Source organism: Miniopterus schreibersii (genome assembly GCF_964146895.1).
Source record: "Miniopterus schreibersii genome assembly, chromosome: 11".
Classification (NCBI taxonomy): Eukaryota; Metazoa; Chordata; class Mammalia; order Chiroptera; family Miniopteridae; genus Miniopterus; species Miniopterus schreibersii.
In genome coordinates, this window is record NC_138111.1 from 34,668,191 (window position 1) to 34,740,279 (window position 72,089).

Genomic DNA, 72,089 nt, shown 5'->3' on the forward strand with positions numbered 1-72,089 from the left:
CCTGACCGGGAATCGAACCGCCATCTCCTGGATCCTAGGTAGATGCTCGACAGCTGAACCATGCCAGCTGGACCTAATATTTACTTTTTTAAAAACAAAAGTGAATGGAAAAGTTTACAAAACTTTTTCAGGCATTGGCCAATTTAAATTTATAGTTATCATATTGACTAAATTGGGGAAGAGAGCAACTTTAGAAAATGATAGGAGCCTAAGTGTCCATAAAGACCAGGAAACCAACAAAAGTGTGTTTCACAGCCTCACATTTGCTGTTCTGGACACATCGCAGAACAGCAGCAGTTCACCTGCCTGGAAGTGCAGCTTGTGCAAGGATATGACTGATACATGGTCCAAAGAGAACACCTTTGGCCCCTTATGGATTTTCAAATCCTGGAATAATGTTGAAAATGTCTCCTATCAGCTTGCTATACAATGAGGCACTTAATTCTTAGGACAGAGTTAGGGGAAGTTTGACTTTGGTATAAAGAAAACAGAGCTATTTAGCAAATGGATTTTAGTGGTTTTTTTTTTTAAATTGAAGTATATTTGACATACAACATTGTGTAAATTTAAGGCATAGAACATGTTGATTTGATACATTTATACACTGCAAATACACTAAGGGAACATGGGCATTAGGCTGAGCCCTTTTAACCCAGACAGTATGTTATGTGCCCGGCAGCCCATTCCAAGTGGTTGCCTTGTCACAGCCTTCAGTCACAGGACATTATGGAGCTCTATTTCTGTTTAGTGGTTGAAATAATTAAGATCTATTCTCTCAGTAAATTTGATGATTATCACACAGTATTGTCTATATTCACTATACCGTGCATTAGATCTGTAGGACGTACTACTTATTGCAAGTTTGTATCCTTAAGCGTCTCTTCTACTCCCCCACCTGATTTTAATGTTTTCAAATCCTACTCAAATGTAATAATCTAGGATACTGACCTGGGATTATTTAAAGATTTTGTGAAGTTTGGGTTTTTGTCTTTCTTTCTTTTTAGATAAAAGCCTCTTCCACATTGCAAGGACTTTGAGGACTTTCTAAGACATTAAAGAAACCAACTAATCCTCACTGGTCTCTCAGGAACAAAGTTAATGATTACGTAATCCATAGGAGGCCTCCTTATCTCCTTGGTTGGTGTGTGTTTTTAATTTACACTGGTTTAAAATTTACAAACTGTTCAAAGGGAACATGGGCATTAGGTTGAGCCCTTTTAACCCGGACAGTATGTTATGTGCCTTGGGAGCAGCAGTTCATACCAAGCAATTGCCTCGTCACAGCCTTAAGTCACAGGACATTTGTCTTCTTGTTTTTTAACTCTTTGGCCAAGTTATATCTTAGAATTCTCCTGTAAATGTGTCAATTTGAAAACTCAGGCTTTTAGTGTAAGGAAAGGGTTTTTAAATGGGGAATCTACCATAAATTGCATCAAGACTATTGAGAGTTAAAGAGCTAAAGAAAGCTGGGCTTTGGAAGTAATGTCCAAGTGGAGAACGACTCTCAGCCATAAAATAACAAAGCGAATGTGGGGAAGCCTTGCACAGTGGTTTTGTTAGGGATAAACCGAGCAAATAAGTGGTTGAAGCACTCTGGCCAGTGTTTTCAAACCGCAGGACATGACCCATTAGTGGATTGTGAAACCTACTTGTGGGTTGCAAACAATTTTCTTTGAAAGAATGAAACAGAACAGAACAAAGAGTGAATCACTAGAGGTACAGTAAGAATGGTTTGATGAAATTTTCCATTTATTATATGTGCACACATGGTAGGTGTGGGCCAGGACAACTGATAACCTTTTACTTTGCATAAAATAAAATTTTACTGTGGGTTGTGGTTAAGAAAAAAGTTTAAATACACTATGTAGGAACACCTCATGGGTACAGAGCTTGGAGAGGTTTATATAGTAAAGCTCATTTCATTCAGATATTAGGACAGACACATTTTGAAAATTATATGGACACAGGACATATAGAATAACATTATATATTTGCCTTTTCCAAGTTTCTGTGATGAAGAGGAATTTAGAAAATTACTTGTCATCCATAAAAATATACTTATTTTAGAAAGATAAAAAAACCTAGAATTAAATAGGGTAAAATATGAAAAGCCCCTTTCCTTCCTCCTCTTGTAATCCTATGGCCTTCATCAGAGGAAACTGTCAAAAGCCTGATATGTGCTATTACAGACTGTTTTCTATGTGCACAGACACATGAATGCTATGTGTGTGTAAACAGGTTTTTAATCATATAAATCTACACAGGAGTGTGTGATATTATTGTGCAACTTGTTTTTCATATCAGTATGTCGTACAAATATTTTCATGTCCACACCACAGAGCTACTATATTGTCTGCTGCAGAGTAATGCATAGTAGAACCTGGTATGTACTAATTCAAGCTTCCACATTTATGCACAATTGTGTTGAATCTAATTTTTATTATTTCAAAAAAAATGCTTCAATATAAATTATCACACCTGACTCTTAGGAAACTGTGTGACTATTTCTTTGGCTCAATGCCTAGAATCAGAGGCTAACCCCATTTTAAATACTGAGGTACACTGACAGATCATCCACCCAAGAAAGCTGTATCCACTTATACTTCCCTCAACGACAGTGCTCGTTTCCTCACATTATCTCCAACACTAGCAATTACCAATCCTTTTAAATCGGCCATTTCAATGGATTGAAAAATAGTTACCTCATTTTAATTGTCCTGATTGCTTATGGAGTTAAATGTTTTTGTGTTTGTTGTTTAGTTCTTCTTTTTTACCAAAATATTTTTATATCCTTTGTTCACCTTGTTTTGTAGGTGCATTTTATATTAAGAATATTTAACCTTCTATTTTGCATATTTTCCCAATCTTTTGTCTCTTATTTATATTTGTGTACAGATCATATTTTTTAACATAGTCAAATATATCAGTCTTTTTTTCATGGATATTGGGTTTTGTGTCTTGCTTAGGAAGGTCTTCCTCACCCCACATTTATTAAATTTTTTTTCTGATATCTTCTTCTAGTTATTTTTACATTTCTATGTTTAATTCACCGGGATTTTATTTCTTATTCATGGTATGAAAGAAGAAAATGTTTTCCAAAGTCAGTAATCTCAGCATCACTTACTGAACAGTTCAATCCTTCCCTACTTATGCTGTTTTTCAGGTATTAAATTCCCATATGTATTCATCACTCTGTTCTTGGATGCTGTTTTGTTCCTTTAACCTATTGATTATTCCTGTGCCAATACACTATTTCATTTACCCTGCTCCATGAACTGCTTTGATATATATTCAAACTTTATCTTGTGCTCTGTCTTCCATATGAACTTTATAAAAACCTTGCTATGACTGTATGAAATTGCTTTGAATTTCTACTTTGGTAGAACTGACATTTTATTATGTTGGGTCTTCTCATAGAGAAACAGGGCATGCCTCTCCATTTTGGGGTGTCTCCTTTCATATCCTTCAGTATAGATATGTTTTTTAATTAATACAGGCCTTATATTTCTAATTAACCTTACTTCAAGATGAATGGGACCTCCCCTCCATAAATTTAATTGGTTATTGCTGGTATATACAAAAGCTTTTGGTATTGGGGTGCTGGTGTTATGCCTGCCTCCTTACTAAGCTTTCTCAGTAGTTGTAATAGCATACCAGTAAATCATTGTGGGTTTCTTTTTTGTCCAAAAACCTTTATTGCAAACAACAGTCTTGTCTCACTTTCCATCATGTATACTTTTTAGTACCATTTTTGTCTTCTGAGTTAGCTTCGGTATTCTGTAGATGAACTTTCTTGGCCCCACAGCTCTCTTCTTCCCCAAACACTGGCTAAATTCAACTAAGTATTCTCTTCATAGAATGTAACATGCTGTATTAAGGCATCTGCTTGTGTGTCTTCCCCAGCTGTTAAAGGGCCAAGACTACATCTTGATCTTGTTCATTGTTTGATTCTCATAACACTCAATTCATGATTAATAAACCACATGGTATTATAGTGGCTCTTCTGATAACAATCAGGCAGAACCTTCTAGAAGAAATCTGACACTCCAGCTTTTCCCTGCTCTTACCTCTCAAGTCAGTCTGGTTGAACTAAGGACTTGCTTATACACATTTTACCAGAGAGGCATAATTTAGTTCAGAGACAGGTGCTCATACACTCTTATATACCCAGCCTTTAAAGAATCCTGCCCAGTTGGGGAAGGAAAGGGACAGGTGTATAGCCCCATTCTTGCACTTCTAGTGCTCACTGGCTTTTTCTCTTAATGTCTTCCTCAAGCCCTTCCTCTCTTAACAAGGAAAGAGGATGACAAGTGATTAATAGCAGGGATTCTGGTTCAAATCCCAGCTGTATCACTTATTTGTGTAATTTTGGGCAATGCACATAATCTATCTCCTCAGCATACTAATTAGGGATACCACAGGGTTGCTGTAATCCATAAACCTGGTTAAGTACTTGGTAAATGTATGCTGCTCTGGATATTGCTCTGGATATTATGAATTAGGATATGTCAATGGTTTTTGGCCATGCAATTTGTAATATTTCTACCTTTAACCAAATGGTATTCCATTTATTCTGTCCCATCCCTTTCTAGTCCCCTTACCCTGCTTTGTTATGTTTTTCTCACTCCAAAGAGGATTAGTTTCATAAGAAGGAAAGGCATTGTTGTTCACTGATAAAAGGAGTAACACCTAGAATAGTATCAAGCCCTCAGTAAATACATACTGAGTGAATGGTGCAAAATGTCAAAAGGAAATATACACCAGAAGTTTCATTGTAATGGACAAATCTTTCTCTAATGGTTTCCAGTTCCATACTTAAAAACACCATATGCCATAATGAAAACATAAGAAATTTATTACATTTTAAGGCAAAAACATAATTTCAAAAGATTTAGACCTATGTCAGGCGTGATAGAGTATGAATGCTTTCTTGAAATTCAAAATCAGATCCAAGAGTATCACTTTCAGAATGTTCTAACAGATTGAGTTTACTTTTAGTTCTCTTGGATGAAACAGTCACTATTCTACTGTCTTTCTTGACAGAAATGTGGTTTTTCAAAGACTCGCTTTTAATTGGCTCATTAAAACTATTCTGCTCTATTCCTTTGCTTTTCCAGTTCACAGGTGAGTCAGAGCGGGAATGTAGGTCCTTTCCATGTTTTTTCCTAGCAGAGTGTTTTTTAGTATATTCACAGGTTTTGGCCATTTTCTCTGAAGATCTGCTATTTCTAGACAACTCGTCTTCTTTTCTTTGATTTCCAGGTCCAGAAATCATATCAGCTGAAGGAGAACATGTTCTAGCAATGAATTCTTCAAAAGACTCCTGCCGTCGCTCAGTGACTTCGACTCCCAAGTTGTCTTTGGAAGTTACTAACGCCTCCTGCACAGAAACTGGGACTTGTGAGTCGAGAGGCAAAGGAATTCTAGTGTCACTTGTAATTTTCTGAAACTGGAGGCAAAAAAAAGAAAACAAGACAAAAATTCAGTAATGAACAAAGCCAACCATTAGAAAGTAGAGTCCTAAGCTTCAATGTTACTCTGTGATCTCATTATTAAGATAGTCAATTGATTATTTAGAAGATTTTAGAGCCAGTTTTTTTCTAATTACATCTTGCCAAGTGCTTCCCAACTTAACTTTGCTACATCTAAGTATGTCCACCTACATTTTCAGACTTTTGTGTTTGGGGTAATTACCCATTTCCCTTTCCCTCATTAGAAATAATAAAACCCTATTACTTAAGAAAATTAATTTCTTTTCTATCCTCCAGCACATGTAAGCAGTATCCAATTTGTGATGAGACTGTGTTCTCAAGTTCAGTTCCCACAACCAGCCTGAGATTGGCTGACACGGGAGATGGGGGCTCCAAGTAAGGCTACAGGAAAAGCAGATAGGTTTTCCCCTCCCATTCCCATAACTGGGTGACTAACTATAGTATATGGCCTATTAGTTATATATGGATCACTTATTTTAATTAATTATCTGTATCAGTATCAGTACTTGTACCTTCATTAGTGTTCCTTCATTGTAAGCTGACTGCATACAAATAGAAACCTAGATGGAATATGAATAGAATAGATATTTACACAATTTAAAATTTAGAATATTTTCTCTAATGCTTCATTTCTTTCACTGAGGATAGTTTGCTTTAAGTCATAAATTTTCAAGAGAACTTCCAGTTTTTTATATATAACAATATGATAGCATGAAATGGACACAAATTTACTAATCTCAGATTTAGAAAGGACCCCAAAGAAGCTTCTAGCTCCAAAGCATGTGAACTCTGACAGATTTTCATTATTTTCTCTGACTTGGTAACTCCCTTTTTGCCAATCACTCTTAGAATCATTAAGTTTTATTCTGTCCACTTACTTGGATATTTTGCATTTGTCCTAGGGCATTCTGCTTCGATTCTGGTTTTTCTTCTTCAAGTGCCTTTTCTTCCTTAGGTGGACTAGCAAGAGTAGAATGCAGCCGGGGACGACCCAGGAGATGGAAATCTGACGGATCTATCCCAGCCGTCGTGGCGAGCTGCCCAAGCCTGGATAGAGGACAACGGGCAGGGCCACTGCAGTCACATCAGAGCAGCTCAGATCCCCCCGTATCCATAACTACGAAGTACTTCTGTAACCTTAAGAGCCAATATTCTACTCCAGATTATAAGCCTCTATCTTTCCCAAGTTCTCAGACCTCTTAATATTCATGCCACCATCTGATTTATTTCCTTACCCATCACCACCCCATTTTAAACTGTCTCACTAGCAGCTTAAACATCTGTCATGCACCTAAGTCCTCGGTCTCTCACCTCTCTTCCCACACTTTTTTTTAAACCCTTTTCCAGGATCATGGTTTTACTTATATTTATTTATTTACTTATTTATTTTTATTGAATTTATTGGCGTGACACCAGTTAACAAAATTATACAGGTTTCAGGTGCACAATTCCACAATACACCATCTGTACACCGTATTGTGCGTTCGGCACGTCGTCAAGTCTCCTTCTATCACCATCTTCCCAAACTTCTTTACCACCTTTCTTTCCTACAGTTTCCAAGAATGTGCGTGTTCCTTCCTTCCCAACACCAACCCATTCGCCTACGCACATTACTCCATCAATTATCAACCTCTCATTCTCTCTTTTGGCATCTTCTTTCAGCAAAATCACTCCCAGTTGAGAACTGCTGATCAATATATGCCCTGCTGATTAGTTACAATTTTTATGTCTAAGATAAAAATTATTTTAAACTATACTTACTAATAGGTTACTCTTTTATAATGGGCCCTGCTCTACCAAAGCTGGTTCACCATTTTGCATTTCTTTTAAAATGTAATTCCTCATTTAAAAAAAAATAAGTACATTACCTGTAATTACACACTAAATATGACCATGGAAGTGATGAAAACTGCTCAAGTTCCTCAGCAAAAACTACCATTATAGTTGTGAAAAGATGAGTGCCATGGAGAGAAATGAACTAACCCAGCATCTTTAAGGAGATCCAAGAAAGCATGGAACTTCTGAAAAGAATTCTCAATGCTGCCCAAAACACCTTCATCATCCAGGATCATGCTTGTCAATGAGTGTGAATGAAGGGCTTCAGACAAAGAAAAATTTATATTTCTTAACTGGGCATTTTCATGTTCAAGCTATAAAAGAAAATTGAAAATGATAGACATGATTTCCTCTCACTCTCATCAAAAGAAAAGTTTTTAAGTAACAAAACTAAAACATTTAAAAATGCAATTAATTAGTGATTAATCTAACTCTCCATCAGTAAAAGACATAATTATCAAAACCCAGAGCCACCCAACAAGGTTTTTTATGTAATACTTAGGTGGTATATAAATAAAGCAATTATTGTTTATTAATGACCTTGCAAAAGATCACATTTCTAACTGGTTAATTCACATTGGATCCTCATTCTACATTAGAGAATTAGCTGCTTAAGGGTTCCCTTAAATTACAAAATAAAATACAAAGTCATATTTGAACAAGGAATAATACAACTCTGTTGAATCTTAAAGATTAATTTTAGTTAGAAAAATATTCATTGTGTAAGTTTAAAAGTCCTAGCCATACCCAATTTATTAAATGTATGCTTATCAATACTCTCCTTGGCTTTTAAAAACATTTGCTCCCTTGCACACCTCTCCCTCATCATCTCCGCATCTAAACCACATATAAGCCCAGTTCCACTCTTTCTCAGAAAGGCCTTTCATTCATGATGCATCTTTTGCCTTATATAAGCAGGTGCTCAATACTCATTGAATAAGTGCCCTCCAATCCAATGTATGCGCTTCAAGTAATTCCTCCCTAAACTCATCTTGTAATAATATATATTTATATGGAACTTTTCAAAGTTTATGCCCTGCTTTCATGCACATTAGCCTAATTGTAATTCTCATAATACGTATTTTTCCTTTATTGTATTCTTAGCAGTTTTCTAATATCTTATATTTATTTAAATGATTCACTTTTCTAATTCATTGTCAGTAGACAGTCTTTTTATTTTATTTTGTTGTTTCCATCACCTTTTATCCCCTCTATGCCCTCTTCCACCTCCACCCAGCACCCTCCACTCCCAAAATCACCACACTGTTGTCCACGTCCTTGAGTTCTCTTTTTCGTTTTTGTTCAATCCCTCTACTCCCCCAACCTCCCCCCAACAGCTGAGTAGACAGTCTTAATGTTACCATATATATATATTATAAGCACAAGTGCTTTTTTGAATCAAAACATCATGAACAAAAATAAGCTTAAAGTCACAGAAAAGCACACACAAAAACTCTAAGATTTTTACATTTTTAAAAAGATATTTGCTGAAATACAGATCACATGACCACTAACTATGAGTAAATATAAAAGTTCATGTGGTACAACCAATTTGTAATATATTACAGTTCTAAAGTTTATAAACTGTGTGTATGGCTTAAAATCAAATCAAAATAAAGCCCAAACTCTCCAAAGTATAAGAAAACACTTGTTTACCTCACGAACTCGCTTGTCAGCCTTAAGCCTTATGCCTCTTTCCTCCTTTAACTGCTTTATGCACTCCTCCAGTTTTTCCTAGTGCGAAGAAATAGAGTGTACATTATAAACTATTCATAGTATGATATCCAAAAGTCTTTCCAGCTATAGATCTCACCAAGGATTTAGAGGCAGAGCCAGAAGTGAACTCAGAGTTCAGAATTATAGTCCACTACTTGTAATATCATACCATGATAGTGAATTACCAAAATATAGCAAATTAGCATGCTAAAGATTTATTTAACTCTTACTTTTTCCCAAACAGATTTTGGCAGCTCACTAGAAAAGGCGTATATGTCTACAATATAGTAAGCCAGAAATAAAAATTTAAGGTGAAAAAAATAAAATTCTGTCTTTAATTGTGGGTCCCTTTAATAAAGGGAGCCCTAGTAACATGCTCATTAACACAATGAATTATGTAACTGCAGATTCAAATGCATTTTTTAAAAAAGTAAACACCTTTAAAGCCCTTTACTATATGCCAAGCACTGTTCTAGGAGTTTCCTCGGTATTAAATAATTTACTCATTAAAACCCTACAAGAAAAGAACAATGATTAACTCCATGTTATTTTATGAATGAGAAAATGAAGGCCGAGAGAAGAGCAGCACACACGAGGTCACATAACGAATTAAGTAGTAGAGCCACGTTTGAATTCAGGAAGTTGGGAGCCATTCCTGTTCACAGAAGTGGTCATCTTTCCATTCACCAAAGTCAATAAAAAAGAACAGACATAGGTAAACTCCCTTACCAATACTCCAAGAACTAAGACACTTACACCCCTGAAGTGGGGGACACTGCTTGTGGTACACACCACTCTAAGACAGCCCCTAAGATTCCTACCTGCTGAAGTGCACAAACCTTCCAGTTACTTAAACACTAGCCTAGGGGCGGCAGTGAGGGGATTTTGCAGGTGTAATTAAGGTTCAATGTCCAGGAATTTACCCTAAGGAATTCATCAACGATGTGGGCAAAGATTTATCTAGCAACATGACGTCATAGGACTGTTTATAACTAATCCCTAGAAGTGGGTTAAAAACCTCCAAATTGGGATTGGTGTGAATAAAAACAGCAGACCCATGTGAAGGAATGCTCTATAAAGCCACTAAAAAACAATGATAACCAGAAGTCTGAAGCAGAGTTAATGACACTTCAAGAGTTCTATATTCAAAATATATCTGTGTGTTTTTCTTAGGGATAAGCTTAATCTGATTCTTTGATATAGAAGAGTATTTAGTGACATGACAAAATATTTTTGATACCTTTTTAAGACAAAGGGCAGATTAGGTGTGTGTACAGGCAGAGGTGGCTTTTATTTCCTTCAAAAAGCTTTCATTGTTTTCAAAAATTTGCTCAATAAACATCTATTTTTATACAAAGAACATATGTTTTAAAAATAAACAGTCTAATAACTTCCGGTTTTTAAATGTTTCATTACCAGTTAAAGCTTGTCAAGTTTCTAATGAGAAAAAAAAAATTGCAAAATTCCTTCATTATTTACACAATGTTTTTAATATTTAAAACTGATTTCATACAGATTCTAAAAAAAAGCAAACAAAAAAGCCTCATCACATAATGGAAGTGGGAATGGTGGCTACCTTTGGGGAAGGAGAATATACTTACTAGAGAAGTTGAGCAAGGAAGCCTTTTGAAAAGCTGTAAATAATTTTTTCTGGATGGGAGTGATATGAGTGTATACATTTGTAAAAATTCACTGAGCTGAGAATTATGATTTAAGCACTTTGCTGTATGTATGTTATACCTCAATAAAATTTTTTTATAAAAACATCCAAACAAACAAACAAAGCCCACCACAATCTGAGGCAGTTGACTAAAATATTCCAGTATTAACCAGTTCTAAACAACACATCAAAGTTCAATTACATGAAACAGTTTCTCCCTCTAGTGGAGGGAATTAGAACATAACGTTAAATTTTTATGAAAAAGTGTACCCTCCTCCTACGAAGTTATTCATGTTCTTTAAAAGAAAATATGGAACTAAAATATCAGAAAGTACTTTGCTAGATATTCTATTACTTAAGTAAGATGAATGATAAGTTTCTGGAGTATTTTTCTTCCTGTATCTGCTCTCCTTCCTCCCTGCTATTCACTGGCTAGCTGAAATTTTTCTAGAACAAAGCTCCTATCATACTGTATATCAAATTTCATGTTCAAGTTTTTTCCACTTAACATTGAATCAATTATTTCTCATAGAATGAGGGTATCCATAACCTTGATTTTTTTTTTTTACTGGGAAACAAAATATTCCATTGAGAGGGTTTATCGGTCCATGTTAATCATTCTTTTATGGTTAAACACTTAGGTTCTTTACAATTTTTCAATATTATAAGACAAAATAATTATTTTTATGCATGAAGGTTTTTTCATATTTAGCATAATTTTAATGAAATAAATCAATAAAAACAAGTTTGAGATCAAAGCAAGTAAACATTTTTAAGGCTCTGAGGTACCTATCTCCAAACTGCTATCCAAAAGATTTCTAAGATTTTATACTGCTAATGGCAATATATCACTGGATATATAACCTCTATTATAAATGTTGGCTCACTTCTCCACTTAAAGTGCAAGATATTTGAGAGAAGGGAGTGTGTTTTAAGCACTAACCCCCAGAACCTGTGCCTACCACAAAGCAGACAATCAGTAAATGCTAAATAAGGAAAAGCCCTGCCAATACAAGTTTATGTGTGTAAACGACAATGTGTTTTTCTCTAACTGGACAGGTGAAAACTTTGTCTTCTTTAAATATGTATTTCTTTGCTTATAATTAGTAAATTTCTCTTTTAGATTATATTTTAAAAATTCAGATTCTCTGGGGAAAATCCTGGCCTTAATTCTCAGCTATATAACTTTGGACAAGTTCAATAACTCTAGGCCTCAATTTAATATCTATAAAATGGAGATAAGTTCTCACATCATAAGAGTTCTTATGACAATTACGTGAGTTAACACACATGTGAAACTGAGAAGAGTGCTTGGTACATCAATTAATGCTTAATGATGAATACGTAAATGCAATCAGTAGCAAAGGGCTTAAAATACAGTTAACCCTTGAACAACTCAGGTTTGAACTGAGTGGGTCCACCTAACCCAAATTTTTTCAATTGACACGCACAGTTCAAATCCTAGTTGTTCAAGGGTCAACTGGTGGTTGGGAATCCGTGTAACACTGTGGAGGGCTAACTTAAGTTATACTCAAATATTCAACTGTGCAAGAGGTAGGTACCACTAACTCCCAAGTTGTTCAAGGGTCAACTGTAGTCTTAATCCACTTACACATCCAGCTCTCTAGAGGCAACCATTTCTTTAGTCAGGTTTTTAATTGTAAAACATACAAATACTGAAAAGTGCACAGGGTAAAATTGTCAGTGTGGCAAATAAAAAGAATACTTTTCTAACTATCATTAAAGTCTGTAAGTAAAACTTGTCCGCATCTCAAAAATTCCCACATTCTCTCATCACAAGCCCCTCTTCCCCTCTTAAATACTGACAATCATTTCCTTTACATGCATACATACCTAACAATATAGCTTAGTTTTACCAATTTCTAACTTTATGTAAAAAAAATCATAGTGTATTTGTATTTTATTTAATTCATTCAACATTGTTTTTAAAAATTCATCCACACTGGCCCTGGCAGGGTGGCTCAGTTGGTTAGGGCGTCATCCAGATACAGCAAGGTTGTAGGTTCCATCCCCATCAGGGTATTCACAAGAATCAACAAATGAATGCATGAATGGATGGAACAACAAATTGATGTTTCTCTCTCCCTCTTTTTTCCTCCCCCACCCCAAAATCAATAAATAAATTTAAAAATAAAAAGAACTGTTTAAAAAAATTTTCATCCACACTGTTGCCTGTAGCTCTAGTACATTCAATTTTATTGCTTTGTAGTTTTCCCACTGTATGAACATTACATAATTTACTTAGTTTTTAACTCTTAGTGGACATCCAGGAGCAGGAGGGTCCTCATGGGTCTTGACTCAGTTGTTCCCTACTTACAGCCTCTAACCTTCCTGGTCTTCCCTAACATCTATAATAGCTTTTCTAAATACAATCTTCTAGTCACCTGGTGAAGGAAATGAATACAACACATCCAAAATGACGATGAATGGGGATTAGACACTCTAGGCTCTTGTCTTTACTTGGCAACTTAGAATAAACCATTTAAGTGCTACAATTTGTAGGTGCTCATTTACGAGACAATTTTACATGAACTCAGATTCCTCCTACTCTAACATTTCATAATTTTCTAAGTAATTATCTTAAAATTTTTCTCTATTATCATTAGTTTTAACTTAAACAATAAAAATCTAGCTTTCTTTTTTGAAAATGAAATAGTAATTTCTATAGTCCTAATGGGAAAACTAGTTCTAAATCTGTCAAGTTTTATACTAAGAGAAAATCATATTAAATAATTTGTTAAAATTAAATGTGGAGTCTGTAGCACAAAAAGACAAAGAACCCCCAAGTGATGTTTCCCTTATTTACTACAAATGATCAACTCTGCATTAAAGTTGAAATAAAATACAGTATTTTTGAGGTGCAAAAATTTGTTATAAAAGTTAATTTTTCTTTTCTATCCATACAAACAGAAGTACGAAATGACATTAGATGCCAGGTTTATCAGGCAACCTAATGTAGTTTTTTTTATTTTAGAAAAGGAGAATATCAACATAAAAACTTTTTTTTCAACTTTACTTTTTACAGAAATTAAGTCATATTTTCCTCTTACTGAGTTCAGCTAGAATGGTCAATTTCCTGACCTGTAAAATAAGAGAACTGAATCAGCTGAGTACATTCATTCAGAATTCAAGTTCTTGGAGTTTATCTTATGATCATTCAGGTTCTCCTTAAATCTAATATATTCTATGGTTCTAAGGAAAGGAAAATATATTAGTTGCGGCATATTTTGATTTTTATTTCTTAGAGTTCGAATGTCCACCTTTCACCTTGGTCTAACCTAAGAACCACTCATGGGGACACGATACACACAGGAGGGCAAAACAGAAGCCTCACGCAAGCTGTCCCACTCTCCTCTATATCTTGAAAGTGGTTAACTTTGTACCTGTAATGCTTCTGGTTTTAAACTGGTTTTCTCAGGTTCTTCTTGAACACTTTCTGAAGAATCATCGACCTCTTCAATTTCTGAGGAGGAAGGACTCTCTACTGTCACAGTCACAGGAAAATCTAATTGCTTGAAGAAAGAAGACAAGAAATGTAAGAGATAAGATACACCAGCTACCAAATATTAAAGGACATTTAACAAAAGTGATCTGAGTTATCAAGTTATTATTTATAAATGTCTTTCACTGCCCCTTAGTGCAAAACAAGCAATGACAAAGTAAAATGACAGGAACTTATTTTTGCTGTTACTGTACACAGTTAGGAATAATATTTGGAATTGTCCATATTATTTTATTAAATATCTTTCATATAAGCCACAGACAGGCCAGGGTAAACATTTTTTCTCAGATCAACTTTATATTGCAGGTGAGAAATATACTTTCCACCATTAGACACAGAGAGTCTGGGAGAAAATGTCATTTTTAGAAAGAAAATCCATCAGGAGGGGAATGATAGAGAAGAATAATTTGAAAGCCAAACACTAGAATTTTAAAAAACAAATGACACACCCATAGACAACTAAAAGTGACCCATCAGAAACCTCACCTTCTCGTCATCCATAAGCCAAAAATGTGTAAAACTAACACAACTCTCCTGTCAAGTTTCACTGCCACTGGAATGTTGTTCAATATGGTATTTCCAAAGTTTTAAAAATGGACCTGGTCCAACCCCATAAAAAGTCTACAGATCAAAAGAAGTGCGCTGGGATTACGTAACTGCAGAGGACAAGTCACCAAGATACCATTTCAGCCACAGGCCGTGAACCCTGCAGTGCAGGAGGTGCCAATGGTGAGCAAGGCAGGCACTCTGCTGGGCATCTGGGGGCAGTATCGGCACGCAGGGCGCTCGTCTCAATCTCAAGAGTGCTGTCTTTCACAGAGCAACTGTACACGGTCCCAGGACGGCTGAGAAGGAGAACCTCATACTCTGAGGACTTGTTTGCTCTAAGACCATGAGGCAGTATGACAGGAAATGTGCGTGGTCCTGGTGAGAGGAAGAAGTGTTCTGAGAGAGCAGAGGCTTTGGAATTTGTTGCTTTATTTTGGCTTTAGGATAAGGAACTTATATAGCCTCCAGACAACATTTCTTAAAAACATAAGGGAATTCTTGAGTATGACATCTCCACATGCTGGGTCAGTAATGGCAGTCACATTTATTTCACTGGGCAAGAGCTCATTTGTGGACTAGAGAAATGGCTTCCTTGCTTACAGATGAAACTGCAAGCCCCGAGTGTGTGCCATATCCACACAACTACGAAGCGGCATTGGGAGAGTGGCCTGGCAAGTTTTAAATGAATTTATCTCAGGGAGGGAAATGTTTCTTGCAAGGCTCTGTTTGGTTTAAAAAGCAAAGAGAATGACCTTACACCTTTCCCACTTCAACCCCCTATATATCACAACTATGAAAGCTACATACCTGTAACTGATTATATGCATCACGAGTTTTGATCAATGGAAAACCCCTAAAGAGACAGTAACAAGTTAAATTATATTTTAATGTAAATACATCATCAGTTAACCCCAGTTAATAAAACTTGTCAGGGTTATGTACAATATCCATATAGAATTTTGTATAAAAATTAAGACCTGGAGGGCTCTGCTATGGAGACAATTGAGCAGAATTTAGCAGATTGGCTTTGTAATAGCTCTGAACTGCTGAGAGGCACCTTTAGTTCTTATGTTCAGAATGGTTGGTATTTCCAGTCTAACTTCTTTAACTGGTGACATGAATGGTTCTCTAATTTACCATTCATGCAACCAGGATGGGTCTGAGATTAGTATCTCAAGAAGATATGAAACCCCTAGTTAGAACAATTTAATGACTATTTTACATAGTACCTACTTCAAGTCCTATTTAAAATCAATTCTGTCTTAAGCAATTGTCAATCCCCAATTTCTTGAATACTACCAAGTAAGTCCTTTGAAAATAATTTATAGCAGTCTAATTCACTGACAAACCTATAATTATAGTTCAACAATTTTAAAAGATTTTTACACGTCTATGACAAAAATTACTTTAAACAGCTATCCCCTGGATAAACAATCAGCTAAAACTAGTTAAATCTAGTGTGATTCACTAAAATAACGTATGTCATGACTGAGTTAGGTTAAATCTAATCCAAAGTTCCATTCTCTGCACCAAACTATTCCCCATGCTTAAAATGTCTTTCTCCCCCCATTCCTACATTTCCAAATTCCTACTTTAGCGCTGCAGGACTTGGCTCAACTACACCAGCCTTTAATGAAACCTTTCTCACTTGCACAATTAGAGATAATTTTAGTCTCCTCTTGCCTCCCACCAGGTTACATCTGTTGTGGTGCTAAGAAATAACTTTAAACCCCCAACTATAATTACTTTTAGTTTTTCTTCCTTAAATTATGCACTAGGCAGATGCCCTTGTGCGACTTATCTTTATCCTCTATGGAAACAGCCAGAGACCTCTCACATAACATGCGCTCCAAAATAAAGAATTTTGAATGACTAAAGGTAGAAAATAAAAATACTCTACCTGTTCCTTTTTGCACGTTCTGCAGTACGCCACGGCAGGAAACCAGACACGCCAGGCGGCAAAGGTTCAGGAGCATAGCAATCTTTACCAAGGCAGTGTTTTCTTCCATTATTTACAGGTTTCTTTGTAGCCAATCCTATGTTTGAGAAAGCATTAAAAGAAAGACAAGATGCACTCAGGGTCTACAGAGCAATCAGTACATATGCACACTTTTAAAAGAATACAAATGGGCACTTAAAAATGACGCCAAAGCCACTAAAAACAGACATTTTATAAAAATGTTTTTACATAGGCCAGCAATGTTTAAAAATATAAGTTCTCTATGGTAACAAGTTAATATTTTAACTAAAAAGCATGAAATGTGCAGAATATGCAAAAGTAAATAAAAACATCCCAAGGAATAAAGAATTATACATTTTATGTACCATGTAGAAACATTCAGTTTATTAAATCTCAGAATATCTTTGGCATTACTGAATCTCAAGGACAGAGACAGATACATCCACGACCCCTGCCAAAAAGAATTTTCTAAAAGTAGGCCAAAATTTCAACTTAAGATTAATTTTTCTATGTAAAAATGATCAAAGTTACAAGACTGAAAGTTGCTGGGTAGTGGGTAACCAGTATTACTCTCCTCTAAGTCTGCTGACCTTCACTGCTCATTTGATTTCATGTAGAAAACACGAAAGAAATAAAACCCATTGCATAAAAGAGCAAAATGTGGAGACTTATCCTACATTTCAATACTGAAGTGTCAAGTATCTTTGTATGAAGAATTTGGTAGCAAAACCTAGCCTACATGTTAATGCTTTATTTAGAACAAACCATATATTAAATTCACATTTAAATATTTTCACTAATGTTACAGAAAACAATACAGGCTTGTTAAAGTAGTTATATTTATCCTGTATCACTATAGAATATCTACTTAAGCAACATTAGGATGTAAAATAAAGTATATGTGGTAATACAGGACAAATATTTCATGTAGTGTAGCTTGTTGATAACTGCATGATCCTATATGATTTCTCTGGATAAATTTACATTATCTCTTAAAACATATAGGACCTCAGTTTGTCTTATGCTATTATGTTTTTATTATTTAATCTCTAACAAAGAATGTTTGTGTGTATGTGGTTTGTACCTGTATACCTTCTCCTTTAATTTCAGAAGCGAATGCAAATATATTTGTAATTAAAAACAAAAGAATTTACACTTGTTAGATTAAAAAAATTCTAACACAAGTTCCTATTTTCTTTCTGCACACATCATTATAATATGAATGTGACACAATTCACATAATTATTTAACCCTTAACCTCACTGAGATCTAACTATACAGCCAGACACTAATTTGGCTTACCTCTATGTTTCCAAATAACTGAGGCAAATACAAAAAAAGCCCAAGAAATAAAATTACTCTTAAAAACTGCTCAGTGAACTCACAAACCTGTCATACTTCCACTTTAAGTAAGAAAAAAACTTTGTTTTATTCTCATTCCATGATGCCCTATGACACCACCAGGTACTATAGTCAGAGAAAGACAAACACCACATGATTTCACATTTATGTGGAATCTACAGAACAATATGAATGAATGAACAAACAGAAACAGACTCATATCATTGACACAGAGGACAGACAGGGCTGCCAGAGGGGAGGGAGCCGGGCACTGGGTGAAAAGGCGAAGGACCTACGAGTACAGATTGGCAGTTACAAAACAGTGATGGGGACGGGACGTAAAGCACAGCACAGGGAACATGGTCAATGATGTAATAATTCTGTATGGCGCCAGGCGGGTACTGGAAATATCACATACTTTATAAAGTATATGACTGTCTAACCACTATGCTGTACAACCTGACACTAATACAAAATAATATTGAATGTAAACTGTAATAGAAAAAAAAAATTTTAATTAAAATAAATAAATAGATAAATAAGTAAACCAGTAGACATGTCAACCAAAACTGTCTTTTAACTCTGCTGAGTCACAACAAAACAAAACCTACCATTGTCCAGACCTAATCACTATTTCGCTCACCTTCTCAAAGTAGAGGAGGTGTATATAATATAACCAAAAAATCAATAAACATTTCACTCTAAAAAAAGTCTCAGGTAGCATCCAAATAAAAGATTATTTGCTGGTAATTGTTTGGTGATCTTCATGTACCTGACATATAACTAAAGTCACCACAAACCTTTTTGTAGGAAACTGGCAGATTATAAACATAAAAATTTTATTTTAATTTCTTTGAATTAGATCTTATGGTTTTACTGTTTCAAAATGTCAATTTACTCTCAAGAAAGGGTTAGGTTCATATTAGACTTGGTTTAACTAATTCGACCCTGCCATTCATTTTTATTTCTCTCTCTTTCTCTCTCTCTCACACACACACACACACACACACACACACAGCTATTTGTAACTAAAGACACTTGTTCTAGAAATAAAAGTTAAGGTCTCTTTAAAAACAATACAAAAATATCAGAACTGGATTATATCAAATTTATATGTTCAGGAGAATATGAAACTTATGCCATTGTTAAAGAATTTTATAAAGAAGATTATAAAAATGATGCCTGGCAACAAAATTATAGGCTTACTTTTAAAATTCAGGGTTCAGTATTGTTTGGAAAATTAAAATACATTATAGCAAAAATTTTTTAAATGCTTTTCTACAATGTCCCATCTAGGGTCAGTAAAATGGTTTGCAGCATTCTTTTATAAGGATTATATATTCTAAGTTTTTTTGTTTTTGTTTTTTAAATCATTGAAGGAGACAAAGTGTCACCTCACTCAACAACTTTTGGTGGGAATTTCTAAGGAAGAAGGGAATAAGAGGTAAAAATGGAACTTGAAAAAAATTTGTTTCTTATAGCACAAAAGGATAATTTTTTATTTTAAAATATCACCACTCAGCCCGGCTGCCATGGCTTAGCAGCTGAGCATTGACGAAAGATCCAGAAGATTTTGGTTCAATTCCTGGTCAGGGCACACACCTGGCTTGCAGGCTCAATCCCCAGTAGGGGGCGTGCAAGAGGCAGCCGATCAATGAATCTCTTTCATCATTGATGTTTCTATCTCTCTCTCTCCCTCTCCCTTCCTCTCTCTGAAATCAATAATGATATATTTTTAAAAAATAAAATAAAATAAAAAAGCACCACTCAAAAACACCAATGCTAAAATTGTCAAAGTACACCCCAAATTTCAACTGCAACGTATCAGAAATAATCATCAACCAGAAAATAGTCAAAATAATAAACTTTTTATGAAGCACAAACAAGAAAATTAATTTAAAAAAGGAAAATATTAGCATCTCCTTCTTAAATTATTTATTTCTACATTCCACAAATTCTCATAATCTGTATCAGAACAATCAGTCATCTTAATATGCATGCAGTTACTATTTGTTAGCATAAATATCATACAATGAGAAGAGACTTCAATTTGAGCACACAGGAACACATAAAGGGTGTAAGTCCTGGTAGCATTAAGAAGGCAAGATACAAAGGGTTACCAATTCTAATAGTAGCTTTTCCTTTTCGACCACTTCCCAGAATTATAGTTCTCTTTTTCTGTTTAGTAGTTTTGAATGGCTCCTTCAATGATGGAGAAGTTATCCACTGATACTGGAAGAGGAATAATAAATACTCCATTTCAGATAAAGGTTATTTATGAGGGTTTGATATTAATAGGAAATTACTAAGTTTTTTAAAGTTAATAAAGGGTTTGCAATCTGTATTCTGGGACCCCAAATTAAAGATTCACACAATATTTTCAAAAACAGAAAAGCCATTTTATTTGACTAAAAACTTAAGGCGGCAGAAACCACCTTAATAATTTTATTAGAAAATGAAGAACAACAATCAATGAAAGAGAAAGTCTTCATTGAAAGAATGAAAAAGTAAATACATATTATACCTCTGACTTGGCACTCCTTCCATTCTGGAGAACTTTTTGGATAACTGCTTTCATCACAGAATGATCTATAGTAAAATAAATTGAAATTATAGTAATAATTTCCCAATGAGTGACTATTTCCATTTTAAAACAAAAGCCAACCAATTATTGCTTTTCCCATAAAAGTAAATGCAAAATCCTCGTAATGTAATTGTATACCTATTCCTGTCTTTGTGTATTCTAATTTCTTCCTCCAAGATCGCCCGTGTAGCTCAGCAGTTGAGCATCAACCTATGATCCTGGAGATCGCAGTACGATTCCCCGTCAGGGCTCATGCCCGGGTTGTGGGCTCAATCCCCAGTAGGGGGCGTGCAGGAGGCAGCTGATCAATAACTCTCTTATCATTGAAGTTTCTATCTCTCTCTTCCTCTCCCGTCCTCTCTCTGAAATCAATAAAAATATATTTTTAAAAAAGCAAAAAACCTAAGATGAAAGTGTGCCACCTCACAAATTGCCCCCTCCCCTACCCCCAGACCCGACGGTTTCTATTTTGGCAGCAGCAAAGATCAAATCTAAATACTTTGGACACCTCTGGATAGGAAGCAGAGTCTGGATACTGGCCAGACACTAAAGGCAGGTAAACATCAATCCAAGTTCCTGATATTCCCTCAGCCCCTTCTTCTCAGTAGGTGGTATCACCCAGTTGTACAAAATCACCTAGGATTTGTTTCTATATTACTATTTCCTTCATACCCTATACCTAATCTATCTGCAAGTCTTGTTAGCTACACCCTTGAAACACAACCTGAATTTAACCACCTTTCACCAGCTCCAACTTTCCACCCTAAGGTAAGCATAACCATCTCTTATTTGGATCACTGTGATTAGTCTTCCAACTGGTCTCCCTATTTGCTTTTTATCCCCCAAGTCTAGTCTCCACACCAGGGTGATCTTACTGAAACACTTTCCAGATGGTGCCTTTTTTCAGCTCAAAACCCTTTGCTCATTTAGAACAATCCATGTCCTTGCTCTGGCCTTCAAGACCTTGTAAGATCAGGTCCCCGGCTAGCTCCCCAACCTCAGAGCACACCAAGTTCTCCCTCACTCAGTGCTCTGGCCATGTTGGCCTATGTGTTTTTCCTTAAATACTCCATCCACCCTTCCACCTATGAGCCTGTGTACTCATCACTCTCCTGTCCTGGAATCTTCCTGTCCCAGATCTTCCATGGCTTGCCCCTCTCTTCACTCAGGTCTCCTCCACTTTTCAAATGTCATTTCTTTAGTAGAGCTGTTTCCTGACAAACCTATCTAATGTAGTCCTATGTGCCCAGCTCAGTCTCCTCACCTTAAGGTAATTTTGCACTTCTTACTATAAAAAACTATACTAACTTACCTGTTTACTCTTTTCTATCTGAACTCTCCACTAGAATATAAGTTCTGTGAGGGTAAAACTTTATACTAGAAAAGTATAAGATTAGGATTTAAATACATTAGGTTTTAAAAATTGTCAATACATGAATAAATTCTTTTTGTTTTGTTATTTGTTAACCAATAAAAAAAAATGCGGAGACATACCAACAAGTGGATTTTTTCTTATATCCAGAATGACGAGAGTTCTATTGTTTTCAAGGGCCTTTAGTAAAGTGTTTGCGCCTTCATTGGTGAGGCCACACTGTTGCAGGTCAAGTGCTATTGGTGAAAAACAAAAGGTCACTTGCCAATTCTGTACAGATTTAAGACAACTCTCCTTATTCATGTGTGAAAAATTCCTGCACAAGACTAGTCATGGCAGGTTTTTAATATTAGGTACTGAAAATTTTTTTAAAAAAGCATATGCACACATAATGCAAAATCCAATAAAAAACTCTTCTTGGATATGCCATAATTACCATTCCTTTAGTACCAATAAATCACCCACCATATTCTACAATTAGAGTTGAAGAATAACTATATATAATCTATGAGTGAAAATAACACAAAAGAATCTCAGTTCATAAATAGCAAAGATGCTAATGGCAGTGTAAATCTTACAGGCAAAAACTGAGTGGGTTCAGCAATTGCACTGCATTCTTTTGATCATGATCTTGAGCTCCAATTTACTCCTGAAACTAGTTAAAAGGGGAAAATAGAATAGAAAAAACAGATTTAGAACAAAAAAGACAAAGAAAAGAAGTCTAAGAAGATGCAAACAATGACAAATCCAAAGAATGTGTGAATATATAATAAAATATGTTAAATATGCTAAAAGCCTATCATGAAAGAGTGACAGTCAAGAACTCTCAAAAGGTAAGACAAAGAACAGAATAAATGATCATGAATACTAGTAGTTCTGAGGTTGCACAACCTACTCATTTAAATCAAAGGGATCATCACAAAACCACTGGTATAAAAAGTATACCTAAGAGGAAACTATCATATGAGCTTTTTTTAAGAAATAGTGTCATGTATACCATTACATGAAAATAACTGGAATCTTTCAAAACCTCATGACACAGAGAAATAAGAAGTTAGATAGCCCTGGCTGGTGTGGCTCAGCTGGTTGAGCGTCCTCCCATGCACTGAAAGGTTGCCGGTTTGATTCCCAGCCAAGGAGGACGCTCAACCATACAGCAAAAGCCTTTAAACTGTGCATATTCTTTTGATCCAGAAAAATTCTTTTTCTGAGAATTTAACCATAAACAATAATCAAAGATGTAGGCAAGGATGTATATCAAGGTACTGTTTATAACAGTGAAAAACTGGAAACAACTTCTATATCTAACAAGAATGAGGAAGCTAAGTGGACTATGGCATATTCATATAGTGGAACTCTGAACAGTCACAAAAAATTATGTGGTAGATGTAAATTTGCTGACTTGTTAAGATGTTCATACTACACTAAATGAAAAAATTATACAATTTGAAGTAATCCCACTTGCATTTTTTTTAAAAAAGGATGCTGATACTCATTTTTATAGTTTTACAGTTTTTAAAAGTTACAGAAGCCAGTGTTCCTAAGGGTGCAGGCCTAAGCCAGTGTTCCTAAGGGTGCAGGCCTCACACTGGACAACATTTTTGGCTGGCAATTTGGCAACATATATCAAAAGTCTTGAAAATATGTCACACTCAGTCATTCCTCTTTTAGTAACGTATTTTATAGAAGTAATCCTGATAGACACAGAGACGTATATACAAAGTGCTCAACTACACACTCTTTCTGACAGGAAAAACCATACTGTCTAAACCTAATTGCAAAGAATTGATTAAACTATTGCACATCACTATAATGGAGTACTACATTATAGGTCAAAAAGCAGGGACATGAATAGTAAGTGCAATACGATTCCATTTCCATAATCTCTAAGTTTACAAATATATTTATAAAAAACAGACTGAAAGTACATAAACCAAAATGAACAGTGATTATGTCTGGGTATTATTAAGATGATGGGTAATTCTTACTGTTACTCGATATTTTCTATAAAGAATATATGCAACTCTTAAAAGTTTAAAAGCACAATAAAAGCTTTAGGAAAAAATGAGGCTTTAAAAAATATGACAATGATATTGTGCCAAAAGTTAAGCATTTTTACATTAAAAAAATTCAATATTTTTAATTTTAGAACTTACCTCTAAGCCATAAATCCTCAGTAAGAGATTCTGCAAAAGCGCTTGCGCCGAAGTCACCAATGAGCGTGTTGCAATTCAAAGTGATGCGCCTCAAGCCAGCCATACAGTCAAGATCAGGTCTCCTATAACGAAGACTCTCGGCCCAGGTTTCTTCATGTCTTCTCATGGTCTGATACTTCAAAAGTTTAATAAGATGAAATTAAGTTACTTAAATAAAGGAACAGGATATGCACACTGAGTATGGCTTATCATGTTTGAGATTTACACACATATGCCAAGTATATATGCCAGGAGAATCAACTGAAGAGATCAACTGTTTGTGGTTTAAGAGTTCAGTGACCCAGATTCTAGTCTGCCAGTAATGAGACTTCAGCCACTGGATGACCTGTTGCTGATTAGTTATATTTTAACAACTGAAGTACATTCTATAAAATTTATTGTCTTTATCTGCCAGGTCAGGGAACTGATTCTAAATTCTAGCATTGCTGAGGCCCTAAGTTATATCATTCTGTTTCAGTGGTTTCCAAATAAATGCTTGACTGGGCATCCCACATTTTTAAAACATGTATCTTATTTATTAATAAATTATATATATGAAATTCTACGCATATACTTTATGTACATTATATACCACACATGTTTTTTTAAATGATACAAAAATAAATATAGAGGTTCCAATATTTTCTTCCCCTAACCCAATGGATCTGACGTACTACTTAAGGTATGCACACCAACTGTAGAGGCCTGAAATAAGCAAAGCCAATTTGACATGCCTTACAAAATTGATGGTTTGATTTTTAACCACAGGTATTGTCTGAAAGGCATATTCATAAAATAAATTTTGGCAACAGGGAAAACTGACTTTAAAAGAAAAAAATCTTATTACATTCTTGAACAACAAGAAAGTTCCTATGATGCTATAAAAGGAAAACCACTAGTGTCATTTTTCTATTAACAATAACTTATTAAAGCAACAATGGAAATAACAGCAAGCATGTACCTAGTGCTTACTATGTCCCAGGCACTATTTTATACAAAATTAGATAATTTAATCCACATAATAAAGCATAGAAGTTAAGTAATTTGTCCATGGTCAAGAGCTATAAAATGGAAGAGCTGGAATTTGAACCTAGGCCATTGGCTTTTAGAATCCTTGTTCTTGACTATTTTCTATACTAGGAGTCAATAGACTTGCTCGATAGTCCCAAAAGTAAATTTTTCAGCTTTGTGGGCCATACAATTTCTGTTGCAACTACTCAACTTGAGTGGTATAGGGTGAAAGTAGCCATAGTTACTATATTAACAAATGGGTGTGACTGTTCCCAAAAAACCTTTATTTACGAAAACAGGTGATAGGCTGAATTTGGCTCACCAGCCATAGTCTACCTATCCCTGTCCTGTACCATCAAACTATTAAAAAAAGCTTTATGTTAAATTATTAATAAGTAATATTAGGCCTAAATATAGTAGTTATAACCATTATAAAGTTGTTAAAGTATTATTTTAAAAACTATATTTACAAAATGCTAAGATAGTTATTTTTATCAGTTTATAAATTACAGCAGTTAACAATAAATATTTGATTCATTTAAGTCATTTGAAGGTTCTAATAGCATACACTTTCTTCATAGTACCACAATACATGTTTTCAATAACTAAAAATACATGAAAGCATTGTTTATTTTTTAGAGTCAATCTCTGATTTCTAAGATTAAGTGGACCATTTTTACTAAATGGTAGAACCCCAACCTAAAAATTGGTCATATTCTTTCAACAAAACTAAAACTGCAATTACCACATGTATCAAAAGACAAAAGTAACTGCCACCTTGTATCAAAATAGTAATGTGCCTTCAATCACATAATATGTTTTCATGAAAGTTTAAACAAAATCACCTTTAAGATCTTGGCCATGTGATCTGCTCCCTGCCATGTCAGATTACACCCCGTGAAGTTTACTGTCTTAAGAGTGATAGAGTTCTTTATACCTTGACAAACAACTAAAAGGAAAAAAAACAAACCATACACACAATAAGTTGAAAAGCCTACACAGTCTGGTCAATCTTGATTTACTCGCTTTTCTTAAGTCTACTGGAGGTTTATAGCTGTACTGTAAAACTCATTATCTATGATCTTTGCAGAGAATGGATATGGATTGGTGCATTCTCAAACATGGCGGTAACAAAGCATTACTCCAGTTTATAGCAACAATTTAATTCTATTCAGATGCTAAAGCTCAACTCTGAATATCTCGAACCTAATTCCCAGCCCCTCACTAAAGTACCAGCTACCTTTTGAGACAGGAAAAACCGAAAAGCCTAAGTCTTCCCATTTTTGTTTCCTATAACCTCATCTCGATTATCAATCAACAATTTATATGTCAACTATAAACCCAGACTTTTATTAGGTGCTATACAATATACTAGAATGATATAAGACAGAGGGCCTCAAACTCTGTTCACTCAAATTGAAATGCAGGCTTCCTTACTCCCCAGACTACTAAGACACAGAGATCATTTACTAATTCTTCAGGACCCCAACCAACAGTCCCCTTCTGTGTTTACTTACATGATATGCCCCACCAACCTAGAGTCTGTTGGTCTTTTATATGCTCTCATAGTACTTTGCATATATTTCCTATTTTAGTACATACCACAGTGTGTTATAATTATGATTGCATATAGGTGTTTTAACTATTTAAAGATAATGCTGATTTTTTCCCTCTTTCTATCTTGCTCTTTCCCTTCACATAATATTTCATAGAGATGAACAAACACAAAAAACAGAAAATACAAAATATTATATATTTGTGTAGCTTGTGGCTTAATACAACCATAAGTAAAATTAATTCAGAAAGTATAGAGCATGACGAACTTTCACGGTACAAGTGAGACTGGAACAACGTTTGAGCAGGCACAGAAGACAATTCAGATAGAGGCAGCACCAAGAAAAGTCCAGATAGGAATTAACATGGCGTGTAGGGAATCATGAGCCCCGTCTGATGAAAAGAGACTTAAATAAGATTGAAACTCACTTTCTAAACCTCCATCTCCAATTGGACAATTTGCAAGAGACAGGTGCACCAAAGTAGATGATTTATTCAATCCCTTTAATGGGGAGAAAAGGTTAAAAAATTTATTGGTTTAGTTTCCCCCAAAAGCAACTATTAAATGTACTCAGGACATAATGGAGAAGGCTTACCTTTGTTAAAATAGTTAAATCTCTCTCTCTCAGAACTAGTCCATTTAGCTCCAGGTTCTTTAGAGCATTTGATGCACTTAAACAGCATTTAAGAGCTTTACATAGCTGGAAGGTCACATCTCTGCTTCTTATTGCAGGAACTCGACTTCTGCAAACTTTACTTCTGTCAGAACCTAAAGCAAAAGTATTGTAAAGTTAGCGATTTCAAACATACATTTTATCATCATTAAAAAGCATCTGCTACCCTGGCTGGGTGACTGGATTAGAGCATCATCCTGCACACCAAAAGGCTGTGGATTCGATCCCCTACTGGGGCGCATACAGGAGGCAACTGATGGATGTTTTTTTCTTTCTCTCTCTCTCTCCCTCTCTCTCTACAAATCAATAAAAAAAACATATCCCTGGGTGAGGATTTAAAAAAACACAATAAAAAACATCTGCTCATGTAAACTCAAAATTTCAACCATAGAAGATATAGAAACAAACCATGTGAGTAAAAAAGTTCCTATGGAAGCAACAAGTTATATCCAAGTGATAGCTTCAAAATAACCCTGAGGTTGAATCATCTAGAACAGTGACTTTAACCAGTGTGCCACAAGAATTTTTAAAACATGCAATACCTGACTGTATTTTTGGGGGGACTTTCACAAAAATGGAAAATGTTTAATAAACTTAGAATGGTGGGCTCATTAAACCATAGCGTTATTTACAGCCGTAATTCATCAACCACAAACACAAGAATGTGTCTGTGTGGCATGCTACAATACAATCTTTTCCCTTAGATTGTCAAAAAAAAAAACAAAACAAAAAACAAAAACAGACAACAGCCAACACAATAGCCATCTGATGTAAATGAATCAAAATTACAGCTTTTTTTGTCAGATAGGCAAAAAATATTTTTGCTGTGCTGCAGAATTTTAGTAATTAGTTTATGTGTGTCATGAGAAGAAAAAGGTTGAAAATCACTGGTTTAGAAAGGTGAGAATGACTACAGAGTCTAGTGGGAGGTGGGTTAACTGCAGAGGGAGAACATGTGCAAAGACATCTGCCAGGCACTGACAGTACTGCAGGTAGGGAGTGCTAAAGGCCAGGGGTGCAAGTGGGAGAAGAGATAGAAATTAAAATAGAGAGGTTGGCCAAAGCAAGCCTGGGAGACAGGATGGTTTTTAACCCCACAGGTGATGACGACCAGGGCTACCAATAGAACAGGTGCCTCTGAAGGGTAGAAAAAGGCACCCCACTGCTGAAGGACCAATTAGATAAAGGAAAGGATAAGAAAAAGGCACCCACTTCAGACAATAAAAAGCACCCCCTCCTCAGGGCCAACTAGCCCCATAAGGCTCAGCAGAGCACAGCTCAGATTTCAAGCCTCTGTGCAGAACACAAGCTGTGCAACCAACAAGCACTAATCCAGTGGGTGTAAGCCATTATAAGCATTATTTTAGGCATATCCTTTCATTTTAGAAGATCACTCAAGACGAGTAGGCAGATGAACTGAGAGAAACTGAACTCAGGGGTAGCAAAACCAGCTAGAAGCTTCTGCAATAGTCCAGGCAAAATGTAAGTAAGGATGAAGAAACAAATCTACGACGTTAAAATGTACAGCCTAGACCCACTGGATGCAACCGATTAAAGAAGGTTCACTCGGTAAAGGAACTCTGAAGAGAATGGTTTCCGCAATACACTTTTCTTACATTCAATGTAAAATGTTAGGCAGGATTAAATATAGTGGCCTAGACTCTAAGGTCCCCTCCAACTGTAATTTCTTTTGATTTCTAAGGTATTACTTTGGTTAAGTTGTCAGAGGTACAGAACAGTTCCTACACCCGAATAAGATGCGGAGAATAACCTGACTTCCCTTCACCAGGGGATGAGATGAACTGTCTTTGCAGAAGAGGTAACAGATGGAGTAAACCCCAGGGCCTAGAGAATGGCCAGGCACAAGACAAGTGTTCAGGTTTTAAAAAAATATAAATCAATAATCATTTCTTCTATATTTTCACACCCTCCCTTTGTGTTGGCTACTCTCTCAGTTTATAAATATATTCAAGTGTGTTCATTTAAAAAGCATTTTTCAGGCCTACGATTTTTGGGATCAGACTGAGTTAGTCTCTCCCATGCCTTCAAACATCTGTCAAACATGTTTGGATGCCCCAAAGGCCCCTCTTAAAGCATCAAAGATGACTTTTCCCCACCCCCAATTCCTTCCTATGGTGCTCTGCCTCTCACAGAAAAGCGCTGCTTTAAGCTGTCACCCAGACATGCTGCCCTCCCTCTTCTAACTGGCCACCAGGCCACACCCAATCTGTCTCTCTGATCTTTGTAATCCAGTCTTCCCCTCTCCATACCTTAATTTGGGCCCTTAGATTACAATTATCCTCCTTCCAATCAACTGCCTTCCAGGCGGTCAGTCTCCTTTCAGGAGGTCAGCTGAGCTTCCAAATCAAAAGTCCATGTCATCACCCTTGAGTGTTTCCCATCACCTTCAGGATAAACATCCAACCTTTTGACAGAACAAACAAGGCTCCTCCCTATTTGGCCCCCACCAGGTTTCTAGTCTCAATCCACTTCTTTCCCAAAAAGGAAGTTCTAGTCCTGTACCTTAGTTTTGTCATACATTCTTCAATTTCTCAAACTCTGCCACAGTCGCTCCTTCCTGCCATCTGTGTAGCTTCTACAGCTCTGCAGCACTAGAACTCACTTCTTCCTGAGTACCGACGACTGGGCTTGTGTTCACTTGCAACCTCCCCCAGTAAAAAGAAAAATTCTCTATGGCAGGAGCCCTGTCTCCAGAAGTGCGTGGTGCTGACTGAGCTCATCCAGGTGCCAGGATCCTTTACGCACACAACCTGCTAATTCTAAGAACCCACGGAAACAGTGGTTTTTAATGTCATTTGACAATTGCCCCGTAGTTCAGAAGTAACCTGCCCAGGTCACACAGAGTGTAAACCCTGGAATTCAAACCCTAGGCTGCATTCACACCGATGCTCTTTCCACTGCATTGCGCTACTTTTAATACAACGTACCCCCCTCCCCCAACAAAGAGCCCTGTCTTAAAACGAAATGAGTCAAAAGGCTGGGATGTATCAATTTCCCAATCTCTTTGTTCTGCGCTAGGCAAAGCCATTCAATAAGCTAGGTAACGTGCCGAATGCTTAACGACGTCCCAAACTGCGCAAAGTGCTCTACAAGCGTAACCGCGCCGATTCCTAGCCATTACCACACAGAGGGGGTCCGGTTAAGCCCAAGTTACAGGTAAGAAAATACACCTAGAGGCCTAGAGGCTCGCCCCGGGTCTCGGAGCCGGGAGGACGCCCAGGCCGCGCGCCCCCGCCCCGCACACGTACCCCGGCGCCGAGCCCCGGGTCCCGCGCCCAGGCTCCACCTTGCACCGTTTAAAATCCCGCTTCGCCGCACCGCCACTCGGGCCACGAGAAGCGGGAACTACAAACCTGTTTCGCCCAGCCACGGCTGGAAGAAGCTCTTGATAGAGATCAGGGGCAGGTCTTTATTGATCTTGAGGGTGCTGAGGAGCGGAGTCCAGTCGGCCGCGCGCAGGCGGTCGGCGTTGAAGTCCAGCACGCCCTCCCGCAGGCAGGCGCGCACGGCGGGCAGCGGCACCGAGTCCTGCATGGCGCACAGGTACTCGTAGTGCGAGAAGAAGTCGGCCGCGCCGCCGCGGCGCACCTTCCCCGAGTCGATCATGGCCGGAGCGCCGCCTCGGGGAGCCCGCGCGGTGGAGGTGACGCCGCCCCCTCCTGGGAGCCCCCGGCCGCCGCCCGGCGGTTCGGGCGCCCACGGCCCGAAGGCTGCGGCCCCGCAGCGAGCCCAGGAGCAGCGGCTCGGCCAGAAGACGCCCCGCACGGCCGCGCTCCCGCGCCGCCTCCCTCCCTCCCCGGCCGCGGCGCCGGCCGTTGGCGCCGCCTCATAGCCCTCGGAAGCGCGGGGATTCAGTTCAAGCCGGCGGGAGGCCGCCCGCGGGGCGGGGCGCGGGGACGTCGGCGCACTCGCCGCGCGTGCGCGCGCAGGCCCCGCCTCCCGGGGCGGTGCTTGGGGCCGGGGGCGGGACCTTCGAGCCGGGCGCTGCGAGCGGTGAGTGGTTTAGGAATTCGGTGTTTCCGGAAAAGATTTCCTGATTGATCCGAATAAAAGTGGGATATGGATGTAGCCACGCATTTTAAAAAATAGTTTAAACTCGTAAGTGTCTGTGCTGGCACCGGCCAGCTGAGGGAGTACAGTCAATAGGGGATATGGGAATAAATGTGGCCCATTAGATCTTCTTTGTGTTAAATTCTGCAAAGTACTTTTTAATTTCTGTACTTTCTACTTACCTCACATGGTTGTTGGCAAATTGTAAAATGTTCAGGGAATTCAGGACATTACTGTGGTTGCTACTAATCTGTTCTGTACTGATGATGACGATGGCTGTCTCTAGTAACTGGTACTTTTCCGTCTTCTCGGCATTATTTTCAGCACTGAGTGTATGAAATCATTAAATTTTCCTAACAGCTTCACAGAGAGTTTACTGTTGTATATCCATTTTACAAAAGAGAAACTGAGGCACAGGAAGTTAAGTAACTTACAGCTAAGCGGAAAAACTCAGGCAGTTAATTCGTTTTACCATTAGACTGATGTGGCTCTAATGTTGTGATGTCTTACGCCAACCAAAATATAAGCCTGTAAATGCCTCAAGTTACGAAAATCGAAAAGCTAAGGACAACCAATCGCTAACACCCAACTAGGCTTTAACCTACAGTCAGTCAATAATTTCCTAGCTTTGTTTCCTCCTTTTTCTTATAAAAGTCTCTCCCCAGCTCCTGTTGCTCCTAACCACTTCAAGTTTGGTGCTGCCCAATTTGAATTGATTTTTGCTCAAATAAACTCTTAAAAATTTAAATATGCCTCAGTTTATCTTTTAACATTGGCCTTAGAACCTGGATGCATTTGTATCCAATTTCTGGACACTCACCTGGTCAGGCCTCAGGCATTATGCTTACAGCATTCCCTTCCATTCACTGCGTTCTGGATACCCCCACCCACCACCAACATACACGCACTCCACTAAAATACCCTGGATGTTCAGTAATGATTGTTACATGCAACATGCTCAAGTTATAATACAGTCACACACCACATAACGACATTTCAGTTAATGACAGACTGCGTATATGACGCTATGCCGTATATCCTAGGTGTGTAGTAGGCTATACCACGTAGCTTCTTGGAAGTGCCCCCTATGATGTTTGCACAGTGACAAAATTGCCTAGTGATGCATTTCTTAGAACGTGTTTCCATCATTAAGTAACATGTGACTGTATAGCAAACACTCTGTCCCCCAACCAGCTTATGAAATGAAACACCACCGTTCCCACTGAAGAGCCCTGTGTAATCACTCTCTCAATCACAACCACTCTTCAACTGACCCTGGATAACCACTCTTCTGAACTTGGTATTCATCTTTGCAATATATGTCTTTATATTTCTGCTACATTTGTAAGTATTTTTAAACAGCATATAACATTCTACTGTGCTTTCTTCTGCTACTTGCTTTATTTAGTGTTATCTTTGCTAGGCTCATCCATGCTGACATATAAAGATATACTTCATATATTTTCCTTGCCCTATAGGATTCCAGTGTAGCAAAATGCAATAATTTGTCTATTTTCCTGTTGATGGAAATTTAAATTGTTGCCAGTTTTCAGTATGATTTCTTTGTTGCTACATCCCTTTTTCAGTCCTCAGCATCTCTTAATGTGGCTGTCTACCATTTTCTTAAAGCTCCTCTTTCCTGTTTTCCATAAAGCCACCTGATAACCCTTCTCTACTTCCCCCTCCTCTGTCTCACTCTTGGATGTCTCTTGCTTACTCATTCTAAACGGTGTTTTTCAGGTTCCCATGCATACATAGTATTCAACATTTCACGGTTTCTCTGGGTGATCTTATCTCCTGCTCAGGCTTAACTACCCCCTCCAGACTGATGACTTCTAACAAAAATATCTCTCTCCAAGCTCAGACTGCCTGTAGAAAGCCAAAGGTCTCTCATTGCCCCCAGCGTCAGATTTGTAGTCAGCTTGCCATCTAGATGCCTTCATGATTTGACGACCCCTGTTACCTATTTCTTGCTACATTCCTCCCTGAATGTTTTCTCAATACACAGAAGTGCCTGAAGTTTCTGATGTTCTATCATTCCCACCTGGGCCCTTACAGATGCTCCTCCTTTACCTAGGACCATCCCCCTCCACTCCCTCCCTAGCAGGCTAACTTCCACTTGTTTCCCAGCTTCAGGTTGGGGGTCACCTTCCCTGGGAAGCCTTCTTTCCCTCATCCTCACATCTCCTCTTCTGCTTGTTTAGTGCCTAACTGCTCTGCTTCCTGACATCCCTGTATCATAACACTTAATATATCCAATGATAAGTATCTTTTTAGATGGTTTTCCTTTCATAAACTGTAATCCCCTTGAAGGCAGGGACCATGTCTCATGCATGCCTATATTCCCTGTGTCTAGCTCAGTGCTGGCACATAGGAACTGCTGAATAAAGACTATTGAAGCAGTCTCTTCTCTTCTCCCTGCAAGTCACTACCTGCACCTTGTGGCCGCTGCCCATGGATATAACTCAGGGAAACATTCATCATATTAATCATTTAACATATTAATTTAAAATTTATTTTCCCCAAGCTTACTTACTTTCTGTCTGGCAAGATTTTTTCCAAGGCTTGCCTGATGATCTCTTCTCTACTGCCATTTTGTTATGACCCAATAGTTCTTTTGTTTCCTATGGCTTTAGTTTTCCTTCGGGCATCTGGTGGGTTCTACACACATGCTTCCCTGAATACAGTGGCAAAAGCTGCCTCCGCACAGCACCTCTGGAGCCCTCTGATAATCCAGTTTATGCCTGGCCTAAGACAAAATGCTTTGGCTTCCCTGCAGGCACATGCGGCACAAGAGATGGGCTGTCCTTCTTCAGGGGTCCGGTGAGTGAATGTTTGTTAAGTGGGATCATTTTATCTCTTATTCACTGTACTCTACCCCTAGTCCATCCTGACAACACTGTACCCAGACTTCCAAGCCAAATTACCTTTCCATGGAACCTCAGTGCCAATGCTGTTTGCTCATCTCTAACATCCATCTTCTCTGAACCTGCGTTCTAGGGTAACGAGTTCGTTGGATCCAGTCCCAGAACTACATCAAAAAATAGGCTTATTTAAATGACATGTGGTCCCCATTTCTCTTTTCCAGTCCCTTACTTATAGCTACTTACAATGGCTCTCCCAAATCTCCTTCACTCCTTTCATATCGCCACTGGACTCTTTTTTGTGTCCCTGCTCTCTCACCTAAAAATGATACCTCTTATTTCACCAGGAAAATAAGGTTTCAGACAAACTTCCCCATCATCTGCCCGCTAACTCTGGCTTCCTTCCTACCCTTTTTCCATAAGGCAGCCACCACCACGCCCCCTTCAAATCCTTCTGTGACTTCCCATTGCTCTTAGGATAAAGACAGACCCCCTCACCATGGTCTAGAATAATGTTGCTCAATGTGAAGTCCACAGACTGCTGGTTGAAATCTGCTACTATTCTATAAAATAAGGAGCTTGCTTCAGAATGTGAATCATGTCTGCACTAAATGTACTGTTGAGTTCAGCAGGCAAGACTTACTTGATGAAGGAAGTGGTGTGCTGAGTTATGTTCTAGAACAAGCTCCTTATCTCGCTGTGTGCTGGCACTATGAGTGCTGTAATCTGCAGGACACTGTTCCCTGAGCATGTAGCGGGCATGATCTCTGCAGCATTGTCTTGCACCCCACTCCCTTTCATTCTCAGTAATCCAGCCCACAGTGGCCTTCATTCAGTCCTGCGTACTTACAGGGTTCATTGTTATTACTACACCTCCCAAGGTTCTTTGATTTTGCCATTGCCCTGTTTCAAACCGTCCATGAATCCCATTGCTAACATAATACTCCCCAAATTCTTAAGATTGACATTTAAGACCTTCCATAATTTTGCTTCACTTTCCAGCCTTTTTTTTTTTTTTAATTTCATGAGTGTACTTGTCTACCTCTTTGCATCCTATTATAATCTTAAAATTTTTTTTCTTGGCATTAATCTTATCCCTCATTCTCTGGGAAAACTTTAGTGAGAATCCAAGCAAGGACCTCTTCTCTCCTCTGAACTTGTAAACAGTTTAATAGGACACATCTGGAACTGCTGTAAGTCATCTACATCTTATCTGGCCCTCTGGTATCTAAGCTCTCTGAGAGTGGGGATACGTCTCTGCATTCAATGCCGTTCTCAGCGTGGTATTAAACATATGTCAACCCAGTAAGTATGTACTTGGTGAATGAATAAATGAATGAGTCACCATGAGAATGTGTTCTCTGGCTATTTCTCTCTTTTTCCACTTTCTAGGTTCTGTAGTTACGCTTAGACAATACACTGCTTCATAGCAACACAACATCCAAGCACAGAGTGCTGCAAATAGCTGCGAGGAGCATCCCGCCACCACTTTAGAACAGCATGTTCTCCCTTTCAAGTGGTGAGAGCAGGATTCACTAGTTATTAAGTGCCTTTGTTCACTTGGCATTTAAAGGCTCTGGGGGCATCAGTTCTGTATACTCAGCAAAATGCCCAATTTGATTGTAATTTTCCCCTGTGAATAACAGCTATCTACAAAGATGTTCCTTTACAACTTTCCATCCTTTTAGATTTAGAAAGAGCATTTTAAACTACATACAAGCAGAAAATAAATAGAAAGAACTTTGCATTTTATTTAATAAAACTTTAGGGAGATTTTCATGGCACATAACCAAAATTTTGGGGGGGAACTTTAACGATGTGAATTGTATTAGAGAGGCACCAAGAGTTCAAGAATTCTCAGAATTTCTGAGTTGTACACATTTGGCACAGTGGCAGCCATCTATATAGCAATGGTTTGGAGGATGTCATATTAGCTCTGGCTGCAGAAATGCTGTGGGACAAATCACCCCAAAACTCAGTGAAATAAACAAGATTTTGATTTTCTTGCATCTATGGATTAGCTTTAGTGACTCATTTCAGACCTCCAGATGGCTGGTTTTGCTCCGTGCTTTGGGGCACTTTGAGGTCTGTCCCATGCATCTCACTCCGGGGCCCTGTGGAGGAAGATGGGACCGTTGTGGAGCAGCAGCTCCCAGGGCACACTCTTCTCTTGATGGTCACTGAAACACTGGATGTGAGCCTAACTGTACAAGCTAATTTAATTTTTTTATCCTTACCCCAGGATATGTTTATTGATTTGAGAGAGAGAAAAAAGGAGAGAGAGAGGAAGAGAGACAGAGAGAAAAATCAATGTAGAGAAAAACATCCATCAGTTGCCTCCCGCACGTGCTCCGACCAGGGATTGAACCCGCTACTGAGGCATGTGCCCTGACCGGAAATCAAACCCGCAACCTTTTGGTGTATGAGATGATGCTCCAACCAACTGAGCCACCCAGCCAGAGCTTAAAATTTACTTTAAAATAAAGTTAATATTCTCCTCCAGGGGCCCATCCTGCCGATGAGCAGCTTTCATTGCCCCTAATCATCAGTCCCCCCCACCCCCCCGAGCCAGGCAGTAAAATGCAAACCCAAGTTACACCGCCACTTATAATCGGACAATTTAGCAAAAGTGCAGGCAGCATTAATTTGGAAAAAATATGGATTGAGTAGACAAATTCAGGTGTTTACCACCCACTGGTTGTGCGCCCTTGGTCTTCATTTTCCTCGTCTGTATTAGTAGCATGCGGAAGGGGATCGCACGGCAAGCTAACGACCAGAAGCCATGCAACGCACACCTATTGAAAAATGACTCGAAGCGCCCCAAAGACTGTCACACTTTCCAGCTGCAACCTCGGTTTAACTCCCTCACTTGACTGTGGGCTTCGTGTTTAGTTTGGCCGGACTCCCAGACTTCTCTTCATTCTCAACCAGGCAGAATATTCCTGAAACATTCTCTTTCTTAGGTTTGACTTCCGACAGACTGCTTTATAGGCCCTTGTGAGTGTTGGGCCCTGGGTGACTTCTCGTGAGGTCAGCGCTGGCTGGAGTACGGAGGTGAGTCAGGCCCAGGCCTTGCCGAGGCCTGTGGGCAGTTGACCCACGTCGCTCTCTCTCTGGGCTTCTGGTTCAGGCGTACTTTAGAGAATCTGGGCTTCGTGCTGGCATACCGCTTGTTTCAGCACTTATGAAAATTTTATTTAAGACCATCATTTTTCTTTTGAGCTTAATGAGAAATTTCAAGGCGTGTCTGCTCTAATTTATCCAGCATTAGGTGTTTTGCGATGGGAGGGATTTTCAGAATACCTAGTTTGTTAAACTTACGGAAATGGAGACCACAGAGCACAATTTTTGTTTTTTTTACAGATTTCACAATGTTCCAAGTCTACTTCAGATTTCACAAACCTCTGGTGAATACTCATTTTTATCTTGCTTGGTTTTTTTAACTATTTTTTTTTTTTTTTAATCAGGGTAATGCATACACTTTGTTTAAAATGTCAAATGTTGCTAAAAGTCTTTCAACAAAAAACAGGTCTCTTCTCCCCCACCTCCTTCCACCTCCAGTCCTGCTTCCCAAAGGCAGTGGCTTTAAATTCATTGTAGCCACTTCTTGCAAAACTCATCCTCATATATTAAAACAGTATGCTTTTAACCAGCGTTTTATTGAATCATCATTTTTAGACCTTATATGTTGTAGTATACTCTGATTACGTTAACTCTCCTGGAATATTTTTTGTTCTTTGTGCAGGCAATATTTTTTTAATTTACAAATTTATTTTTTATTAACCAGATTTCCTGTGTATCTTAAATCTCATGCCTATTTTCTTTGTGCCCAAATCATCAAAGAAGCATAGCCTTTATCCCCCTGAAGACATCCACCTAGCATCCTACATCCTTTTATTCAATACAGACTGCTTGTTTTCTGGACCTGCTGCACAGCTGCCACCCAAGGACCCAATTTCCTGGATGCTGAATTTTTCCTTGTCTTGTTCCTTCATTTTAGTGGCAACATGTCATGTCCTCCAGAAGATTCCTGATACTGAGTGAAAAGGAGGTCAATTTTGAAAACACTGAATGTCTGAAAATGTTTTTTTGAATTCCATCTTCACTCATGGCGGATAGTTTGTGAAAGCAGGGAATCCGAGGTTGGAAATAATTTTCAGTTAGAATTGTGACAGCATTCTTCACGGGACCTGGCTTCCGAGGCTGCTGTTGAGAAATGCAGTGCCATTCTGATTTCCCTCTTGTTGGTTATATGTGGTTTCCCTCCTTAAGTATTTTCTTTTTATCTCAAGGGCTCTCAGATTTCCTGTGGATGTGCCTTGCTATGGACTTTTCATTTTTTCCTCATGGTACTCAGCGGTCCATTTCCATTGTGAAGCTCAGGCCTTTAGTTCTGCCCACACTGCAGCATATGTTTATAAAATAATTTTTCTCTCTCCTCACTTTTGGAGGACCTACCCAATTGTGTTTGAGTTTTCCCACCCGAAGTTCAGAGATTCTCAGTCAACCATTAGGTAGAAAAACCAGGACTGGAGACTCGGAATGAGCCTCCCGTGATGGTGATCTTTGCATGTTATTAAGACCCAAGGACTTCACATCAAAGAGAGTTTGTGGTTTGAAACAGCCACAGGATATTCCCAGGATGAGCCTGCTCTTACTTAACTAACCCCAACACATAATCTGCTAAGAAGGGAATTCCAGCCCCAGTGTTTTTGCTACACCCAAGTAGAATATACTGAAAACTTGATCTATTCCAGGATATAGAGTTCATTCAACAAAGCAGCTGTCCAAAGATGTTTAAGTTTCATGGATTGGGATTTCACCTGTGGCAGATTGCATTTAAGAGAACCATAGCAGTATACCTAATCCAGCATTCTCTTCTAGACCTTTACTAGTCTCGACCAAGAGTTAGAATCTATCTTTCCTTCAAAGTTGGGTGGGACTTCATGGCTCCCTCAATTAAGAGAATGGAACAAACTGAGTTTATTAGTTTCCTAGGGCTGCCATACCAAGGCATCACAAACTGGGTGGCTTACACAGAAATTTATTCTCTTACAGTTCTCAAGGTTAGAAGCAAAAATCAAGGCTTCAACAAGGTTGATTCCTTTGGGGGAGTTCTGAGGGAAGTCTGTTCCATGCCTCTTTCCTAGCTCTGGTGGTTGCTGGGAATCCTTGGCATTTCATGGCCTGGAGATGCATCATTCTAATCTCAGCCTCCATTGTCACATGGCATTCTTCTTTGTGGTCCAGTATCCAAATTTTCCTCTCCTAAGGACACCAATCATTGGATTAGGACCCACCCTAAAGTAGTATGATCTCATCTTAATTTAATTACATCTGCAAAGACCCGATTTACAAATAAGGTCACATTCACAGATACTGGTGGTTATAACTTGAATATATTTTTTTAGGGGTGGGGCAGACACAATTCAACCCACAACAGAGAGGTTAAATAATTTCTAAGGTTAGGTCTCAAAGGCAATCCAACTTTTGTCTGGATATTTTTCCTGAAGATGCTCACCTTCGGAACTCAGCCAGCATTTTGTGAGGAAGCCCAGACACATGAAGAGGCCACATATAGGTGTTCTGGCTGACAGCCCCAGGTAAGGTTCCAGCCCACGGCTAGTATTCATTAATCACTAGTCAGGTAAGTGAATGAGCCTTCAGATTACTCCAATTTCAGATTTTGAGCTGCAAGAGTTGATGCCAAGTAGTGCAAAGAAACTGTTCCCACTGATACCTGCTCAAATTGCAGATTTGTGAGCAAAATAAACGTAGGTGGTCTTTAAAAAAAAAAAATACTAACTTTTAGGGCAGTTTGTTACACAGCATTTGATTACTGGAGCCCTACCCAATGTCCACTGCCCTCCCTGAGACATCAGAACCTTGTGTGCTGGGATTACTCTCTGTAATGAGAATGTGGCCTTGGGATTTGGCCATGGGTTCCTTTTGGGTTCAACATCGTTCTCTCAGGACACATTTGAAGCGGGTTAACTAGCTATATAGGAGCTACCTGTTTCAGCCTGGTTTAAGTAAAGATGTAGCAAAGTATTTACTGCTTTTACCAGTGAGGCATCTCTCCACCCTCTGGAGTTCCAGCCACTGGCATTAAAGTGTAGCTCTGACACTTGCTAGCTGTGTGATCTGAGCCAGATTACTTACTCTCCAAGCTTTCTTTCCTCATCTATAAAGTGAGCATAATGATATCTCATTAATGTAAGCTTGTAGCTCAATGTCTCGCTCATTATAAATGATCAGTTAAGTGATAGGTGACTATTTTGATTGAAAATTAAAATGTTCAAACACCTTTTTCCATATAAAATAATCTCATTGATGGGGGTTGTATTAATCTGTAAAACATCCATACGTAATAACCAACTGTAAGACTATGTTATTTTGGAATTAGGGTTCTTCAGCATCAAGTAAGGGAGAGTAAATATTTATTACAGCAATATAATCTCTGTTGCTACAGCTTACAGGAACATATTTATTAAAGTTGGTGGCACTAAGCCAAGAGTGACTATTCAGTTGACAAGTTGAAAGAGTTTTTCTTAGCTAGCTGTAGCCCCCTTACCAAACAAGAAAAGACACACAAAAAAGGCCTACATCAAATGCTTGGGAAATTTCTAACTCAGTAGTTTCTTTTTTCTGATGGCAAGATTTCTCCCCTGTGTTAGAAACACACGTGGCACAAGACTTCGTGAATTGGCTGGGATGAAAATGAAGACCACAGGATTAGTTAGATTTGGGGAGTGGTTGGTTGATCTGGAATCTCAAGTGGAAGCCAAGCTTAATGCTTCTGAGTCAAGCTGTTTTTATATGTGAGATTTTATGTATTATTTGTTGGTGCTATAATTATTTTTCAGCCTTTTGCCTACACCAGAAATGTGGACATTTTATGAATTGCAACATAAGATTGAATTTCATCTACACATCTTTTGGCAGAAAAAGTTTCTTTCAACAAAGTCTATTTAGTTATGTTATTCTCACACCCGTGTGTAGTAAAGGAAATCCATGCGTATTTTACATTACTGTCCTATTTTAAAGACCTTTTCCACTCCCTTTTAACAAACCTAGACTCTATTGGTAAGTAACTTTTTCTCCCTGCATCCCATGGAAAGCTTACACACCCTGGATGCTAAGTGGAAAGCAACCAAAACCCCAATTTGCACGTCTGTGCACTTGGGAGTGTATAGCTGGAGGCAGTCCTTTGGGCCTGGGAAGAGTACTTGATTCTGTTGCTAGGTGGCGGTGTTCTTTTACAAAAAGATGGTTGTTAAAGAGTCCGCAGGTCCCTCTCTGAAACAGAAAGGAAAACACTGCTTCTTCATTAGCAACTTTTCACCCAGACTTTCTGGCTTCAGCTCCCAAAGAGGCACCGGCCAGCACTGTCTGCAGCTGCCGGGCTGGAGCGATCAAACAGGAATTTCTCCTGCCGGCCACTGGACATTGCAAAGTGGGCAGTCTTCAGTATAAAGTAAATGGTTGCTTCCAGACACTGTAAAGGTCCTCTGTGCAGGGCCAGAGTCTGTCTCAGGCCCTAGTAAACAAGCGATATAATCTCACTTGTTCAGTGATTGGTGGTATAGTATTAAGTTCACAGAAGGGCTCTAGCACTGCAGTTACAGAACATCCATGGACAGTGTGCTACGAATTACTGAAGGTTCTTTTAAAAAAAGTTTCTCTCGTTCCATTACCAGATAGGGTTGCCAGATTTGGCAAATAAAAATATCAGTTAAATTTGAATTTCAGAGAAACAATGAATTTTTTAAAAGTCAGATTTATTGAGGTATAATTTACATATAATAAAATTCACCCCTTTTAAGTATACAGTTCTATAAATTTTTACAAATGTGTACACTGTGTAACTACTACCACATTCAAGATGTAGAATATTTTCCTCATTCCCAGTTCCTTCATGCCCCTTTTTAGTCCATCCCTCACTCACCCTCCACCCCTGAAACCACTGATCAAATTTCTGTTTTTATAAGCTGCCCTTTTCCACAAGGTCATATAAATGGAATCATAAAATGCATAGCCTTTTGTGCCTGACCTTTCTGATTTACCAATTTTGAGATTTATCCATGTATAAGTAACAGTAATTGATTTTTTTTTTAGTATAAGTATGACCCATGGAATAATTGGGACTTGCTTATAATAAAAATAAAGTATTTGTTGTTTATCTAAAAATTTCTGAATCAGTAGACCTGGAGTGGAACTTGGAACCTGCATTTTTTACAAAAACCCATGGTGTTTTCCACACAGGTGATCCTCAGATCACATTTTCAAACAGCAAGGATCTGAAGCAGAGGGATCTTGAGTCTCCTTTCAAACCTGCTTAACTCAATGAAGTCTTTTACCAGAAGAATATTCAGAGAAGCTCAGTAATTTCACACAATTTCAGGAAGTTGCATGAACCCCACAAACCTGAGGTTAATTGCAGTGTTGTCATCTCATGTACTTTACTGAAAGCTCCCGTCTCCCACAGAAGCAAGAGGCTAACAAGTTCATTTCAGATTCTCCCACTCCCATTACTCATAATTTCCTCCCCGCTTCTCAGCATAAGGGAATTTTTTGTGTGTCCTTCCATAAGGTATGACGCCTTACAACTCTGTTTTCATTCCTATTTAAATGTTTATTTATTAAAGCAAAAGTAGATTAACAATTTATATATCATAAAAGCCAGACAGTTGTCATAAAAGGCTAAAATTGCAAAGAAAATTAGAAAGTGAAGAAGAGTCATGCATAGTTCTACCACCCAAAGATGTAGTGAGATAATCACCTTATTTGTTTTCGGTTTTTCCACAGCTGTGAAAATAATGTAATGATGCCTGGGACCCACCCTGAACATTCTTATTTACTTGGTACGTGGTTTGTTCTGGACACAGCATTTTTCAAAAACTCCTTAGGTGATTGTAAGATGTAGCAGTTTGAGAGGCACTGCCCCAGGCACCTGCCATCGACTTGTTCTTTGTTCGCTTTTTATATTCTCAGTTGGTTGGGCCAAACAGAATTGCTCACAGAACCCACAGGGAATCAATTGTAATCATAATTGTGCATCATCATGAAAGGAAAACAATCTTCTAATTAATGGTTCATACTGAAGGGATATCCATAACTGGCCATTCATGATAAAAGATAGGGGAGCCCTTCTTGAAGAAATAAGAATAGGTCAGAATGGGAGAAAATTACTTGCAGGAATTGTTAGATTTCCCCACAAACTCCTGGAGTTGCCTGAGTTCTTGTAATTAGTGAGAGCTAATCAGGGATGAGAAAGAAACGGAGACAATGATGGCAACACTCCAAGAGGAAGACCTAATAATAGAGTTAAGATCGGAGGCACCAAGGTAAACCCTGGTCCCCAGACGTGATACAGGCAAGTTCTAATGACTGAAATCCTATCTCCAGAGAGCAACCATGTCAGGGGCCTCACAAGGGGAGGCTCACTGCTCGCCCAATCCCAAACTTTCCCAGGGCTGGCCTGGAGATTCCAGCTTGCTTTCTGTGTAGTGAGATTTACTGCAAGTTGCAAGGGTTTCTAAATTGAATGACAACCTTTAGTCTTCACTGAACTTTGGGAAAGGGATCAAAACAGTCTTGAGTCTTATTTTATAAGAGGTCTCAAGGACCCTCTTATGGTTGGATGTGCCCATAAAGAACTCCATAATCACAATGACTCGTCCCCATTCTCAGGTTCAGAGATCCTGGAGCAAAGGACTGAAACAGTCAGGGGACTTCTCAGTGCTTCTCCTTCTCAGGGGGCCATGTATCAGAAATAGACATGCCAACAAATGTGTCAGGGGCCCTCCGGGTGGAGATTCTCATGTGCACATCATGTTAAAGTTGTCTTTCAATATAACTTACTAAAAAATTATGGTAGTTAGTAGACCCGCTACATATTGCTATTGATTAATAAAGCAGTACATATATTATCATAAACATTATTTTAGTACCTTGACAACTGTATTTCAATATTATCCTGTGTTTTATTTTGTGAATTTGCAAACATGAACAGAGTTTCATTTTGTATTATTTGGAGTGATGCCTGTCACTTCTGTTTTTTAGTTTAGAGGTAATTTAGAATAGGAATGAGAAACTAGCAGAGGGAAATTTTATGTTGTTACAGCCTATCTTCTTTTATTCTACACTTGATTTCCTTTGTTCCCAGGGTATTTTTTTTTATCTGATAGTGTTGCTTACATATGCTAATTTGCTTCCTATAAGAACCCCATTTGAATTACCTTTCCCAGTGAATAATTCTTTGCTTCCCAATAGGAGGCTGGTTCCATTGCAGAATCAATGATAAGGTACATTAATGCATCTCAGAATCACTCTCAGGAGACTGATTTCCTTTCTGTGCTCTGTCCCATGATATGGCCTCTCCTTTTCACAGTATTGGGAATTATAATTCAGGCACATTGCTTAATAGCTTTGTTCTCTGTGTATCCAGATCACAGGTGGAGATGTGACTTTTAAAAACATTTCATGGTCAAAGTTCCAAAATCACTAGTAGAGCAGCCCAGAGATGGTTGATGTACCATCTCCCCTCATTGCTATCTTAGGAGTAAATGTCAAGAATAAAAATGGAAATTATGTCTTCCAGGAGATCTAATCAGGAACATTCTCAGGGCTATTTTTATTGGGGAATATACTGCAACACTACTCCTGACCTCTTTTTTCAGAAGGACACATGCCAGAATGGCCTCTCAGAAGCTTGTTTTACCAGACATAACAGAAAAGGAAACTTAAATTCGTGCTAGTGAATGTTAATGTTCAAAACAAATAAACATGTTTGTTTATGTGCATTTTAACATCTCTTTATGTAATGAAGACAATTGTATTTTTTATATGCTTTTGTGAATCCTATGTAATTCCCTCGTGGTATGACACAAGGTCAGCCCATTTCATATTCAACACCTTTGATGAAATACCTAGAGACCAAAGAAGGGGTTCGGGGACAGATTAGTATGTAATGCTATGTAGCTAAATAGTCCTGTACCTCACCATTCCCGTCATCTTTTCTTGAGTCTGTGACCTGAGAGGAAGCTACAAAGGTATCCTCTCTGCTGTTGGCATGAGCCATGAGAAGAGAATTGAGGATAGCTTGGCAGAGGTGTGGGATTTCTTGTAGAGATTGCTTCCCTGCTTATGTTTTGAGGGAAACTGTAGGTCTCCTATATATACTTTGCCCCTTCCTTTACAGATATTATATGCTATTTATTTTCATTGCAATGATGCATTAGGTTTATACATGCTTAAATATAAACAACAGTAACTTTAATGGAAACGGATCCTGGTAAGGGAGTGTTTTCCATAATCTTTTTTTTTTTTTAACAGAAAGGTCACAAAACAGTTTTATTCTTAAACATTTATTAAAATAATGTTTGCCCAGGGTTCTGTTTGAGCAAGTCAACTCCGCTTGCACTGTGACAGATAATGATGTGAAGAAACGTAAGCACGGTTGCTTGTGTCGGTGCGTATCTCTGAAAGGCAATGTGCTGTGTGCTGCAAGGGGTTCATGAACGCCTCTCCCTTCAGGACCTTTGAATCTCATAATGGGAGGAGATAAGCGCACAGAGCACAAAGCAGGGAGGTAAATGACTTAAGAAAGATCGACATAAAGAACTTTGGGAGTTCCAAGAAAGACAAGCCTTAGACTCAGCCCTAACCCTAAAGGTTTTTGAACTGTGGTAGGATATCTTCAGGCTTGCAATGCACAGGTGTAGGTTTGTGGTTGTGTATGGTTCTTGCTAATAAAAGGCGATTTTGTTTCCCATTGGGTTATTGCTTCTTGCATATATTTGGTCTGAAACCCCAAAAGGAGGAGTGGTGAGCATTAGCACAGGATTCTTGGACACTTGGTAATAAAGCTGTCATGATATCACATAAAACTTCCATTCCCTCAAATAGCTACATAGTGATACCCAATGTGGGTTCATGTGGATACTGACATAAGACCTGGTATTTGGGCCAAAGTACCTTTTAGGGAGATTGAGGCTGTTGGTGCGCCTGTGACAGCTGACATTGTAATCTTAGATAATATTAGATTACAGGAAAAAAGGCACTTTTGTGGTCAGAAAATGCTCATCTCAAGATAGACAGAAAGACTTTCAACAATAGATGTTTTAGGTACTGGTAAGTGGAGGTGTTTTTGTTTTTGATGTTTTGGGTCACCAGCATTTTAAACTGTAGAAGCTACTTGGTTCTTGAGGACTAGAGAACACCAATGTATGAAACCTTTGGAATTTAAATTACTAGTGCTTGGCACAGGTAGGTGGCACTAGAATCGTAGTTCCAAATCTAGTTTCTCTTCACATTATTTTAAAGAAAATGCAAGGGGAAGAAAATCACTGTAGAATTCAGCTTTAGAGTCATGTAGCTTGTCCTTAGGTCTTGAATTCACTATCCTGGCCCTTCACCATCACGGTCTCCACCAGCACATGGCCTCATGCTTGTTCTGACTTGTTTATTGTATAAGCTTAAATCATAGATGTGAGCCAGGTTTGTGGGAGCAATTGTGGTGGGGTGGGGTTGGAGGTTGACATGAAGGGTAATTCTGTTTTAAACAAATGTTTAAAGAGAAATGGAAACCCTTATGAGTCAGGTTGATGTAGAGAAAAAATTCAATGAGATTATTAAAAATCTAAGAGCTGAAAATAAATTTAAAATCTTGTACCTAAACACTGTACCTCCAGACCCAGGTTCACTTCAAAACTCGAAAAGGATTGTGATCATCTTAGAAAACAGGTGTTCATCTTACAGTTCAAACAGAGAGAATATGAAACACATCTTCTGTTTTCTTCTGTTTTCTTTGTCTGCCACCTCTCCCCGGACAACATTAAGTATCTGCTATGTTCTTTGACTGCCGACAGCAATGTGGTCTGGATTATACCACATGCAGGGATCTGGAGAAAGAACTGTGCTGGGAAATAAACTGCTGTCATGAGTTGGTAGTCACTTGTTTTTCATGGGTGTGGGCTGATCCATTCATATTGTTATGTGTTCTGCTGACCCTCACAAACATCAGAGAACCAGAGTGGTGAGACAAATGGTTTTGGATTAATCCAACTTTAGAGGGTTTGCGGGGAGCTCCACCCATCCTGGTGAAAGATGTTTCAGGCCACAGCTGTGAAAAAAGGAATTGAGACTCCATGTGAGAGAAGCAACTCCAACTGAGAGTGAACAAAATAAGAAACGAGGATGGCGAGAATACTGGACTATAATTCCTTCCAGACTTAAATTTCAATGAAAGGAGGGGAATTTTGCTCTAGGACTTTAATTTCTCTCTAGTGAATTAAATGGGAGAAAATTCACATTTTTTAAATGTTGGGGTATTCTTACTTGTTTTGCTTAGACTCATGGTATGAACTCTGGCAAACCAGTCTGAACATCACAATTGCACGCAGGGGATGAAAAATAGAATAGAAGGTGAATTTCTTATCTTAAGTAACCTTTGGCCTTTAAGTTAACTTAATATACTGTGGTGACTTCTTTTAGAGGCTTTGGGGGACAATAGTTAAACTAAACAGATTCTAGGAGGATTCTAAGGATAAGTGATGAAATGATTAATGTTGGGGTAACTACTCCAAGCCTGAAGGAAGCTCCCCTGCTTTAAAATATGTTGAGTTCTGATAGGGTGACCAACTTATCCTTAGCTGCCTGGGGCTTTCTTAGTTTTAGTATCCAAGGAACCCTTTCCCATCCCTGTGCATTAGTGCGGTTTGTCCAGAGAAACAGAACCAATAGGAGATGTGTATATTTATAAAGTTATATGTAGAAACAGACAATATGAGAGATTGGTTCACATGATAGCGGGGGCTGAGAAGTCCTACAATCTTCCCTCTGCAAGCTGGAGGACCAGGATGTAGTTCCAGTCCAAACCTCAAGGCCTGGGAACGAGGGGAGCCAGTGGTGTCAACCTCAGTTCCTGTCTGAAGGCCTGACAACCAGGAACACTAATGTCCAAGGGCCGGAGAAGGTGGATGTCCCACCTCAAGCAAGAGGGCAGATTCGTCCTTTCTCTACCTTTTGGTTCTATTCAGGTCCTTGACAGATTAGAAGATGTCCACCGCATTGGTAAGGACAATCTTTTTCAATCAGTCCATTCAAATTCTCACCTCTTCCAGAAACACCTTCACAGATACACCAGAAATAATATTTTACTAGTGTATGGACATCCGTTTTCCGACTCAAGGTCACGCACAAAGTTAACCATCACACCCTGTATGAGTACAGGACGCCCACCATCAGTGGTCCTTAATTTCTGTTTGCCAGCCCAAGGGGATAAGAGGGAAGCAATCAAAAGTGAAAATGAAAGTGGAGGAGATACTTCAGCCCACCTCGTACTGGTTCCCTGAGAAAGATGGCGCTGTTCATCAGCATGGACAATAAGATCTCTAGATATTTACTGGGTGTTTGTTGTTTTTTTAACTTGAGGGTGTGGTTACTGAATTTGAAAAGTCAGTACCCATGTGGGCTCTACTCTCTTGCCTTCCTACCTCAGAACAAAGCAGAGTCTGCTTTCCAGAGACTGGCCAGCCATTCTTTTCTCCAGTGGTTCCCAACAGGAGGGTTTCCTCCCCAAAACATTTTTCAATGTCTGGAGACATTTTTTTTTTTTCCTGCAAAAAGTTTTATTGTTTCCATTTGGTCCAATGCATGGGAAAGGACTCCAGGGTGGTTAAAAGGATGCCTAGTGGTTTCCGGGAGAGGCTCAGGAAAAAGCCAGGCACCAGGGGGATGCAGAGAGGCCCCTCAAACGCCTCTGGGCTCCAAAGGCTCTTACTCATGCTTGAGGGTGGGCCTTCTAAGAGAAACTCACCCAGCTCAGCCAGCCTGAGGAGGTGAGTCAGATGTTGCCCATATTCTTGAGTTCCATCTCCTTATCCAAGGGGTGGTTCTCCAGGAGACAGAGACGAGCGTCTGTGCAGGTAGAAGCCAGGGCATGCAGATCCCAAAGGGCCTGGTTCAGGTTCTTCTCCAAGGCCATGGTGGCTTCCATGGTGTCCTGAGTTTCACCCAGTCATTCTGGGACAGCTTCGGCACATCCTGGAAGAGAAACAGCCACTGTGCTGGTTTTGCATCTTTAATAGACACTCGGGCTCTCACGCTTCTCCTTGGCCAACTCCGGGAAGAAGTGGCCCACGCCCTCCAGAGCCACATCGTCTTGATGGCAATAGAAGCCCAGAGAGAGGTGGGTGTAGGAGGCCCACAGATGCAGGTTGGCCAGGGGGTTGACAGCAGCCTCCACCTCAGTGGAATAATTCTGATGAATTTAGGAGCTCATGGTTGTTTGACAATAAGGAGTTAAGTTAAAAATAAAAAATGGTGTTAGCTGGTCTCGGAGCTGAGGATGGCTGAGGTGGTTCTGAAGGTGGTGACTGGAAAAGTGGTTGGAGGGTGGTTGAGGCTGAAAAAAGGAGCATCCCTGGGGTCTGTTCCGGTCAAACACTGTTGAAGCAAGAGACAGATCCAGGGGACCACCGAGGGTACTTGAGACATTTTTTATTGTCACAACTAGGAGGATGTATGTGCTATTGTCATCTAGAGGGTAGAAGTCAGGAGATGCCACTACACATCTTAAGTGCATAGGTTAGCACCTCCTTCCCCAATAAAGAATTACCTGGTCAAAAATTTCAATAGTGCCAAGGTCGTGAAACATTGCTCTTCACTTCCTTTTTTTCCATGGGGTTATGTATGTAAGTGGACCGAGGTGTAGGCCGTCCCTTTTTCTAAAAGTGCAATTCAGTGTGTTGCTTACATATAGGGGAGCAGAAGGCCTTAGGTCTCTATGTCTTAGCCACGTTTTTGAACCTAGACTTGATGAGAGAGCCTTGCGTTGTCTAGCTCTTCTAATGATTTAAAAAGTAATAATGTCTTTACCTTTAGCTTATTATTCTTCATATCTGGTTCCCTCCATTGGGAATTCTGTAGGAAAGATAATGACTGGCAAGTCATGTTTCGGACAGTCCTTGTTTCTGGGCTGAAGTACCATCATAATATGAAAACTTCGCCTCCTTCCATCTGTTGCTCCCTATCAGTGGGTCTTTAACTTTCCCCTCTATACGAACTCTCCTGTCAGTGGGAAAACATGCTCCTATTTCCTGCTACAGTTTAATAAATAAGTAAAAAATGATCTTTAAAAGTCCCTCCCCTTTATCCCACATCTTTTCTATTTAGTGAAGCTTCTTTGAAAGAGTTGAGAAATGACAAATTTAATAGCCAGTGAGTGTTGTATTGATAAGTGAGGTAAACCCATGCTCAGACCCGGACCCAATATGTGCTCATGTCAAAGCATAATCAAAGTTATTGCTTTCATGCAGCCCACTCTTAGTAAATACTGTTACAGATGAACGAAAAGGAAAAACATTAGCAGGTGAATCACCTCTCAAAGTTCTTGCCATAATTTGGACACAGAACATCAAAGAAAGTCAAGAGAATTTGAAAGTTCAGGATACTCTGAGTTAGGGACAGATTACTTCTAACCATGGAAGCCAGATTCTCACTTTCCCCGACCCCCTTGGAGTGACAACTCATGCATATGACTTACAACTCCCCAACCAGGTGCCACTGTGTCAAACTTAGACTCCGTTACTAGTGATGCAAAGAATTGGGGACTATGTATAATCAATTATGAAGATGGTGGCAGCCTGGATTGCCCTGTCCGGTTTCCAGAGGCAGTAGTGATGTTCCCTATAGCTAGGTCCAAGGTCCAGACGAGGTGGTGAGAGCAGTACAAGAGAGTTTTCTTGTCCAGGCAGTAGAGGCAATGTGGTCTTTATGGGACAAGTTTTGTAGATTTGGGATATTGTTACTTGCCATGCAGCCTCTGGACTTGGTTCTTCAACTTTCCTGGATAGAAGTGAGCCACCCAATATCTTTCATTCCTTTTTTCTGACTAAATTACCTAGAGTTTGTTTTTGTTCTTTGTCACGAAGAACCCTGATTGTTACCTAACTGAGACTCCTTGGCAGAATGGCAGCCAAATGTGGTATCAATCTGATACAGTTAGGTCCTATAGCAAGAAAAGGGGTAATTAAATGAATTGTTTAATAGCATATTTTACCTAGATCCTCTGCTCTAACTGTTCTTCTTCTCTCCTTCCTCCATTCATGGTAGCTGCATCTATTATAATAGAAATGGTGCAAGTTTTCTTTTCTGGATCTTAGGATCAAATCCCTTCTCTCCTCTTAAGTTATACCTAAGCCTTGAGTACACAGTGATAGATGAATAATAATAGAGGACAGGAAAGAGGAAATAAGCTGATAAGAAGTGTAGATGTACTGTTTAGATTTCAGTACTCTACAACAGAGGTCTGCAGACTTTTTCTGAAAGAGACAGTAAACATTTTTTACTTTATGGGCCATAGCTGTTTGTCACAATGACTCAACTCTGCCATTGTATCATGAATGTAGCCATAAACAACACATAAGAAAATGGATGCCATTGTGTTCCAATAAAACTTTATTTACAAAAACAGATGTTAGACTGGATTTTGGTTATAGTTTACTGACTCTTGCTTTAGGTTCTAATTGTTTGCTTGTTTTTTTCATGTTTACCTTTGGGGCCAATGTTCTTATATTCATTCATTCACTCATTCGTTTATTCATCTTGTAATCACTTATTGAATACTTATTTTGTTCCACAGTCAAAGATTCTTATAGCTCAGGGAGCTCCAGTCTGGTGTAGATCTAGTAGGAGTATTGTCTTGTAGTTGGTTTAGCCATATCCACTCAACCTTATCTCCTCAGTTCACACAGGCCCAAATTGCTACTGCCAGAACCTGTATTTTGTTGCCTTAGGAATTTCTCTGGCCATGAGTTGTACAGATCTGCATTCTTCAAGGTTTCCCAATGCACTCCTTCCTTTGAATCAGGGTGGGCTCTGTGACTACTTTGACCAATAGAATCTAGCAGATGTGAGTCTGTGTAATGTCTGAGCCCAACCTGAAGAGATGGCCAGCTTGCACTTCCTATCCCTTGGAATATTTGCTCTTAAAATCTAGGTTCCATGCTATGAGAAAGCCTCAAGAGCTTCATGGAGAAACCAGTGTGGAAAGGACCCAGTACCAACTTGCTGGCCATGAGAGTGAATTGGAAAGTGGATCTTCCAGCCATGGTCTGGCCATCCCAACTGATGCTGTATGGAGCAGGGTTGAACTATCCCCACTGAGCCCAGCTCATGTTGCATATTTACCAGCAAAATGCATGATGTTATTTAAGCCCCTAAATGTTGGGGGGTTTTTAATGTAGTAAGAGATACCCAGGACACTCTCCTTGGACTGAAAGTAGTTATTAAGTTTAGAAAAATTAAACACACTTTGCCCAAGGTTTCACAACTAGTAAATTACAGATTAAGATTTCAAACCCAGGCCTGCCAGATTCCAAAGCCCAGGTTATCTGCCTTGTGAATCTACCTTGTTGTTTCTCTAAGCCAGAGATTGAACTGAAATTAAATGAAAGAAAAGGAGACAATAATAAGATCATAGGAGATTGTCTAGCTAAGGCTGCCTGGTGCCACTTTTTGGAGAAACATTTTAGGATTATGATTCTCCCCACTACCACCCTCACGTCTGGGCCCTGCCTGTGTTAACTGTACCTTATTTTTATTATTATTATTTTTTTACTACTGTCCTAACACTTACCACATGCTCTACTTGCCTGTCTCCTGCACTTGGCTGAAGCTTCTCTAGATATCTTTGACCTATGTATCTCTATGCCTGGGTTAATGCTTGTTTCATAGAAGATATTTAATGAATGTTCTTTGGATGGAAGAATGGATTCTGGAACGTATTGTGGATGCACAAAGAACCCTGTAACTTAGACTAGAGATGCTGCTATTAGATATGTGCTGTTTATAACTTGGAAGGCAAGGCAAAGGTGTATAAATAGTAAGTTCTTTCACTCCTTCTATTGCTACCCACACCTGCCTCCTCAAGTTAATCCATGTTAATCTGGTTGTGTCCCTCCATGCTTTCTTTCATGTTCATACAAATCCGTACAAAAACATAAACATATTATGTAGTTTTTGGCTTGTTATCATTCAAATGTTGTCTTTTCATTTCTCTGCAATTTGTAAGCTCGTGTGTAGGTATAAAAAGCACAGATTTTGGAGTCAAACGGATTAGGTTTGAATCCTGGCTCCTTGCTAACTAGTTCTGGTATTTTTGGCAAATCCTTTAACCATGTTTGTGCTTAGTTACCTTATGTATAAAATAAAGTAGGGAAATAATAGTTCTCATCTTATAAGATTGTAAAGTGTACAACACAGAGCTGACACATACAGAGTACGCATTTAAAGATGTCAGCTACTATACCTGACATCAGTAAATAAGGTCTAACTCTTATTTATTGATTGATTGATTGATTGATTGATTGATTTTAAATATGTCTTTATTGATTTCAGAAAGAGGAAGGGAGAGGGAGAGAGAGAGATAGAAACATCACTGATGAGAGTCATTGATCAGCTCCCTTCTACCCACCCCCTACCAGGGATCGAGCCCACAACCCAGGCATGTGCTCTGACCGGGAATCGAACCTCAATCTGTTGGATCATAGGTCGATGCTCAACTTCTGAGCCACGCTGGCCAGGCCCAAGTCTAACCCATTTTTAAATAGCTGTATAAAATTGCATAGAATGGAAGTACCAACATTCACTTGACCATTCCTAATGATGGCCATTCGTTGTCTCCACTATAAACGTTGCTACAATAAACAGTTTTGGACTTAAATCTTGGTGCTCTTTCCTCCTATAGAATAGATTACTCAAAGAAAGATTGCTGTGTTAATTTAATTGAGTAGATTTATACCTGGCACAGGAGGGGGTGAATCATTCTCCACACACCTGGGTCTCAAAGATGAGCTACTGCAATCCCAGCCTGTTTAGAGATTAAGTACTGCAACCCCCTGTCCCAGAGACTGGGCAGCTGTTGTCTAGTGCCAGAAATCATGTGAGCTGCCGTGAGTCCTATGTCATCTTACTTTTGGTTAGAAATTCAAATGGGTTCTTTGGCCTGGGGCTCAAGCTCCTAGTGGCTGAGAACTTTGTCTTTTTAGATAAATTTATTTTAATAGCCATGAAGGTGTGTGTTGAAGAAATGCTCAGTAATGAAATGACACTGGAACCATCAGTGTCTTTAGCTTAGGAAAGCATCTATATAAAATTAAAACTCAGAAAGCAATAACAGGTCAATCCTCTACAAAGTATACCATGTTCTTTCATATCTAATGCCCTATGTGACTCAATTCTTAACTCACCTTTCACTTGGAAATCCACTGGTAATTCAACAACCCTGCATGAAAATGCCTGCTGCTTAGTACAGGATCTGTGTCCAGCATTTCTCCTGCAGAATAAACTATGTCTTTTCTAAATTGGGTTCTCCTAGTTCCCTATTTTTCATTTCACCTTTCCTTTGTAGTTAGAGCTCAGACCCTTGGATAGGCTCACAATACTATCCCTGAGATTTAGACATAGATTACTTTCAAATTGCCATTTCCTTATAGCAAAAGCAGCTTTTCTGATTTCTCGGGTGCTAAGCCCTTCCCCAAATCCTAAAACAGAATACGTAATATTCCCTGACATGTTCCTGCTTATCGCTGATCTTTCTTCTTAAATATTTTAAAAAAATGAATTTCTTGCTCCCCTTCTGTGGGAAAAAAAGGATCTGGCTTCCTTCTGCTAGTTTCTAGTGGAAATGAATGCCAATATGCCTCCCAAAATAAACAGGCCTCAGGCACCCACGAACACAGAAAAGCACTCGACCATGCAGAGGTATTTGAATCTGTACTTAGCAGCCATTTTTTTGTCAGTGTAAAAACAAAACAAAACAAAACAAGGAGTTCTTCCTAGCAGCCTTTGTCAGTCTGAAACTGGAGACCGGGGCAACGGATGTAAACAGCATGAGGGGAACCGAGCGACCCTAACGCGCCGGTTTACTTCAGTGCTCTCAGTGAGCTGCTCTCGCAGCAGCGGCTTTGGACGGCCGGCAGGGCCTGGCATGGACTCGCAGCGTCGCAGTTGCCTTCAAATAGCTTTCTGTTGTGGTGGCCCTTCGTTCAGACCTCTTTTCTGCTCTTACTCTGACTTCAGGCTCTGACCACATTCTACATCCATATGTTTTTTAAACCCACTTATTTTCTTCTTTTTTTTCTTTTTTTAAAATATATCTTTATTGATTTCAGAGAGAGGAAAGGAGAGGGAGAGAGAGACGGAAACATCAATGATGAGAGAGTCATTGATCAAGCCCGCAACCCGGGCATGTGCCCTGACCGGGAATCGAACCCCGATCGCCTGGATCCTAGGTTGAAGTTCAACCGCTGAGCCACGCCGGGCCGGGCAAACCCACTTATTTTCACGTCTAGCCTCTGGCCTTGGAAGCAGGAGAGGAGCTGGGGGCTGCTGCTCCCGCAGCCAGAGAGCGCACCCTCTGAGGACAGCTCTGGGGATGCTCTTTCCCCAGGCCTCTCTCAGGACATCTTGTCCCCGCCAGCAGTCACACCACAGACGGGCTCGGCAGCCCTTTGGGAACCCAGTGGATGGGCCACGCAAAACTTTTCGAATTTCTTGTGAGGAGACAAACTCTTCCTTATGCCGGGCGTGGCTCAGCGGTTGAGCGTGGACCTAACTAGTAGCGCAACTGGAGAGCACAGGCCTCTAGCCCCACCAGGCAGAGTGTATTTTCTCCTGCATTTTGCTGGCTTATGTCTTTGTCCTTCTGCCTCTTGTGTATTTCCTTGTGATTCCTCTGTTTCTCTGTCGATTCCTAATATCACAGCATCAGTGAACATAATGAACTCTGTTCTTCTTAAGAACCTCCTTGGGAATCGGCATTACATGTAGAATCATTTAGCCATTACTGGTGAGCTAAATAATAGCATCCTAATGGCATGAACAAGTTAATGTTTCTACCCAAGTGTCAAACATATTAACAGAAAGTGACTTGGCCCCACGCCAGATTCTGTCTCGAAGATTAATAGCCTTTTTAAAAACTTCCTGAATAATGGTTTATCCCAGCCTCAGCATAAGATAAAAATTACTTTGAGAATAAAATTCTCAGCAGATTCAACTTTTGAAGATCCGGATATGAATGTGCTTAAAGGTTTCAGAAATGTTCATATAGGTATTGAAGAAGCACTAACAACATTCAAGCTTGTGCATGTCTTTTTGCTGAGCCCTCATTTCTTATCAATGTGCCCTCGGGGAGTGGTAATACTATAAAAGCCAAAACTTGTATATTAGATTTTATAAATAATGGAAACCAAATAAATGGGACAGCAGTGTCAGTAGCAGAAAGTACATTGCTCAGAGCCTCCTGAAAGCTGCCATGTTGTAATGCAGGAATTACCTCAATAAATGGACCCACCTAATATCCATCAAGGTTTCTCTTTTACATACATTTCTAAGGGTTTACTTGCTTACAAGGGACAGGATCGCTTGGTTCTTACAAAAATGAGATCACACTATGTTTATTATTCTAGAAGTCTTTTTAATTTAAAAAATAGGAGAAACTTATTTCCAAATATATAGAAAGTTACCTCGTTATTTTAATAACTGCATAATGTTTTATAGCACAAATCTACCCTGGCTTATTGAACAATTTCCCTTTTTATAGACAGTAAGGTTGTCGCATCAGATGCTTACAATCTTCGTCATGTGAGGAAAAATACCTAGTTGTTTTAATTGGTATTTCGCTGATCAACAGCAAGGCTGAGCTCATTTCATCTGTTCCTTGGACATTTAGAATTTTCTCTTCTAAATTCATTGTGCAAATGTTTGTCCATATTTCCAATGCATTGTTTAGTTTTCTTAACAATGGATTGGAATAGTCTGTGTATTAGAGTTTAGCCACATGCCTATCTTGCTTTTTAAATGTGTTTATAGTTTCCTTTACCTTTAAGATGTTTTAAAGTTTAATGTAGTCAAGTTTTCCATCTTTTCCTTTAAATTTTTGTTTCTGTGTCTTATTTAGAAATCTCTTCTGATCTGGATATCATAAGGGTGGTTTTTTTCCTAAAAGTTTTTGAAATTTCATTTATATCTTTAGTCCATCTAGCATTCACATTCATGGATGGTGTAAGGCAGGGATCCAGTGTTATTTACATGTAGAAAACCAATTTTCCTTCCACCTTGATTCTCTTCCGGCCTTCAGGGATTTTCCTCAACAAAGGCCTCAGGAGTTCTGGAGCTTGGATGGAAGGGAAGTAGAATTTAGACGTCAGGGTTGACTGTCATTGGAAGTAAGCTGTCCCTGGAGAGTGGTGTTACACTGAGCATGGCCAGCTCTCTTTGACAAAGGGCAATTCCTAGAGAGGATTCAATTGAGAGTCATCAGATACCAACATTCCCAACATCATGGGTAATAAATTCCTCAGTCTTGAAAGGGGGATCTGGGTGAGACACCACAGCATCCACTACACTGTCTCCCCCATTAACTCTCCCAGGCCTGCTGCAATAGTTTCTTAATGGTCTCCTGCAGCCCCTGCTCTATCAGATATCAAGGTTTATTATAAAATGATAGTAATCAAAAGGGGAAGGTGTCACACAAAAAGAAATGAGTAGTTCAGAACAGAGAGTCAAGAAACAGATGTTAGTAATCACCATACCTAACTTTACTAGAGAGAATTCTAAGTTGCTGGGGTTTTTTATCAAGTTGTGGTGGGTATGGAGATACACTGCCCAGATCCCCTTTCAAAGAAGGACCTGCTGCAGCTCTCCGTCCTTCAGGGTTTCCCTCAGCTACAGAGGGCTGCCTCAGTCAAGGGCACCCCATTGCCAGGGTGCCCCATATCCAGTGGCCGATGGAGGCAGGGGTACAAAGGCCCAACATTACAGGTCCCACAGAGGACACTGCTGATGAGCTTCTCTCTCTGCCTGGGCCTGCTGTCTACCATCTCCCACAGGGATTGAGCTCTAATAATATCCTACACACTGAACTCTGTATTTCTGTGTCTTTGGACACATCCTATTAAAAGTATACAGACCTCTTAAAATCACTTATTTCCAATTTGTAATTTTAGCTTTTTAAAATCTCTAATCCAAGATTCACTTAGAAAATGTTCTTAATTTCAGTTGTATGTGTGACTTAAACACACACATATAGCTACCTTTGATTATTAATTTTCAGAAATTTGATTAAAGAATGTAACCTAATATATATCTCTAGAATTTATTGAGATTTTTATCTGTGGCCTAATGTTTGGTCTAGTGTTACATATTTTTCATAGCTACTAGAAAAAAATGCGATTTTATGTTCATTGGGACACACTTAACAATATATCTATTAAATCATTCTACTAACTGAATATTCATATCTGCAAAACTTTGTATTCTAATTTAAGTTTTGACTATTTGAGTTATGATAGAGTTATGTTATATTTTGCCACTATTGTCAAGCATTTTTCATTTTCTCTTAGCATTACTAGCAGTTATTTCCTTTATGTATTTTGGTCCAAAGTTACTTGGGGCTTAATTTATAACTTTTATCTTCTTGGAAGGTTCTACCTTTTCTCAATAAACTCTTCTTAGGTTAATTTAATTCTTTACTTTTAATTCTGGTATGTTTCACTAAATACTGTCATATGCCTTATTTCTATTAATCTTTACCTAACATAACTTTGCCCTTCTTTTCATTTGAGCCCTCTGTTCTGTTTTGTCTTTAATTGGGTCTTTTTAACCCTCTGGCAAGGCAGTGTCTTTTAATATGCACACCGTACTCCCCCTGAGTGTGAAATGCTGCGACCTTTTCAGATCTGTACAACTTGGCCTGGAAAAGCAGGAACATCAGAAGGAAAAGAGACAAAGGTAAGGTTGGGTTGCAGGCATGCCCATATTACAGTTCATAATAGGGAAAAAATAACCAGATTCTCTTTTAACTAAGTGAAGCTGACATTGCACACACCGCTTGTATTCCCACTCCAATGACCAGCCCTTAGCCTGAGAGCATATGCAGAAGCTGATGGGTGAGGTTTCTGGGACAGATATTTCAAAGAAGGGCAGCTGACTAGGGGCACCTTGTTACCCCCCCACACCCGATTTATCACCTGGAATGTAACGTTACTGTCGGAATTCCAGAAAGCATTTTGGAACATGAGGCATATTGAGAATGAAAATCAAGCGCTCGGGATGGCAAAGCACAAAGTCAGAATATCTTGGTGGTCGATGACTTCTCTGAACCACTGCACCAGCCCTGGATGGCCTGTCTCTGAATTTGTTATACAGGACAGAAAAATAACCTCCATCTTCTAGCAGCAGTGGATGCGGGGAACTTCAGCCTGTGGTGGAAACCAGACTCTTTCTACTAGGAGGCATCCTGGGCACATGACTGTCAAACAGGCAGCCAGGGGTGTCTGCCACAGTGGAGAACTTGGAGGAAACCCAGAGAAGAATATATTCAAAAATATTAAGTTCTTTATAAAATCCTTTATAAAAATCTAAGATTTCTTAGCCTGAAGGAAAGAACGCTAAGAGATGAAATTCACTTTGGAAGTATGACTTTTTTTACTGCAGATAGCTACTTGCCATCTCTCATATACAAAGCATTATTCTAGGTGCTCTTAGAAATATTAGGGTGTGATAACAGAAGGAAAAAGATTTACTATGTGCTTACTATAATTGGGGCACTGTGGCAGGTGATTTAAGTATATAATTTCTTTTGCTCATTTAAGAGAGGAATTATTGCATTTATTTTACAGATGAGGAAATGGGAGCCTCAAGGGACCAGACCATTTTTGCCACCTTCCCCTCCTAAGGCCTCTTCACTTCAATCCCACGCCTAGCAATGCGGTTTCTTAGGGAAGAACCAAGAACACTTTACACAGGTATACACAGGATATGACTAAGTAAAAATGTGAGTTTATGCATTGATAAAGGACAGTGGAGGTAAATATGGGTGATCGCAAATCTGATTGGGTTCGATTTATTTTCCCTTTGAATTTGCTTAATTTTAATGGTGTTTTGAAAGATGAAAGAGCTTTCGGAAATTTTTACATAGGTCCAAGCTAGGTGTGTTCTTGGCTACATGTGAATAGTTTATTTACATATTTATGTTGTGTCGGGCTTTAAAAAAAGAAGTTGTCACCATGTGTGTGTGTGTGTGTGTGTGTATATATATATATACACACATATATATGAAAGTAGGAATATATATATAATGTTCCTATATATTCATTAGCATGTTGCTATGCCCCATTATTAATAATGCAAGTTATTTAGTTTAATGAACAGTTCAAAGATATACTTTTTCTAGTTCAGTAAAATACAGTTGTTTAAAAGGTTGAAGCATGTTATTTTTCCTCTTAAAAATGCCTAAGTGTTAATTATAGAAAAATTTCAAAATAGAGAAAATTAGAAAGAAGGAAGTGAAAATTATCCATATCTTATATCATTCAGAAATACCCACTGAATTTATCCAGAATTTTATTTTTTGTTTATCTTAATACTTTTAAAACAAGATACTATACAATGCTTATTAAAACAGCCATCTCCTCCCCCCCACTCTACCTCAACTTTTGTTCCCCAGGGGCAATCACTCTGAATTACTTTGGCTATTTATTTGTCTTCTCCTTTTATTTTATTTTTTTAAAGTTAGGTATTATCTGTTGATTTTCTCCTATGGAAGATGGATGTTTATATTCTTGTTTCCTCCCAACTCCTTGCCTCTCAAATACACACTTCTCCTCCTACGATAATCCCGTTGGAGTTATATTACATTGCAATATGTATATTCAGTATGTATATTATTGTGACTGTACAAGTAACATTCATCACTGAGCCGTGCAGTTAACTCTGATTACATTTTCTTCATTGTGTGTCTTTTTGTATTAGTGCTGTTAATCTTGGCCTCGATTTTCTGTTTGCTTCATTTCCTATGTTACTATCGCCGACTCCTTCACTCAGATTCTCTGAGAAAAGTGTAACCTGAACTTGTTTCATTAAAGCAAGAATATCTATTCATTTCTTTATTAAACTTTGTGATGATATATCTTGGTGTGGAACATATTTTTCACCCATTATGTGCAGCAGTCAATAGGCCCTTCCACTCTGAATTTTCATTCTTCATTTATGGAAATTCTTCTTGTAGAATTCTTTAATAATTTCCTCTTTACTTTCTCTGTTCTCTCTTTCTAGAATGTCTAGTAGATGTAGAATCTCTTGTCTGATCCTCTCATTTTCTTAAATCTTTTCTCTCCAATATTCTACCTCATTATTTTTCTGTTTTAATTTCTAGAAAATATATCCCAATTTGTTCTCCAGCCATTCTATTGATTTTTATATATTACCTATTATATTTCTAATTTCAGTATAGCAACCTGACCCTCTTTTGGATGCAATAACTTCTCCTGTATCTTTGAAGATGCAAATGATTTTAAGTTTTCTTCTGATTTTGGCATTAACTATTTTTCTTGGGGTTTCTTTTTATTTCCATCTGTCTGGTCTCTATGCTTGCTGTTAAGGGTTGTCTCCAAATGGCTGGTGATCCTTGGCTTTCCAAACATGTTAATGAGTGAGGGCCTCGAAACCTGATTGGAAGGCTCTCTGTGCAGGTGGTGTGGGGACTGTCCTAGAAGACAGTGTGGCTATTTTGTGAAGAAATCCACAATTGTCAATATCTGTAGATATTTTTTTCTTAAGCTAGAATAAAGGAGAATCCGGCCTGTAATATAAAAATGTCTAGAATCTGGCAAGTTGTGTCCTTGTAGGTGAGTGGGAGATAATGGGATTGTCACTTGATATTCCTCTTTTTAATATTACTCACCATCCAATAATTTATCTGAATACCTTGATGCCCTCTGGTTTAACTCTCTTGTCAATCTTCAGTATTTTGCCAGGGATTGTCTTCTGGCTGTGTGAGAGCAATAGGAGACCTAGAGCTTCTAAATGTTTTTAAAATAGACTTTGTAGCAATTCTACTCCTCCACTATCAAAGATAATCAATTTCACCAATTCTTGAGCCTCTCAGGGGTGTGAAGGCATGAAATGGCTTTCTTCTCGGTTTCCCCCTTATTTCTTTAGCTTTCTCTCATTTTCCAAGTCAGTTGTCACTTATGTCTACTTTCAAGGATCTAAAATTTAAATGACATCTCTCATGCCCTGGTATTTCTAATAACATTTTCTTTGACCTCTTATATTTATTCTCTTTGTTGTTGTTGTTGTTGTTGTTTTTAATGACTCTTTTTTTGTCATTTTACTCTATTTTCAGGAGGGAACAGGGAAATCCTTGCTTTCAGTGTATAATGTTTAACCAGAAGTTACATCTAATACTCTACATGCTTTTGAATTTAAGTTGCATAGTTGATCATATTGAACAATATAATTTAATATCCTACTATTTTTATCTGTTATTTTTATAAGAACATTTCCAAGATAATATGTCAATACTTTTTGAACACTAGGATGATATTCACTGTTATTTCAAGCATAGAGCTTCTAATTTAATAAGCCATTTCCCTCTTGCTCTCTGTTTCTCTTTCTCTTACTCTTAAAATTCAGGCCTGGACTCCTGATCACAACTGAGCAAATGGGATCCTCTCAGACAGAAATAGGATTTGGGGTGCAAGGAGAACTAGGGAGTCTCCCCAGTGTGGGCTCAAGGGCAGAAAGATCCAGTCGGCAAAGGTAAGCTGACAAACAGACATCAAGAAACGAACAGGTAAAGAAGATGGAAAATTCTTAAAGGTTTCCTTTTTTTAATCTACTAGAACTTTCTTAAGAGCCAGCTGTATTCACATAGTCTCAGAGATGGCCTAATAGTCTTATCATAAACTCTCCATTTTGATTAAGTTATCTCAAGTTAATTTTTATGTCTTGCACTGACCCAACTAAGTGCAAAGTTGGGTCCACCAAGAGAGGACATTTGTGGGTTGGGGGCCTACACAGAAGAATGTGAAAGGATTCCTGACCCCAGCCCTCATTCCTGGCACACCCAGAAGTAACAAGAGAGAGCTTCGGTGAGGTCAGGAGATCTTACATGAGCAAGTGGGCAAGATGAGTCAAAGAAACTTGAGTTATTACTGTAAACATGATCTCATTTGTACTCATAGCCTGGAGAGGCTGGGGGGAAATTTGCGTAATAGAATTAAATTGAAAAGAGTCACTGTGACAATAGTGTCAGGGAGGTCAAATGCTAGAATGAACTGGGATTTAAAGAAGTGCTAAAGAAAATCAAAAGTCACTCCAGAAAGAAACACAGGATGAATGGAATCTGCTGGAAATGTGTGATGAAATGGTTAGTGAGGACGAACAATCTAGTAATAATAAAATGACACAAAAAGAGATTTTCAGGAAGAAGCTGCAAAGACCAAAAAGGAGCCTCAGGGAAGCCTCTGGCCCAGCTGCTGGGAGTGAAAACAGAGGCGACTCAGGTTGTCAGTCCTGCCCTCAGCCTCGTTCTGAGGCAGACCCCAAATCCATGATGGATGGTTCTGCGGTGGGCTGAGAAGAAGGAAAATGCTGGAGGCTGGCCCGTGGAGGAAGTAGGAGTCAGTGCGTCAGACAGAAACTCAGTCCCAGCCAAGGGCCCGGAAGCTTGTCCCTGTGCCGCGGCGCACACTGTGGCCTGAGAGAGAAGCAGATCCATCTTCACAGGCACCCGAGCAGCCTGCATCCTGACAACAGCAGATATGGTCAACTGTTAGCCTTCGTGAATACTTGCATCCTAGAGAAGGATTGCACTTCCCTATACACTGATGTCAGCCAGTCCGAAGATTTCCTCTGGCCAAGGAAGTGTAAGCAGAAGTGGCATGTGTCATTTCCAGACAGTTGCTGTTTAGACCCAGGGCACGGTGTGCTATTTCTCCTTTTTCTCAATTGCGAGACTGGCAGTGTTCCAGACAGAGGCTGTTCCATCATCCTGAGTCCCAGGGTAAGAGCAATTTGAGCAGAGCTCGACTGACTTATAATGAACGTGAAGCGTACTGAGAACTAAGTCTGTGTTACAAGCCATTGTGACTTGGGGATCATTTGTTGCTGCGGCATAGCTTAGCCTCTCCTGACTCCTAGAGCCCGCAGGATACATAGCACTGGAAATGAGACTAGAGCATTTATGGTCACCAGGAGGAATCTGCAGGCTTCAGGGGATGGCAGTGAAAGAGTGTTATAGGAAGTACCAGGATAATCCCCAGAAACTCAGGAGCCAATTTAAATGGAAGAATTGCCCAGAGAGAGCTGAGCATAAGAAATCCCCTGGACTACCAAGTATATTATTAATTTTTACTCCAACTGAAAATGCAATGAACTGATGATGTCTGGTAAGGCAAAGGTTATATTAATGAATGGATTTGAGGGGATTTTGAGATTTTTGTTTGTTTTGTCTTTCAGCTAGGTTCTGAGCCCAAAGGTAAAGTGAGGATTAGGCTGACTTAATTGAGGAAGATCAAATGAAGACAAATTCACTCATACTAACTGAAACCACTATTGGTTTTGGATATGGTCTTTTGAATGTTGGACTCAGGATATAGTGCTTACTGTTGACCCGGACCATCGCCCCCTGGGTATAACCCTTTTTCACATACTGTTTCTGTCTCCATTATAAAAGCTGGTTCCAGCCCCCTACTGAAATAAATTCTGCAGTGCAGCCTTGCTTTGCTTTATGAAGCTCCCTTGCTGGGAAATCTGCCCCTGAACCTTGGCTTGGGGGTAAGGCCCTTGTTTGCCCAGGCGCAGGTTTCCATTCTGCTGTCCGCCTGCTTCCCAGATGCTGAGCCTCCCACACTGGACTCCCTTCCAGGTTCACTGCTCACTTTTGAAGACATCGGTAGCATCTTGGAATCTTCTGGATTCCTCCCATTTTTTGCTGCCCCTTTACCTGGAATTATACAAAGATTGTTGGGACCCTAGGTCTCCATTCTTTACTTGCCAACCTGAGACTCTGCATTTGTCTCAATATTCAGTCAGTCTGCCCTGTGCTGGTCGTGCCCGAGTAACTCCTGTGCCTAGCTCTCCTCTCCTGCTTCCAAGATGTGCTCATTACATGTGGGCATGTCACAAATCAGAGTGACAGCTGGTATGAATGAAAAGGAAACTCAACCTTCAAAACAATCTCCACTATTTCCATGAGTGATCCAAACCAACAGGAAAGAATCTACCAGGAAGATCTTGTAGGCAATCTCAAAAGTGGAATTATGTGACTCCAAGATGGGGAAGATCTAGCCTGGCAGGTGTTCGTAAGAAACGGGCCTGGGGTGTGGTCTGTCCTACCACAGGAGCCAACTGCCTATTGCAGCTGCTAAAAGAGCTTTCAAAGGAAAGGAGGTATTGCTCTTCCTCTAAGTTGTCTTTGCCGGTCTATCTGGAGGAGGTTGTGGGCTGTGGCTTGTCAGGTTGAGGCTGGTCAGGATGGCTAAATTAGAACTTTAACTTGAGCAATGTAATGCAGTTCACACAAGGTTGGAGGGACTATTCTAGATTAAAGGAGACTAAAGAGTCATGAAAACCAAATGCAATGTAAGATCCTTTATTTGATCCTAGATTAAAAAAAAAAAATAGCTAAAAAGGCATTATTTGAGTAATAAGAAAATTTTATGGTGAGAAACCATTCAGAGAAGAGGCAATTAGGCCTTAAGAAATAAAGAATGAAAGAAGCCAAAATTGCTGTGTTCAATTATAGGAGAAACTGTTGGAGAGGAAAAGCGTGGGACTTACTTAGAATGTCTCCAGAGAGCAGAGGTAGGACCTAGACATGGGAGAGACAAGAAAGTAGATTTTGCTTTAAAAAAACAACCCACATTATAAGACTCTCACACCTTGGCTAGAGCAGGTTCTGGTAGCCGAGAGAAGACATAATTTTAAAAGTGAGAATGCGTTTGTCACTTAATATGATCTTTGGATTTAAAAAAAAAAAATTGTATTGTTTTCAGACAGAGGAAGGGAGAGGGAGAGAGAGAAACATCAATGATGAGAGAGTCATTGATCAGCTGCCACTTGCATGCCCCCTACTGGGGATTGAGCCTGCAACCCAGGCATGTGCCCTGACCTGGAATTGAACCTTGATCTCCTGGATCCTAGGTCAATGCTCAACCGCTGAGCCACGCTGGCCAGGTGATCTTTGGATTTTTACTACCTGAGAATGACTAGCAAAATTATGGAAGCTGCTTGAATTTTAACCCGTGAGCAAGGGAAGAATATCCCCTCTAAATAAAAGTTTAAAAAATCAGTAAAGATTTTTTAAAAATTGTTCAATAGAGCTTGTTCAAAATACTGAAAGCAACTTATCTAACCTTTACACATACTAGGTAATAGAACCAGTGGTGTAAGAGATGACTCCACATGGTGCATAGATATTGACCCTTTTTATTTTCTTTCAACTCTTTCAATAGGCAAGATGAAAGGCTCAGTCTTGTGGTTTTATATCTTCAGCTTCTCCCCAGAACCTTCCTCAACCTACAATTCTTAACCAAGGCCTGAATAAACATGATTTAGATTTAGATTTAATTTATATTTATTTTAATGGTTGCCTTCTCTTTAAAAGCAACTTCCCTGAATTTTGATTTGTGGCAGTTACATACATTTTCCATTTTAAATAAATGTATTAAAGTTTGAAAAACTGAATCAATTAAAAAGTCATACCAAGGAGTATACTGATACGGCAAAAAACGTGCAAGGGATATTTCAATGTTTGCAATTTAGGTAAACCCTGAAAGAGGTTTTCTTTCTATCATGGATGTTTGAAGTACTGGAGGCCATTCAGTTCCAAAGAAGATTCATTTCTAAGGAGAGCTGCCTCCTTTGATGATGAGCTTCTGAGGTTCTCCAGGTTTGATATGGACAAATGACATCTCTTCCTGTGGCATAAGGCTATAAAAGTAGTACGTCTTAATGGCTATTTATTCACCCTCCTGAATGTTCTTCAGCTTCCCTTGAATTCCAGTTCTTTGCACTCTGGTCTTGCCCCCTTCAGTTTCTATCTCTTTGATGACTTCAAAGTCACAGCCTTATGCGAAGATATGAGAAAGCTCAGGAACTTCCTTGATGTGGCTCTCTGTCCAGTATGTCCCATGCCTTATTCAATGACCAAGAGATATCGCATGATGTAGTAGTGCCTACATCAGACTCAGATGTTTTTTAGTATTGATCATCAATTTCCCTGTTGAAACATCTAGATGCAAGACAGACATCTTACTTTCTTTTATATTATTCAATTTGTCTTATCATTTCTCATTTTATGCTTTAGGAAAGGGTTTTCTCTTCTTTCGGTATTTATAACTTCACACAATGCAGTTTTCTCTGGTTTAAAGACCATACTATCATAAATAGTAGCACCAGCGGGAATTAAAACAAGCCTAAGTAAACCACTGAACTGTCCTATTTGAGAATATAGTACTCTTAGTCATAACAGAATCAAATGGTCTACCCCATACAAACTAATCCCTCCCCACTCCTTGGTTCTAAGCCCTTTCCATTTCTCTATATAAATTTTAAGATCTGCTTATTAATATCTTCTAAAACTCCTGCAGGGATTTTGGTAAGGACTGCATTGAATCAATAGGTTGACTTGGAGGAAATTGCCAACTTAATAATAGTAAGCCTTTCTAAATCATGAATTTGAAAGACGTCTCTATGTATTTAAGTCTTCTGTAATTTCTCTCAACAATTCTTCATAGTTTTCACTCTACATGTCCTGTATTGCTTCTTTAAATACAGGGTGTCCCCCCAAAAGTCCACTTTGAATAATTATTAATTCTGATGTGTTAAATCTGAAAAGAAAGAAACATCTGAGCTATCAAAAAATGTATGTGTACATTTTGGGGGGACACTCTATATATTCCTAATTATTTTAAATTTTTATTTGATTTCATTTTGGATTGTTCATTGTTAGCTTATAGAAATAAAGTTGATTTTTATATATTGCTCTTATCTACTCTGACCTTGCTAACCTAGATTATTAGTTCTGGTAGGTCTTGGTTGTACATTTCTTAGGGTCTATAGACAAGATCATGTCATATGCTAATAAAGACAATTTTACTCCTTCCTTTCCAATCTATGCTCCTGATTACATTGGCTAGGATGTCCAGCATAAGCTTGAACAGAAGTAATGAGAATGAACAGCCTTGTCTTTTCCTGATATTAGTGGGGAGAAAATCAGCCTTTCACCACTAAGTATAATGTTGTAGGTTTTTCAGAGATGCTTTTGCCAGGTTGAGGTAATGTGTTGCAAAATTTTGTATAAATAGCTATTGAATTTGTTCAAGTGCTTTTTCTGCATCTATTGAGGTGGTAATATGGTTTTTGTTCATCACTCTATTAATATATGCATTACATTAATTGATTTTTGGATGCTAAACTAATTTTTTATTTCTGGGATAAACTACACTTGGTCATGATGTATATAATTGCTTTTCTATGTTGCTGAGACCCACTTACTAATACTTTGTTAATTATTTTCCATCTATATTCATGAGGGATATTGATTAGTAATTTTCTTCTCTTATTATGTGTTCGACTATGTATCACTTTTTGTCTTGGAAATGATATTGTTTGTGTGTACCTTAAGGTTACTAATGCAACAGTGATTATGTTATATATAATCTCTACTCTCAACATTTACAGTCCTGTTGGAAAAGTTAGAAATCATAAAAGAAAATAAATGTTTTTTACATATAAAATTATAATTATGATTGTCCTTAAATAAATAAATAAATAAAAAGTTACATGATTTTTTTTTTTTAAGTAATGTAATTAACTGGAAAGAAGTAGGGGGACATACTTAAGGGAGTAGTGAGGAAGACCTCTTCAAAGGGGTTGGTTTTCCAGCTGAAACCTAAAGAATGAGACAGCTGGAACAGGGAGAGGGGATATCGCAGTGTTTCAGATAGAAGTAAAAATAGGGCAAAGGCTCTCAGCAAGAAAAATTTTGATGAATTAGAGAAACTGAAAAAGTCATGTTTGGGCCATACTAAGGAAATGGAAGACATGAATGACTAATGGATTGGGGTGGGTGGGGAAATGGGGATGTTTGTCTGAAAGGTAAAATCCCCTACTTCATAATCTAAAGGGTATTGAATTTGGCCCTGAGCAAATTGAAAGTGCTAATTAAAGAAGCCAAAGGGTTGCAAGATGGAAAGATAATTTCTAACCCTGTTTTGTGTCATTTGGTAGGTTCCTAGAGGCTGAGTAGGATGCTATGCTTACAAACCTTCAGGTCCCTCTGGCTGAATGAGACTTAAAGAATTGCCTAACATCTTATACACCAGCACCCAAATAAGAGAAGCCTGGCCAACACAATTTGCTGGAAGTACTTGCAAAAATACTTCAGTGTGGCTTTCATCCTTCAGTGCTTATAAGGGTTGTTCTGGCATCAAGCACTTATACACCGAAGGGGTTCGGAACAGGCCTCCCCAAGTCGTGCCGCTTTGGCACATGAATTATTTTGAGCTGAATACAACTGAGACCCCTTGGGCTCATGAGAAACTTTTACCTCTCCCATAAAGAATTTAAACTAGGGGCCTTGCCCATTATGAAAATTATCACCAGAAATAACTTTGTATGACCTCTGCATAGGGCAGGACAACCTTGTAGTTACCGAACACATGCTCTTCTCACCATCCTGCGAATGACCTCCCTCTCCCCTGAAGCCCCAAGGCGCCTCCTTACCTCATCCTTAGCTCAGAATGTCCTGTATAGTTCATTTTATCTTTCTGCCTCTGAACCTCTCAAGTGTGTGGTGTTCCCAAATATATGTATGTAATTAAATTTGTTCATTTTCTCCTGTTAATCTATTTCATGTCTATTTGATTATTAGACCAGCCAAAAGAACCTAGAAGGGAAGGGTTCTTCCTCCCCCACAATGCCCATTCATCCATCAAAACTGAAAGAGACGTATTACTCAGAGTGTTCAAAGGCCTATGCCTAAATAAATGCAACATAAGACGAGTAAAAAATGGCTCAGTTCTAAATATCCTAAGCCTTCAGGAAACATGTACACTTACAAACTGATTACGTCTGGCCGGGCGTGGCTCAGCGGTTGAGCGTCAACCTAGGATGCAGGCGATTGGGGTTCGATTCCCGGTCAGGGCACATGCCCGGGTTGCGGGCTCGATCCCCAGTTGGGGGCGTGCAAGAGGCAGCCGATCAATGACTCTCTCATCAATGATGTTTCTGTCTCTCTCTCTCCCTCTGCTTTCCTCTCTCTGACATCAATAAAGATACATTTAAAAAAATAAAAACTGATTGCTTTTTTTACTTCTCTGTGTATCACACTCATGGCTTTTAAAAATTTACTGATTTCCTTGATGAAGAGTTTAGCAAATGCAGAAATCAAATCTTAATTTTTGAATGCTTTGATTGCTTCTAAATTGCCTTTTGTTTTTTTCATGTGTCTCAGTTTAATACCACAGAAAGCTTTTGAATCATTAGCTCTGGAAACATAAGCCCGTCACTTAATCACATAATAAGTGAATCACTGGCATTCAGGCAAGCCAGAAAACCTGACACAGAAGTGTCTTTCTAAGGCTCAAAACTGGGAGAGTGATCTCTATTCAGCAGCTCGAATCATTTCTCACCCCAGTGGAAATTCTCAGGATGCCCTCACAGCTATACGTTTCCAACTTGGCATAGAAACTCATCGCCTCATTCACAGCTGAACCTTCTGGAGAATGGAAGACGCTTTTAGTTATTACACCCTTTCTGAAACAGTAAGAGACTCTTTAATAATTTTTTAAAAATGTTTTCATTGATTTCAGAAAGAGGAAGGGAGAGAGATAGAAACATCAATGAGAGAAAAACATGGATCTGCTGCCTCCTGCATGTCCCTTACTAGGGGTCGAGCCCACAACCAGGGCATGTGCCCTGCCCGGGAATTGCATCTGCAACCTCTCAGATTGATGTTCAACCACTGAGCAACACCGGCTGGGCTCCTTTATCATTTTTAAGATTAAACACCTCTTTAAATTTTATCAATCAATCTTTTTGTGTGTGTGTGACTTATCTCTTCATTTCTTTTACCCAGTTTTGCATTTTATATCTTTTAAATAATTTTAGGAACAATGAATAGATTTTGTATATTATACTTTGTTTCATGCATTTTCATTAGGATCATTTATTTTGGTGTCTTTTGGCATACAGAGCTTTACATTTTTAAAAAATAGGATCTTTTTATTAATGGCTCCTTGAATTTGTCTTTCTTAAGAGGGCCTTCACCACCCCCTCCAAAATTATGAAAACTGATGTACTATATTTTACTCTAGTTTCTTTCTGATATGGGTATTTTTTAAAATTAGTGTTTAGAATTTACTCCATTTGGATTTTGTATGTATGGTATGTTACTGGCATCTGAATATTTTTTTCAGGATTTCCAACACTCTCAATATCATTTTTTAATAGTCTGTTCTTTTTACTCTGTTTTGAAATGCCCCCTTTTTATAGTCTAAATGTCCCTTTGTTTGTGACCTGGCTTTTTGGTTCCATTTACTCTGAAGCAATACAACATTGTTTAACGTAAACTTAGTATATTTGATGACTGAAATATCAGGTCCCCCCTCATTGTTCTGTTTTTAATTTTTTAATGTTATTGTTTGCTCTTGTGCGTTTTCTCTTCCGCATGAATTCAAAATTAGCTTATCAGGTTTGATAAGTCTCCTGTAAGGATTTTTTATTACGATTGCACTGAATTTATGGATTAATTTGGAAAGTTGATATCTTTAGAATATCCAGCCTTTCATCCAGAAACATGTATAGTTTTCCATCTATTCGGGTCTTT

The 72,089-nt window shown here is 38.8% G+C and overlaps 1 protein-coding gene and 2 long non-coding RNA genes across 4 annotated transcripts; 2 read left to right on the forward strand and 1 right to left on the reverse strand.

Annotated features, from left to right (window-relative positions):
* Positions 1–4,837: 4,837 nt before the first annotated feature.
* On the reverse strand, positions 4,838–31,352 carry CEP78 (centrosomal protein 78). Of its 2 annotated transcripts, XM_081150491.1 has the most exons (16): positions 30,842–31,352; positions 27,390–27,562; positions 27,223–27,295; positions 26,085–26,188; positions 24,190–24,364; positions 22,156–22,269; positions 20,602–20,666; positions 20,198–20,309; positions 16,677–16,812; positions 15,584–15,629; positions 14,109–14,237; positions 8,985–9,062; positions 7,476–7,642; positions 6,371–6,539; positions 6,005–6,052; positions 4,838–5,449 (listed from the first exon to the last, which is right to left on the reverse strand). In XM_081150491.1, exons 1-16 carry the CDS (start codon positions 31,092–31,094, stop codon positions 4,898–4,900), a joined length of 2,394 nt encoding a protein of 797 aa, XP_081006617.1. In that variant the 5' UTR covers positions 31,095–31,352; the 3' UTR covers positions 4,838–4,897. The 2 variants fall into 2 exon arrangements, with proteins under 2 accessions (XP_081006617.1, XP_081006616.1); XM_081150490.1 differs by lacking the exon at positions 6,005–6,052 and having other exon boundaries at positions 30,842–31,192.
* A 6,412-nt stretch (positions 31,353–37,764) lies between these two features.
* Positions 37,765–44,220, forward strand: LOC308563943. The gene is made up of 4 exons (XR_013999877.1): positions 37,765–37,809; positions 39,916–40,005; positions 43,211–43,266; positions 44,096–44,220. It is a non-coding gene; the product is annotated as an uncharacterized lncRNA (long non-coding RNA).
* A 15,877-nt stretch (positions 44,221–60,097) lies between these two features.
* On the forward strand, positions 60,098–65,746 carry LOC308563924. Its single transcript, XR_013999864.1, has 3 exons — positions 60,098–60,216; positions 62,888–63,013; positions 64,715–65,746. It is a non-coding gene; the product is annotated as an uncharacterized lncRNA (long non-coding RNA).
* The last annotated feature ends 6,343 nt before the right edge of the window (positions 65,747–72,089 follow it).

Excerpts from the sequence above, each read along its gene's own strand:
- CEP78 (XM_081150491.1), bottom strand. The coding sequence starts at position 31,094 with ATGATCGACTCGGGGAAGGTGCGCCGCGGCGGCGCGGCCGACTTCTTC. Across the intron at positions 7,643-8,984 it reads CTGACAAGCGAGTTCGTGAG|CTTGAACATGAAAATGCCCA; the intron begins GTAAACAAGTGT and ends TTTCTTTTATAG. Across the intron at positions 5,450-6,004 it reads ATGAAGGAACACTAATGAAG|TTTCAGAAAATTACAAGTGA; the intron begins GTACAAGTACTG and ends TTTTGCCTCCAG.